We start from the raw sequence: 51,895 nt of genomic DNA, 5'->3' as shown, positions 1-51,895 counted from the left end.
AGTGGGCCTTCTCTCTCTAAGCCCAACTCTCCAAATAAATTATCCTCCCCTCCCTACGTGGGACAAGAATCCCAGGGGAGTGAGTCTTCCTAGCGATGTGGAACACAATTCCCAGGAATGAGCCTGGCCCTGGCATCATGGGATTGAGAAGGCCTTCTTGACCAAAAGGGGGAAAAGAAAGGTAACAAAATAAGGTTTCAGTGGCTGAGAATAGAGTCGAGATGCTGTCCTGGAGGTTACTGTTATGTAAGCTTCATCTAGATATTCCAAATGGCCACAGTATGCCAAGCCCAAATCAACAGTAGGCCCGAAAATCCTAAAGAATATCCAGATCTGTATCGGAGATGTAAAGGTTTCACTCACCAAGTTTATTTTAGAGAAACTTAAATCCTCCAGAGTGTGCCTATGCCAGATAAGTCCTCAAACCCAGAGGTAACAGCCTCTCCAAGAACATCAACCAGATGTGTCTCCTTTCCCATAATGCTGACACCCGTTTTCAATATAAACAAGTTAGGGTGGTCACTGCCCAGATATCCCTGAATAATTGAGACAGTGATCAAACAAGAGGGAGGAGTAGCAACAGATGAGAGAGGATTTAACAAAGGATTATGAATACTGAATCTATCTATCTATAATCTCTAAGGTATTAGAACTAGAAGGAAATAACTGAAATGGTGGAACTGTAACCCATAACATTCTTTGAAATTTGCTCTATAACTACTTGTTAAATAGTACTTTGAAAGTTATCATTTTTATGTATATATGGTATATTTCACAACAAAAAATGTTTTTAAAACAATTGTTATACAGCAATAGAAAACTAATAAACCCAGAATTCCTGAAAAACTTGGGGAGATGGGGAGGCTCTCAGGCATGAACCCTACATTAGATGATGAGACCTAGGGAATCAAGTTCATCAGCTTGAGAATTATGTTCGAGAAAGAACTTGAGTGTGGTTACTGTCATGGGATAAAACTAAAAGCAATAAGAACAGACACCTATAAAGGTTTTGGGGTAAATGTATTGCAAAGAAATCATGAGCCTAAACTAAAAAAGACTTTGACCCCTTGAGACTTAAATAACTTGTAGGCCCCCATGCTAGCAGGAAGTGGGCTGTGAAAGCTGAGCATTCTCCAAGGAGGTCATATCCACAAAGCCCATCTTAGCTGTGGACATAGAGGATAATCAACAAGGAAGAACTTCCCAGGGGACACAGCCAGGTAGCCATAGAGAACAATGGACAAAGGAGTCCCCCCTAGAACAAAATCAGGGTCTAATCAAGGAAATTCCCCCATCCCCAGGGAAGAGGGCTTTTGTTTTTTTAACTTAATGATGAAGTGTTTATTATTTCATCTTGCAATTTACTTTTTTAAATACAGTTTTATTGAAATATATTCACATACTGTATAATCCAGTGTACAATTACTTATTCACAGTACCATCATACAGTTGTGCATTCATCACCAGAATCAATTTTTGAACATTTTCCTTACTCCAAAAAAAAACGAAGAGTAAAAAAGAACACCTAAAACATTCCATACCCTACATTAGATGATGATACCTAGGGAACTCTGGGTCTCAGTCAAGTTCCTGAACAGCGTCCAGTACACAGAGCTTCAAGACAGTAGTCAGGAGGCCCTGGCTTTCAACGCAGACTGTGCCCCCACCTGCCCGCCAGCACACCTGTCCAGCCCGCGCTCAGAGCTGGGCCAAGCCTGGCCCTGGAATCACGGAGCGCCAGCAGCAGAACCAGCGCCTGGCACGGCGCCTGCACGCGGTGGACGCCCAACCAATGGGTGGATTGAAGAAGAGCCTAAAGGGCCCTCGGGTGCGCCTCTGCTGCCCCCTCCCCGCGCAGAACGGAAAAGGGCGGCTGGGGCAGCGGCAGAGACTGCCCAGGTTCCTGCCGCGAGGGCGGGGCGTCCCGGGCCCCCGCCGGGCCTCGGGGAGCCCTGGGGGCCCCGCCGGGGAGCGGGCGGGAGCCGGCGGCGGGGGCGGCGGGCCGGGCGCCATCCCGGGCCCCAGCGGAGGGGGCGCTGCGGCGGGAGGCCGGCTGGGCGGCGGGCGGGGCGGGGCGGAGCGGCGGCGGGGCGGCTGCCAGCGAGCGAGCGCCGCGCGCGCCGCTGCAGCCACCGCCTCCTCCGCTGCTCGGCCCGGTCCCGGTGCGGCCCGGCCGGCCCGCGGGGCGCGGAGCCGAGGCCCGCGGCCGGCCGCATGAAGGACTGCGAGTACCAGCAGATCAGCCCCGGGGCCGCCCCGCCGCCCGCCTCCCCCGGGGCGCCCCGCCCCGGCCCCGCCGCGCCCCCCGGCCAGGGCCCCGGGCCCGCGCCGCCCGCCGCCCCCGCCCCGCCGCGCTGGAGCAGCAGCGGCAGCGGCAGCGGGAGCCTCGGCCGCCGCCCCCGGCGCAAGTGGGAGGTGTTCCCGGGCCGCAACCGCTTCTACTGCGGCGGCCGCCTCATGCTGGCCGGCCACGGCGGCGTCTTCGCGCTCACGCTGCTGCTCATCCTCACCACCACCGTCCTCTTCTTCGTCTTCGAGTGAGTTCGCCCGCTGCCCGGGCAGCGCCCCCCGGCCCCCGCCGCCCTCCCTTCCCCGGTCCCCGCCGGGCGCTCCGCTACCCGCTGGTCCCCTGCCGGGCATCCCCAGGCTCCCGCCCCTGCCAGGTGCGCCACCCTCCCCTCCCCTGCTCCTCTCCGCCCCCACAGCCTCCCCTCTCAGAACCTGCCCCTGTCTCTCTTGCCATAGCTCTCTGGCCTCCCAGGCTCCCCGACCTTCCCACCGCCCCTTACCCATGTGCATGCTCCTTCTCCGCGGGTCTGCTCCACCCTCCCGGCCCCATCCTCCTGCCCTTCTGGGCCCTGCTTCTGCCTGCCCCTGCCAGGACCACCCCCTCCCGTGTCCCTCCACAAGCCGCCGTCCTCTCTGTCGGCTCAGCACCCGCCTCCCAGCCCTCCCTGGCTCCTTGGATAGTTCCTGTCTTCCTTACCTGTCCCCTGCACCGTCTCTAGCCTGCTCCTGAAGTTCTTTCTGACTCCTCAAGGCACCTTGCCTTTATAGCTCTTCCAGGCAACTTCCAAATTTCTTCCTGTCTTTTGACTACATACACCACCACCATAAATTTTCTAGTCATCTTCCCTGTTCCCTTCAGGGTCCCCGCTGTCATTTCCCTACTCTCAGACCCCACCTTCTTGCTAATTGCTTCCCCACCAATCCCACCCTAGGTCTGCAGACATCTCTGGGCCTCATGCTCCCCTGCCTTCTCCAAACCTTTCCTTCGTGTCTCCAGGTCCTGCCTCTCCTGGTCCCCCCCACCTCCTGCCCTGCTAATTTTCTTTCTCTTTACCCTCTCAACATCCAGGAGCACCCCTCTGGCCTGGTCCACATCAGGAACAGCTGTAGTGCCTTGTTATTTTTCCAAAAAGATTCCAGAGTACTTTCATTTGACAGGTGTCTGACCTCTTCATATGACCCAGGATTGGTCCCTGCAGGGGAAAGTTCCTTCTTTTTATGGATGGAGGAGTGGCTGCTTATCACTTGACCAGTCCCTAGTTGAGCCACCTGATCACACACTCACACACACACATACACACGTGCATGTGCTCACCTCCTGCTGTGTGGGCCCATCTTCCCTTCCTAGTTCTCCCCACCCTTTGTGCTTGTCTTCCTTAATTATACAATGTGGTTAAGAGCGCAGTGTCGGGAGCCAACAGACCCGGTTTACATCCCAGCTCTACCACACGCTGTGTGACTGCAGAGCAGTCTCTTCTCATCACCTCTCAGTGCCCCCAGTTTCCTCATCTGTAAAATGGGGTTTATACAAGTACCCACTTCCCAAGGTTGCCGTGAGGGTGGCATGAGAGAATTCATATAAAGCTTTTAGCCCAGTAACAAGCACTTACTGCAGGCTGCTGTCATGACTGTTGTCTTCACCAAAATACACTTCCCAAGGGCACATGGCCCCTAGGAGGCTGCCACAAATACACCAAGCCCCAGGTACCTTCTGCAGCTGCCAGATCATGTAACCACAACTTCAGATGTCCCCTTGAAGCAAGGGGAGGACTTCCTACAAATTAGCTTCTCCCTTTTGCCCTTTCACCAAACACTGTGCCCTTCCTTTCTGAGTCAGGGTAAAGGGTTCAGGGATGACTTAAGCAGAAGCTCCAGGAGCCCCCACCCCCCAGCATGGTCCCTGGGCTGAGTTTCAGATTCACCTCACCTGGCTGGCCCCTGTGGGTGCTCAGAATTCCCCAGTTCTGAGCCAGGAGGTGCAGGGGCAGCTCTCTCAGTGCCTCCCAGCCAGGCATGGGCCGGGGCGGGAGGCCGTGGTGCTTGCTGCAGTCACGCCCCTCTGACCCTGCAGTGTGCAGTTCGGTCAGTTCAGGAGCAGGTCCTGGGCTGAGCAAGTATCTTCACTGGTGACTGATTTGTCACCGAAGCGGGAGGAAGTACGGACTTCTGGGTTCTGGGAGAGCTTGTGAGGCATCTTACCTTCTGTCTCTGCTTGTCCTCCTTTGGGGTGGTGAATTTGGTAAGAGAGTTCGGGTTTGGGCCAACGGCCCACCTGGGTCTGGACTGGGGTGAATCCTCTGTCGGGACCTGGTGTGATGGGAACGGCGTTGGTGGGGGCAGGGAGGGTGGGAGACACTCACACTTCCCACTGCTCTGGGAAAAGGTAGAAGTGGTTTTCTAGGGCCTTTCTTGCTGTGAATGGTTTTATTTCATGGTTTGGTTTAGTGGCTTATTGCACAAGCCTCCCAGTGGGGTTCCCAGCTTCACCCTACTTGTCACCCCCACACAGCAGTTGGAGTACCTCTTTAACTCTAAGTTAGATACAAATCCTCCAAAACTCCCCAGCTCTCTCTGGATAAGAGCCAACGCCCTGATAATGGGCTTCCTCTGACCCCTGTTCCCTCTCTGTCCCCATCTCCTGCCATTCTCTCCCTGCCCATTCCCCTCCAAGCAGCAGCCTCCTTTGCGCTGCTTGGAATACTCTTCCCTGCAGGTGTCCTCACGCTCACTCCCTCACATCCCTTTGGCCACCCCTGACCATTCTTATAAAAGAGCAGATCACGCCCCCATCTCCTCTACCCTGATGTGTGGTTCTCGAGAGCACTTGCCACCATCTGACATAACTATATGTACCCTTGGTGGTTTGTTTCTGGCCTGTCGTTCTCCCTCGTCTTTGCTTTGTTCCCTGCTGTATCCTCAGTGCCTGGCATGTAGTAAGTGCTCAATACAGTAAGTATTTGCTGAATGAATGAATGGACAGAGCATTTGCTGGGAGTCCGGACACCTCTAATCTTACTGACTGGATGACCTTAGATCTGGCTTTGGGCCCCAGAGTCCCCTCTAAAATCAGGGCAGAGGACTTGGTGAATCCCGAGGTCTCTACAAGTCTCAGGTTTCAAGTGTCCTCTATCCCCCAAGAAGTCTGGTTGGTTGTAAGTGACATGAACGGGTCGAGCTGCCCTGTGGATGGCACCGAGAGCCTGGCCAGTTCTGTGTTCTGTTTGAGGGTCAGGCCCAAGGAGCACTGAGATGTGTGGATCAGAACCTGGCCTGCTTGGAGGCCTTGGCCTTGGCAGTCTTAGCTCCTCAGGGGAGTTGTGTCCAGGGACCAGAACCTCGGGCAGTGGAGGCACCAGAAATAGCACTTGGATGCCCACAGGGCCCTTCACAGGCCATGGCTGGTTTGCTTCCTGCTACCGAGCTGGCTCCTGTTGCTGTGGCCAACTCAGGCCTCCCAGCGGTTGCTCATTTCCCAAACAGCAGCCCCTCACCCCATCAGGTGCCACTCTGGCTCTGGGAAGGGACGGTGGTTAACAATATGGAAGTCAGACCTGGCTTGAATCCCTCCTTCACCACTCATGAGCTGCAAGACCTCAGGCAAGTTACTTAAGCTCTCTGAGCCTCAGTTTCCTCATCTGTAAAGTGGGGCGCATACTTCAGAGGGCTGTGGTGAGGATTTGATGTGAAATGCTTAGTATAGTACCTAACACATAGTAACAATTCAGTGCTGCAGATATTATTAATAATAATTCTTTCATTAGGGCAATGTCTGGCACATAGGAAGCTCTCAAAAGATGGTAGCTATTCTTTTTCTGTCCCTTGGCCTTAGGGAAGACAGTGTTCATTCACCCGTTGTTTGTTAGGCACCTTCTTGGTGCTGGGTGCCGTGCAGTGTCCTGGGAGTACAGTGGTGAACCAGAGAGCACAGTGTCTACCCTCAGAGGATCCTACAGTCTGGGAGGGGAGACGGAGCCAGCACATAAATGGGCAAGCAATTAAACGTTATGATCAGTGCTATGCAGGAAATAAAAAGAACTACAGCCGAGTTGCAGTGGTGGGCAGGGCTGCTTTGTACAGGTCCTTCTGAGGACAGAAGCGCATCCCAAGGAGAAGGAGCAGCAAGTGCTTGTTCCCAGAACTGTCATGAGGCTGGTGTGACGGGTGCAAGAGGAGCATGGGGACCGTTGCCGGAACGAGGCCGGGGAGGCCTTCAGTAGGTCGTGCGTGGCCTGGAAGGACGTGGTAGGGAGTTTAGGTTTTATTCAAAATATAATGGGAAGCCATCAGAAGTTATTAAGCAGGGATATGACGTGATCAGATTGATATTTCCAGAAGATGACTGTGGCTTCTGAGTGGACAGTGGTGTGGCAACAGAGAAGAGTGGCTGGAGAGAGTCCCAGTGGGTTCTCTCCAAACTGAAGCCATGCCCTCGTCAGTGTTCGGGACTTCTAGAATGTTTCAGCCCTCAGATGGAGGAGGAGGCTTGTGGGGGCCCCTGTAGTAGGCAGCCGACCTGGTGGAAGAGGAGCACGGCCACCCAGCAGGCACAGGCTCTTTGAGCCACCCAGGGCCAGAGGGCCTGACAGAACAGCCTCGCCTCGGGGACACCAGCCCTTGGGTGCAAATGGCAGTGGCTGGACCCTGCTGCTCCCCCCTCCTCTCTTCATGTGGCTGACCCCTACTCATTCTTCAGGTTTCAGCTCGGGCTTCATCTACCTCAGCGAGCCTTTTCTGGCTGTTCCACTGCCCCCCATTATAACATAAGTGGTGGGTCCACGATATGCTTCCCTCTCCCAATTCTAGCCCACATCACCCTGTGTGGCAACTCCCTGTTCTGTCTGTATTCCGTGCTAGACCATAAGCCGCTCTGGGGAGAGCTCATCTTACTCACTGTCCTTGTTCCCCTTGCTTATTGAAGGTGTTGACTACCATTTAGACGTCCTCAGTAATATTTGTGGCGTGAATGAATGAATGAGTGAGTGGACATTGTGAGGGAAGGTTCATCTCAGGTGCCAGTCCGATTAGTTGGTGGTGGCTGCCTGAGACTGTGGTTAGGATTCTGAGGAGGGCAGGGGGCAGCCAAATGCAAGGGTTAAGAGTTCCGGGATCTGTTGGTCACATTTGCTGTGGGCTCAGGGGGAAAGTGCAAGGATTGGTTAGTGATGTCTGCTCGAGGCACATGTAGGGCAAGTGGCTGCACTCGCCAAGGGGCTGTAGCTCTGCTTAGGGAAAGGCTCCTGTTAAGAAGGTAGTGTGTTTGCTGGGATGAAGACACCATCTAGTGCTGTAGCCTTTCACCCAGTGAGCCCTTGGGGTATCTGCTGATCTCTCTCTCCCTTGCATTCTTGGGGTATCTGCTGATATCTCTGTCCCTCTCTTGTTCTAGCTGTCCCTTCCTGGCCCGCCAGCTGACCCTCGCCATCCCCATCATCGCCGCCATCCTCTTCTTCTTCGTCATGAGCTGCTTGCTGCAGACAAGTTTCACCGACCCCGGGATCCTGCCCCGGGCCACTGTTTGTGAGGCAGCTGCCTTGGAGAAACAGATCGGTGAGGCTCCCTACGCCCAGCCAGAGCTGCACATCCCCAGCTCCACATTTTCTGACTCAGGAAGAGGCCTGATTTTTCTCTTCCCACACTGTACTAAGAACTGGAGATACTGCAGTGAGCAAGGCAGGCTGGAGCTGACACTGGAGTGAAGGGACATAGATGATAAACAAGTGAGCAGACAGTAAGGAAGAAATGTCAGCAGGTGAAGGCCATGCTGGCAGCAGACATGTACTAAGTGGCCCCTAAGGCCATGCACTGTGTCAGTCTCTTTATATGCACGCTCTCACTTAATCCCCTGCAATCCTGGGAGGTATGTACTATTGTTATTCTCATTTTATAGATTAATTAGATTGAAGCAGAGAGAGCTTGAGTAAATGGTCCAAGATCACACAGTAAGTGGAAGAGCTTGGATGAGACCCCAGGCAGACTGACCAGAGCCCCTGCTCTTAAATACTCAACCATACATTTATTCATTCACTCATCAAACATTTATTGAGCCCCTACTATGTGCCAGGTACTTTTCTTGATGCTGGTGATACAGCAGTGAACAAAACAGACAATAATCCCTGCCCTTGTAGAGCTGACATTCCAGCAAGAGGAGAGAAACAATAAACCACAGACAGATATTAGATATCTAGAATGTCAGATAGAGAAGGACAAGGACTACTGGGGGCAGGTGACTCAAGACAGGATGGCCAGGGAAGGCCTCTTGAAGGAAGCAAGAAGCAGAGACCTGAAGAGATGAGGGACTGAGCCGTGTGGGTGTTGGGGAAGAGCACGGTAGGTGTGGGGGAGGGGCAGGCTTAGATTAGGTGGTCAGGGGAGGCTTCTAGGAGGAGGTGGCCCTTGAGAGGAGCCAATGATGTGAGGATCTGGGAAGAGAGAAGAGGCACAAGCCCTGAGTGGGGAAGAAACCGGTATGTTTGAGGAATGGCAGGAAGGCTGGTGCAGCCAGAGAGAACCTGCACTCCCAGGCAGCCCAGGTGGTGCTTGACTCCTCCTACACACCGCTGGGTGGCTGGGCACTGGAGCCAGGGCCTTGATCTCTGCTTGCTCCACCTAGCTACTTCCTGCTGAGAAGTGAGGCAGGTATTTGCAACACCCAGGGGCTTTCCGCCCGCGGTTGGCTCCTTCCCCTAACGGGTTGACTTTCAGACAGGCTTTTTTTTTTTTCTTTAAAAAGTATTTATTAAGGATGAGGGACCTAAAATATGATGATCATAAGTGGTAGTCATTCTAGGAACAACTTTTGTGTAATTTTTCTTTTTAAATAAGTCAATGCAATTAATTTTTTGATTTCCAATAGGGAGCATTGTCCCCATTTGGTTACACAAAGTCTATTATTTTAAAATAAAATCAGTGGGTATGTGCTGGAATAAGTAGTCAACGTTCCTATTAAACTGAGAGCTGTGACTGAGTAGACATGTTTATTCTCTGAGAAGCAACAACCATTTACCAGGTTTGTGATGAACCCAAGGGTCAAATGTGTCTGCCATAAAAGATTCCTGAATCACGGCAGCATGTCTGTTTTGGATGGAATAATATGTGGAGTGGATGGCTTAAAATTTTGCAGTGTTTTCCATATGATTCCAGAGTAAATAGCAAGAATAACAATAATAACTCAGAGGACACTGTTCGCTAGGACTTTGTCACAAGGGGATTAAAAACTAGAGATATAAAGCAAAATAAGAGCAACCTAATTTATGCATTTACTAGAAAGGGTCCATACTTTTGTGATGACTATAAAAAATCAGAAGCAAACAATTGATAACATCTGGCTCTAATTCCCTACCGAGGTGCTTACATACACATATGATGTAATCCAATATGTTGCAGGTAAAGCAGAGGAAAATCATTTGTGATAGCTGGTCACCACAGCATCACAGCTGAAAGATACAGATATTGAATAGGTCTAAGACTACACACATGGAACAATATTATCTTTTTTAATTCAGTGGAAAAGAAAGCCAACAATCCCAATATGAAACTACTTTCCATTATTAATGCTTCTCTCCAGTTGTGTTATGTTGTTATACAACAGGTGGCATATACTTTGTTCCTTCAACTACTGAGTGTCAGGGGGGATCCCTAACAGAACTGGCATTGATTGAAATCTCTTTGAAAACTGGCAAATAATAGGTTCTCTTTGCCCCTTTCTTTCCTTTTCCAATTTACAGGACACCAAATGAAATATTATGTGAACACAAACTAGTTACTAGATAAGCCATTAAAAGTTGACTATATGCAAAGGAAGAGAATGTTGGAGGCCATATGTATGTTTATCAGCTTTTCTCAAGAAAAAATATCCACATTCTGAGGGCTCTTAAAAACGTAGAAAACTTGCCCTGTTATTACGGATTTTTAGAACACCTTAACCATACACAAAATAAGACAAATATTACCTACAAATTTCAACCATTGTGTAAGCTCTAAAAGCAGTTTTTGCATTATTTTGTTGTGATACATAAGGGGGAAATTCAGCTATAAAGAAATACTAAAAAGTATTTTTGTGGCGAACAGTCTCAAGAATTTTTTGTTGCTTGCCTCCCCCAACTTGTGCTGAAAATTTTAAGGATGTGCTCAAGAGTATGAAGCAGGGTGCTTTTATCCCTCTCCCCCCTCCCTAACCCACAGCCAAATCGCCACCCCTCAGATGAGCCATTCCTTTTTGCTTTCTTCAATGGTCTCTGTGAAATTGGGGTCGTTGTTCATAATGGCAGCGTCTGCGCTTTCTGCTGACTCCGCTCTCTTTGCTTCATTGGTGTGGTAGGTGCCCTTGTGATGAAACATGTACCGAATGAGGAATACCAAGGTGCAGAGAATGGTGAAAATCACCACAGCAATGACCCCTCCAATGAAAGCAGAGTTTCTGTTGACTCCATTTCTTATAGCTTGGCCTTGTCCTGGATTGTATGGGAAATCAGCACTGGCTGAGTCCAGGTGGTCCAGGTGCCAGGGGTCTGTGGCAGCCGACATGGGTGGGATGGTCAGCGGGGAGGCCCCACGGCTGGACTCCACCAGCTCGCCCTGGATGTGGACGTGAGTGGAGGCGTTCGTTTGCCTCAAGGCAGCCTTCAGAGGGGCGATCTGGTTGAACTGTACCCTGGAGAGGCACCCAGTGAATCCCGGAGTGTTGTATTTGTGAATCTCCTGGTCAATCTTCCCTGTTTTTACACATTCTTCCTTACTCTCCCCTCTGGAGCAGCACACACTTCCACAGATACAGCATCTCAAAGTAGTAACCCTCCAACTTGAATACTTGCCTCTTCCAGTCAGCCCTGGCTCAGGTATCCAGACAGGCTTTTAAACACCCAGCTGGCCAGCCCCGAGGAGACCCAGTGACCTGTAAATGTCAGAGCCCTGCTGCATCCAGCCCAGGAAATCATTTTGCTAATTCTCTTGAGCTCGGGAGGATGTGCTGGGGAGAGGATGTTCTCTTGTACACCCGTCTGTTCTTTGTCTCGCTCCTCTGTCCTCGCCTGGCCTCAGCCACGCCCTTGATTACTTTTATCATCTTGCCTGCCTCCAGCTTCCTTCCCCTCGCACTCCTGGGCCGCTCGACTGCCTGGATTCTGCCCCTTCAGAATCCCACGGTCTGACCTGGTGGCAGCCCCGTTCTTCTTCCTGCCGGATCAGGGCTAATCGTGAGGCAGGATTATTGTCCTGGCTGAAGCCTGGATGCCTAAAATCCTGTGCTCCTGTGAGCTTTTGGGTAATGACAGTAGTAGTGCCCCAGGTTTGGGGAGAGCTTCATCGTACGCTGAGTGCATCCCACCCGTTATCCTCACAAATCCTCACAACCACCCAATCAGGACAGTCCTGCTAACTAGTGAGGCCAACAAAGAAACAGAGGCAGAGAATCACATGGCCTGGGACTGACGGTGCAGAGACAAGAGTGTGTGTCTTTAGACGCCCAAGCCCCTTGCTTTCTCATCTGAGATGGCAGCGGGGACACAGACCTGATGATACACAGCCCCTCCCCCTCAACTACCGTGTCCCTTTCTGTAAGAAGCCAGGCCCTCCTTCACATATCCCAGAGCACCGTCTCCTTCCTTCTCCGGCCCTGAGCCGCCTGGCGGTTGTTACGGAGCTGTTGGGGCAGGTATCTACAGCATCTGCCTTTCCGTCAGACTGTGAGGGCAGGGGCTGCATGTGTCTCGGCCACCTTGTCTGCCATGTGGGAGGCTCGGTAACTGTTGGCTGAATGGATGAGTGAAGGGACTGAGGAATGGCTGAGCCTCTTTGAAGGTCCTCCTTGCTGTCCTGAGGTGACTTGTTGAGAGGCCATTGGAACTTCTCCCAGTTAGGCATTATGGGTTTGTTCACTTGATCAGGAAGTGTATGTTAATTCCATATGCTGACTTCTGCTCCAGGGGAAGGGCCAAAAGTGAATGTGACATGAACCCTGCCCTCCGGGGGTTTCCAGTCTAGTAAAGTCCAATGTGAGTGAGACTGGGCTTTGGAAGCGGGTCAGAGGATTATCTTCTATTCGGAGGACCTGGAGAGGCTCAAGGAGAGATGGCACTTGAGCCTTAAAATTTGGGTGGAATTCAGGCACAGGGAGATGTGTGAAGGGAGCCCTCCAGGCAGATGGAACCGAAGGAAGAGAGGCCAGAAGTGGGAAGGAGGAGGGTCAGCCACGGGAACCCCATGCAGGTGTTTTGACTTGAACACAGGGTGCATGTCAGAGAATTAGGGTAATTACTAGGGTAATTACGGTTGGAAGGATGGGGTGGAATTGGTCTTGCAGGGCCCCGAAGGCCAGGGCCTAAGACTTTCCTTGTAAAATAGTTGCTGAGCCTGAAAAAGGTTATCTTGGGGGCCTTCAAGTTCTCAAACTTCAGCTTGATCCAAATTCTGGGGTGTTGCTAGGAGGCTTCTAACCAGGGTGAGACATAGTTTTTTGAAAGGACTAAGGTCATTGAGCCTTTGTGAGAGATGAAGTGATCTGTTCATATAAATGTGAGGCCAGATGAGTGTGAAAACCTGATAGCCTGGGCCTGGCCTGTGTAGACGGCGTAGGTGTCTCACTGCCACCCCACTTGCCAGCAGTACCGGCCCAGCAGGGTTCTGGCTTACCTTGCAAGTACTGTCTGAGGAAGGGTGACCAGCTTGTTCCAGTGTGCCCAGGACTGTCCAAGATTTAACACCAGAAATCCTACATCCTGGGAAACCCCTCAGTCCCAGGCAAATTGGGATGGTTGGTCACCCTAGTCTGATCCCAACCTGTCAGCTGCCGGGCCGTGCAGCTGGAGCACCCTGCAGGGCCACACAGCCCAGGTGCTCTGGGCAGTTGGAAAAGAGGTAGGACACAAGAACATTGCCCCAAGAAGCTTCCGGTCTGATGGGAGATGATAGAGACAAGCGTCTGAATCCAAGTGACAGATGCCACCTGGACACGGGTGGTTAAAACAGCTTACAGGACAGACAACAAAGGTATGGCCTCTCCCCTCTCCAAACCCCTGTGCTGTCTGCCTCCAGGATGTCTCCCCCAGGTGCTTGACCTTCTGAAGCCCCTGCCCTGGGGCAGACCTGCCTCCTTTTCCACCTGGATTCACTCAGGGCTCTGCTGAGTGGTCCCTCAGTGCCTGGTCTCCCTATTCAGAGTTGTGTTTTCAAGACCCCAATTTGACCCTGGCCCTCCCTGGCTCTGAATTTGGGCATCTCGCTAGTGCCCTCAGCATCGTCCCCTAAATATCAGTCATTTGAGTACAGCTGTCATGATTTCTGCCGTCCCTGCGTCTCACCTTGTACCTTTATTTCTTTAGTATTTTCCTTTTGGTGGCTCGCTTTTTAAATGTATTCTAAAAGGAAATTTTATATCACTCCTGTAAATGAAAAGTCAAGGTTCCCTTGCTCGGAATAGAAGGTAGTCATTTACCAACATAACAGTGTTACTGAGTTCTTGGTGTTTACAGTGGCCTACAGAAAGCAGTAACTTTGTGAGGCCTTTGAGGTTTGCAAGTGTTAGGTATTAAAAGGTGATACTTTCTCCTTGATGGAGTCAGAAGTTTGAAAGAGAATTGAAAAGGGAATGACTTTCTCACCATGTGATTCAGTGTTGCTTCATGTCCTGCGCAGGAAACATCATCTCCCACAACTTCCTGAAAACCCTGTGCCGGCCCCTGGGGGTGGAGCCCTGAGCCCACTTGCCCGCTGCACACAGGGCAAGCTCCTCATCGGGCAGGACAGACCCCGGGCAGTTGGCCCCCAGCCCACCCTTCTCACCTGATCTCCCACCACTTCCCAGCACCCCCGGGCAGGCTGTACACCCAAATGCCTCCAGCCTTTGCCTTGCTCCCGCTGCTCCCCCACCTGATGAGCCGAAGGTCCCGTTCTTTCTGATCCAGCTTAATCTTTCTTCTTTTGCACCTTTCTTCAGCTCTGCCTCCCTGCCCCCCACCCCGCTTTTCCCCCTCTGTATTCTCAAGGTATTGAGCTTATATACCAATTGTTCCATTAATTGGCCTACTGTGGGTTAGACTTTCACATTATGTCAGCAGTAGTTTGCATCTCACAAGGGTCATGATATTCTTACCCATTGTAGGGATGAGGAAACTGAGGCTCGGAGTGGTTGAAAGGTTCCTCACAGTATAACCAGTGGTCAGGCCAGGTTTCAGCATGAGATCATGCTGGCCCCAGAGCCGCCTCCCCGCGTGGACTCTCAGAGCCTCTTAAACTGACTAGGTACCCTCTTCTTCATCTTACTCTGCCCCCAGGCTGAGCACTTCCCATACCCCCAGGCCTGGCACCAAGTCCGGTATGTGGTAGGGACCCAAAAACCTCTGGAATGACCAAGAATTGGTGGTCAGGTGGGGATCACAGTGACCCAGCACGGGCAGCCTGGGCACTGGGCTGACCTTGGGCTGGCCCTGGGGACTGAGGAGACCGCAGCCCTGCAGCTGTTTCCTCTACTGGTGGCGGCAACGGAAGGACAGAGGGTGGTCAGCGCCCAGCGGGTGGGACAGAGATCAAGGGTCTTCTCTCATAACTAATGGCCAGCCCCAGGGGGCTTCCGTGCCAACCACTGGGCTTCAGTCCCAGCCCCAGCTGTTCAGTTCTGACTGTAAAATGTCTGCCCTGATCCCCTCCGAGGGCTGTCCTCTGGGGCGAAAGACCCCACTGCGTGCCCCTGGCATCAGCAGGAAGGCATGGGAAAATTCCTTCACTTCTCGTAGCCACTTGGTCAGGATGAGCCTTTCTTCTCCCTCCATCAGGTCTCCAGGGGCTTTAGTTTCCCATCCGGGAGGCTGCAGGAGGGCCTCGGTACCTGCAAGGGTGCTGGTCACTTTTTTTTTTTAATAATTCAATTTTATTGAGATATTCACATACCATGCAGTCATACAAAGCGTACAATCAATTGTTCACAGTACCACCATATAGTTGTGCGTCCATCACCAAAGTTAATTGTTGAACATTTTCATTACCACACACATAAAAGTAATAAGAATAAAAATTTAAGTGCAAAAGAACAATTAAAGTAAAAAGAACACTGGGGTGCTTTTTGTGTGTGTGTGTGTGTGTCCCCGTTTTTCTACTCATCCATCCATATACTGGACAAAGAAGGAGAGTGTGGTCCGTATGACTTTCCCAATCACATTGTCACCCCTCATAAGCATTGTTATACAATCATCTTCAAGAGTCAGGAGTTCTGGGTTGTAGTCTGATAGTTTCAGGTATTTACTGCTAGCTATTCCAAGTCATTAGAACCTAAAAAGGGTTGTCTATATTGTGTGTAAGAGTGCCCACCAGAGTGACCTCTCGGCTCCTTTTGGAATCTCAGCCACTGAGATGCCGGCTGCTTCTTGGGGATGAGTTTGATATAGCAGAAAGAGCCCTGAAGTAGAACTTAGCTTTAAGGGAGGGATGCATCACTTACTATCACTCCCCTCCTTTCCTCCATTTCTTCAACAGATATTTTCTGAGCATCTCCAGTGTAACAGGCAGGCAGAGGGTGAACAAAACAGAAGCTTTGACTCACCTATGTGTGCCTGCTGCTTATTTTCTGCCTCACTTGCCACCCAGGCCTTGTATAATTCCTTGCACATAGATGTTCATGTTTGAAAGAATGAACAAATGAATGCCAGGGAAGAGATGGGTTGTAATGTCCTCTTTGCCTTATACGGCTGGAGTAAACTCAGTTTCCCCATCTGTAAAGCATGGGCACTGATCCCTTTGCTGAGCCCAGAGGATTCTTTAGTGAATCAAGTGAGACAAGAAATGTCAATACACTTTGAAAATCGCTTTGCTCAATGGAAACGTAAAAGGCTTGAGCCTTTTGGTCAGGAATGGTGAATGGACTTGTCTGGGTGCCAAGAAACTGCCTGTGGTAGAGGCTGCCCAGAGGAGTGGGTTGGGTTGGATTCTGGGAACAAGTCAGGGGCCGTGATGGGTCAGCCCTGTGTGTTCTGAGAGTCAGCGACGGAATGTGGCAGCTGCCTGTCTTCCCCACTTGGCAGCTCCCCTTGCAACGCCTCCTTTCCCCCGGCTCCTTTGGGGCAGGGTGACTTTCCCTTAGCACCTGGGAGTCATCCTCGCTTCAGCATAACACCTCCCTCTCGGCCTCCCCTGCTCTGGCAGCCTGAGGAAGTTGGGTGTGCAGAGCTTGGCTTCCTCTTTTGCAGAGTTCTAGAGAGGAGGAGGCCCGGCTGCCGGAGGTCAGAGCAGGCTGATGGGGTTCCCTCCCTGCCTTGGGGAAGACGTTTGGGCCTGCCCCTCACCTAGGGAGGGCCTGAGGGAATCCAGTGAGGACTTCCAGTAACTTCTTTCTCAGTGCCAAGGAGGGCCCATGGTGCTGGCTGTCCTTCACTTACAGATGGGTTGTGTTCCAAAGATTTCTTTGTAAATCAGTTGTTTGGAATCTAGTGTTTCACAGAAACAACAACAATAGTAATGGCTAATGTTTATTAAGCTCTTGCCAGGTGCTGAACACTTTGTTAAGCCCACTGGGGAATTACCTCACTTGGTCCTCCCACCAACCCTGTGAGGAGGTTCAATTATGTCCCATTCTATTTTTTGGCAGTTGAAGGCACACAGAAGTTAAGAGGCCTCACCCACACCACACAGCTAGTAAGTGGTTGAGCCAACTTTCATACCCACAACTCTATCTGACTCCAAAGACTGTGTCCAGGCCAGGAGAGAGCAGTGGGCAGGGTGCTAGGAGCTAGGACCCTGGGGGCTATGGGGCAGAATTAGGGGTTTGGTTGGGAGTAGCATCAACAGCTCTGGAAAGAGCTGGGGAGTGTCTGTATGCTGGGGTATCACGGCATGAACAGCTTATCAGGACTGTTATCAGTGGCTCTGGTGAACTTGGCGCTGTGCTCAGGGCTGTCATCACAGTATCTCATTCAGCCCTGAAAACAACCCTATGAGGTTGAGACTATCTTATCCCCATTTTACAGGTGAGGAGCCTGAGGCTCAGAGAGTGGAAGAACTTTGTTAAGCAGTAAGTAGGCAGTGGAAGCAGGATTTGAACTCAGAGTTCTCAGACTCCAGAGCCTGTGTCTTGCTGCCCCCTGTGGAAACAGCTACTGGTCAGCACTTACCGAGTTCCACTTCCTTTAAGTGTACTATTTCTCATTCTTACAACCTTTCAGGGTTGTTGTTTTGATTCATCTGTTTTTGCAAGTGAGACAACAGGCTCAGAGAGGTTGAGTATCTTCTCCAAGGGCACCACCTCATAAATGGAAGAGCTGGGACCCAAATCTCAGGCCTGCCTGAGTCTGAAACATGTGTTCTCTCCTCCTTGCCAGGCTGCCTCTTGGTTCACAGGTTCTGGACTGTCTGTTTATTACACTGTCCCTGGTCACAAGGGCTGGACAGCCTAGTTGAAGAAACAAGGTACACACAAACCAGAGTCCTGTCACAACACAACACTGAGCAGTGAGGGTGTGCGAGGCAGCGGGGCCCACCAAGGCTGGGGTGGTCAGGGAAGCCGAGGGCAGTCAGGCTGGACTTGGATGCGTCCTGGTGCGCTGAGGAGAGGGCAGGGCATGCTGGAAGTGAGGCAGGAAGGCCGAGCCTCCAGAGACCCATGGGGAAAGAGTGGAGGGAGAAAAACCAGTGAAGGTTGCTTGGACCCAACTGTGGAGGGCCCTCAATACCAGGACAAGACGTTTGTTCTTTATCTTATTTTTTAGGGGAGGCCAGTAAAGGGTGTTGAGCTGGAAAGTGACTTAAAAGGAATATTGATATTTAGAGGGATGCAGCAGTGAGTGCAAGGTGAGTTGAAAGGCAGAGGGCTGGGAGCAGGGAGTCTTTGGGGCGGTTGTTTGGTGGTATGGGCCAGGCCTGGGTCTGGGCATTGGGAGTGGGGAGTGAAGGATTGTGAAGCGGGGTGAAGGATTAAGAACCTGACAGACCTGCTGACTGTCCAGGCAGGGAAGAGGGAGGGAGGGGTCTGCAAAGAGACTCCAGACTGGGCTCTCCTGACTCTGCCACTCACTGGCTGTGTGACCTTGGGCAAATCACCTAACCTCTCTGGGCCCCTGTTTTCTCAATTGTAAACTGAAGGGTTAGAGTAGAGGCAGTCAGCAAATGGACATTTACTGACTACCTGTGGATGCCAGAGCCAGTGTTATATGCTCTCTGAGGCACCTTCCAGCTCTTGGATTGTGCCATCAGCAGAAATAAGGAACTAGGCAGGAATAAATAACACCCATTATGACACTTTAAAATTTACAAGCCTCAAGCACAGGCTTTGGAAACCTGGGTTCATATCCTGGTTCTAGTGCTTATTAGCTGTATTTTCTTGGAGAAGTCACTTAACCTCTCTGAGAAAGTTTCCTTAACTGTAACATGGAGCTGATGATGATCATACCCTGTGAGCCCGTTACCAGGATTAAATGAGAGAAATGTGCCCAGTGCTCAGCACATAGTAGGCCATCAGTGAAGTGTTCCCTTTCTCATGCCTCTTATTTCTCTCAGTAATTCTATAAGCTAGTAAAAACAGTGCACACTTATTAAGCATTTACTTTGTGCCACTTTCATTTAATCCTCACCCCAACCCTATGAGGTGGGCACTATTAGAATCCCCATTTTAGTAATTGGGGAAACAGAGGCACAGATAAGATAAATGATTTGCCCTGTCACATATCAGGATAAACGCAGCTCCTAAGAAAACTCATGTTCCATTCTACCTGGTATTCACATTTTACAGATGAGAAAATGGGCTCAGAGAAGTTCATTTGACTTCAGCCTCACACACACCCCGTCAGTGACCAAACCCGGTTTCAGAGTGTGTTGATTTGCCTCTAAACCCCCTGCTCTTTGCCATGCTGCCAGTTTTCATGGTTGTGGTGACAGTGAAACAGCCTAGTAAAAGGTCCATTTGGGAGCTGGAAATGTGACCTGCAGTCTGTTTGCTTCCCTGATGGGTGCCAAGCACCTAGAATAGTGCCTGGCACATGAGAGATGCTCAGGAAATAATCATTGGAGGTGAGTAGCCAAATGAGATATTACCTGGGGTAGTGATTCCATGGAAACAATGGCCGGGAACATGGCTGAGGGTTGGGGACCTGACAGGCTGCCCTGTGTGACTCTGTCCAGAGAGGACTGCTGCTCTGGGGGCTTTGGTCCTCTGGGTACTGGGGTACAGAGGGGCTCCGAGGCTGGAAGCAAGGGCTTTGGCGCATGACTGATCTGGGTTCAGATTCCTGCTTTACAAAAATACCAGCTGCCTGATCTCAGACAAGTGACTTAAAACTTTCCTTTTTTCTTTTTCTCATTTTGGTTACTGAAGTATAATGTTTCCAGAAGTGTACAAATCGTAAGTGTTCTATTTGATCAATGTTTACAAACTAAACATACATAGGTAATTAGCACCCAAATCAATACACAATACACAGCTGGCATCCCCACATTCCCCATTATGCCCCTTTCTGGTCACTATTATCCCTCCAACGGTAACCAGAATCCTAACTTTTAACACCATAGATGAGTTTGCCTGTTTTTGAGGATTTTGTGCTCTTTCGTGTCTGGTTTCTAACTTTACACAATGTTTATGAGATTCATTCATACTGTGCTGTGTGTGGTTGAGGATCGTTCATTCTCACTGCTGTATAGAATTCCACCGTGTAAATATACTACATTTTAATGATTCAGTCTACTATTGATGGGCCTTTTGGTAGTTCTAGATTTGGGGTAGTATGAGAATCGCTGCCATGAACACTCTTGTATGTGTCTTTTTTTTTAATATGCATATTTTTTATTAGAGAAGATATGTTTTTCAGAAACCTCATGCATACCATACAGAGTCCCCCATCATACACATCTTTTAGTCCACATGGAATCATGCACATTTCCATTGGGTGGGTACGTAGGAGTCGATTGCTGAGTAGACATCTGTTCCGTTCGGGTAGTTATTACCTAGCAGCTTTCCACAGTGGTCATGGGAGAGTTCTAGTTGCCTCCCATCTTTGTCAACACTTAGTATTTTTTATTTCCTCAGTTTGGCCATTCTGGTGGTTGTGAAGAGGTGTCTCATTGTGGTTTTACTTTGCACTTCCCTGATGACTAATGAAGTCAAGCATCTTTTCACGTGTTTACTGGGCATTTGGATAGCTGCTTCTATGAAATGCCTGCTCAAGTCTTTTATCCATTTTTCTTTTTGGTTGTCTGACTTTTTCTTAACTGAATTATAGGAATTATTTATATATATATATATATATGTTCTGAATACATGTCCTTTGTCAGATAAATGTATTGTAAATATATTCTCTTGGAGTCACTTTTTCATTCTTTTAATGGTGTCTTTCAAGGACACCATTTATCAAATTGTTCTTTAATGGTTAGCTCATTTGTGTCTTGCTTAAGAAATCTTTGTCCACCCCAAAGTTTTAAAGGCATTCTTCTGTTGTTGTTGTTGTTTTTTATCTAAAACTTCACTATGATACCTTTTGCATTCAGAGCTGCAATCCACCTGGAATTGAACTTTGTGTTTGGTGTGAGGCAGGGGTACAGCTGCATTTTCTCCATTGGATACGTATATTTCTCCAGTCGACCCAGTGCCGTTTTTGTGTGTGAAAAGAGCATCCATCGTCTTCACTGCACTGCAGTATGTCTTGGACATAAACCACATGATCGTATACGTGTGAGTCTGTTTCTGGACTCTCTTTTCTGTGTCACTGGTCAGTGTTTCTCCCCCTGCACCAAAACCATGCTGTCTTCAGTACTGTAGCTTTACCACAGGTCTTGATATCTGGCAGTATAACTCCTCCCGCTTTGTTGAAGAGAGCCTTGGCTCTTCTGCCCTTTGTGTTTCCATATACACTTTAGAATTTACACACACACACACACACACACACACACAGACACACACAAAACCTATTGGGATTTTTTACTTGGATTGTCTTGAATCTATTGATTAATTTAGGGAGAATAAATCCCTTTACATTATTGAGTCTTCCAATCCAAGAACATGATATATCTCTGTATTTAAAAAAAAAAAAAACTTTTTATTATGAAAAATTTCAAACATACAGTAAAGTAGGAAGAATTAGTACAATTAAGTCCTATACATTCCGTCTCCCAGATTTAACAGTTAATAGTATGTCTCTCTCTATGTATGTTTTTTTTTTTAGTTTTTATTAAACCATTACATAGTAAATTACAGACATCATAATACTTCAAAATGTCTCTTCAAAATCTAAGGACAGTCTGCTGCATAACCGCAGTTCCATTCCACCACCTAGGAAAATTAATAATTCCCTAATGTCTAGTCTATAGTTAAATTTCCCTAATTGCTCCCCAGATGTCTTTTGTTGCTTTGTGTGTTTGTGCGTGTGTGTGTGTTTTCCAAAATAAGATCCAGTCAAGGACCATGCATTGCATTTGTTATGTGTCCTAAACTTCTTTTAATTTAGAATCATCTCCCCTCTCTTTTTATAAGTAATATTGACTTTCTTTGGAGCTCAGGCCAGTGACTTGTACATGTCCCACCTTCTAGATCTCTCTGATTGTTTCCTTGAGGTATTGTTTATTTTGTTCCTCCAACCCCTGAAGCTCCTGTGAACTGTAACTTAGATCCAGCCTTGGAGATTCAGGTAACACTCACTAAACCTTCCTGGGGTTTCCTTCTCTGGGATGTGTGAGGACAGCAGGTACGAGAGCAGGGATGGCAGGCTTTGGCCCAGAGCAAGTGCTCAGTATGTGGCAACTCCCTTACTAGCTGCCCTGACTTGGGTCAGGCATTTGACCCTAATGTTTGCTGTCAGGAAAGAAGCGCCCCCCAGGCTTCTCCCTGTCCCAGCCACTCCACAGCGGCTCCCCGCAGCCAGGGCTCCTGCCTCTGGACTGCCTTGGGCGTCCTCCATCTTTCCCTCCTCTCACTTGCAGACAACACCGGCAGTTCCACGTATCGGCCGCCCCCTCGGACCCAGGAGGTGATGGTCAACGGGCAGATGGTGAAGCTGAAGTACTGCTTCACCTGCAAGATGTTTCGGCCACCCCGGACCTCACACTGCAGTGTCTGCGATAACTGCGTGGGTGAGTGGGAGGCAGCAGGGAGGGATGAAGAGACCCCTGAGAGAGTCTGAGCCCCGGGGCAGGGGTGGGCAGCGGGAGAGGATGGTGTCTGAACTCTCCAGGGCTGAGGAGAAAGCTGGTTACCTCCAGATTCTCTGTGCCTGAGGAGGGGGCAGAGCCTGCTCCACGTATGTCCTGGCTTCCGCTCAGGTACATTCTTGAGTGTGGGGCGGACACAGAGAGGCCCTGAACCCCTCCCCTCCAGCTTTGCCCTGGTCTCCACTAGGTCCAGATTTCTAAGAACCAGAGGCTGGAACAATAGCATTCCAGATGTGTTTGGGCTGGAAAGAGAATTATTTGCCATCCAGTGGCCCAGGGCCAGCTACATTAAAGGACTTTGGTCTGATTTGAGCATTTGGGAGGAACGAGAATCTGGGTATGGAGGGGTCTAAGCTGATATGGTATGGAGTGTGTAACCAAAATTGGGATTTAGGTTCCTGACTGACAACTGCAGGGGTTGCCGGGAAATCGGAGGCTATTTCCTCCCCTCTCTCTGCTCTCCAGGGCCCACCTGGCTCTGATGGGGAACGAAGGTGGGCCCCTGGGAGGGCATTGTAAGGGAAGCACTGTGCGGGAGGACCCAGGCGAGATGAGCCGTGGTGACTGCACAGTTCTCAGGGCGCTGAGCTCATCACGCTAGCTCAGCACTCCCTGAGCAAGAGAACTGCGGGGAACACCCCATGACGACAGGCAGTGGAGTGAGTGACTCAGGAGGAGTCATTCATCCCCGAGAACCCGCCCCACCCACCCTCTGCGAAAGGCGCTGGCCCTGGAATGAGGCCTTCAGTGGCTGGTGACCCACATTCCCACAGGGGACTTTCCCCACCCCTGGGGACAGTGCCAGCATGAGCTCAGCCCTCTGACCTAGCCCAGGGGTGCCGCTTCTCCGTGGGTTGCGTAGCGGTCCAGCCCTTCCCCGGGCCTCAGTTACGGGGCAACGGACAGGAGCCATTGTCAGCATGTGGCCTGGGTAGCAGGACAGGCAGCATGTACTTTTTGAGGGCCTTCTCTTACTGGGCACTTCACTGGGCCCTGGGGGTTCAGCACAGGGGGAGGCCAACACAGGTCCCCCCTCATGGAGCTTATAATCAAGCAGGGGTAACTAACTGGTCTATCTGGTAGTTAAAAATAAGTCTAAGGACACATGGGCCAAGTGCCACAGAAGAGACTGGCCAGGGGCTACAGGAGGGGATAACAGGGGACCCCCCACACACACCTAAATTGGGGTTCAGAGAAGACTTTCTTAAGGGATTGAGAGAGGTGGGAGGAAATATTGTTAACCAGGTAACAATGCAAGTGGAGAGTGCCTGGGCTGGTGGCCGCTGTGCACGTGACCAGAAGCAGGGCATGTCCAAGAGACTGAGAGCCAGCCGGTAGGAGAGAGCCAATGGGGTGGGAAGGCCCTGGCCGCAGGGTGAGGCCTCTTAGCACCCATGCTGGATGTGGGCCAGGCAGGCACTAACCCTCTTCCCTTGCTCTTTTTCAGAACGGTTTGACCATCATTGCCCCTGGGTGGGCAACTGTGTGGGGAGACGAAACTACCGCTTCTTCTATGCTTTTATTCTCTCCCTCTCATTCCTCACGGCCTTCATCTTCGCCTGCGTGGTCACCCACCTGACGCTGCGTGAGTTGGGGGGAAGGTGCAGGGGAGGGGCCAGCTGGCAAGCTCAGCCAGGCAGGGGGCTGTGGCCACTGCCCTCTGAGCTGTGCCCTCCCCTGCTTCTTCCCCCACAGGCTCTCAGGGAAGCACCTTCCTCTCCACTCTGAAGGAGACACCAGCGAGATATCCTTTATTGGCTAGTGGACACCTGGAGGGTCATGCAGCCCCTCCACTGGAGCAGGACCCCACACCTCATCCCATAAACAGAGGGGGAGGGTGTAGAGCACATGTTCATCCTCTAGAACCCAATATGCCAGCTGCTTCTGTTCACACCCAGGCTGGAGCTGGCCCTAAATGAGGAATTGTGGAACTGTAAAGAACTCTCAGGAGGCACAATCCCTATCTTCAGGGGTCTGAAAGAGCTTGTCCCTTAAGGCACCGAGCCCCCAGACCACGTCATGCCCACGACTCTGTGCATTTGGAATCCTCACTTCTCTAGGCCACCTATCACCCTGGTCTCATTGTGTTCTTAGAGTGGCTCCTACTCCCTCCTGAGGCCCAGAGGCTGCTCCTGCTGAGAAGTGATGACTGGGTGACAGGAACGGCTTGGCTACAAAACTGATTTCCTTTCTGGGGAAATAGCTCCACAGAAGGAGGGGTGAGAAAGGCTGAGTGTGGCGTACTCCCAGGCCCAGGGGAGGCTCCCTGCCCTACACCCCCAGCTCTGTTCCCCTTGTGGGTCCTTGACTGCCCCCCCTCACCGTGCTGGAGTTGGTGATCTGCTTCTTCTCCATCTGGTCCATCCTGGGCCTCTCAGGGTTTCACACTTACCTCGTCGCCTCCAACCTGACAACTAACGAAGACGTGAGTAAGGCTGGAACAGGGCTGAGGGAGCCTGCAGCCTCGGTGCAGCCCTGCCTCGGGCACCGCTGGGGAAATGTGGACAGAGGCATAAGGCAGCCAGTGCTCACAGCTTGGCCCTGGAGACTTAATGTGGGTTTCTGAGGCCCCCTGAGAGCCTGGGCCCCTCAACAGCAGACTCGCAAGGCCCCCAAATTGCTTTTCTCCACAACCCCATAAGAAATCGGACTCACACAGTCATTGTGATTGACCAGCACCTTACTGTCTACAGAGTTCCTTCAGTTCCCATCACCTCTTTGGATGTTTTTGCCAACCCTGAGGTTTTTCTCCATTTGATGGCTGAGTGACTTGCCCAACATTATGCAGCTGGGAAGGAGCTGAGCCAGGGTTGGTGCCCAGAAGTCATGACAGAGAAGTCTGTGTTTCACCACGTTGCACTTGTAGCCAGCAGAAACGTGACTGTTCTCGGAGTGTTCCTGGGGCCCCCTGAGGCATCTATATTGAGAGGGCACCAGCCAGGATGGAACACTGGGGCTCCCTTGACCCTCCCTAACTGCTGCCATGCAGAAGTCCAACAAGTATTGTTTGAACACTCACTGCCAGACCTGAGCTCCCCTTCCCAACCTCCCAAACCACAAAAGAGCAAATGAGAGCATCTATTTCAGGGGCTGCCATCTGATCAGAGACTCAGCCTTCAGTGGAAAATCCATTCCTTGACCTCAGCCTCTCCTTCTGGGAAACAAAACTGAACACACATGACCATGTGTCATGTGCCAAATGACTGGTACAGATCAGAAATGACATCAGCCAGAGTGGTTTCCTGGGTGCTGGTTCTGCAGAATGTTATTAGGGGTTAAGCAAAAAGGGGTGTTGTGGCCAAATAAGTTTGGAAAGCTCCGGGTTCAAGTCAAGCAGGTATTCTGCATTGCAGAGCTTCTCAGTGCCTTCCCAGGGCTAGGGATGGGCAAGATCTGATTTACCTCCTCAATAGTTCCATCAGAGAGTTGGTATTTTCCCAGTTTTTCAAATGAGACTTTAGCCTCAGAATCAGTGCTCCCTCCAGGATCAGACAGCTAGCCAGTGGCAGGACCAGGGTTCCCAGCCAGGTCAGCCTGAGCCCTGTGCCCTTGTCCTACCCTCCCTCTTACGTGGCTGGCTGGAGGAAGGGAGAATTCACCCAAAAGTGTTCTCTGGAGGCTTCTCTTTGGCTCTGCTCTCTCTTCTGTCCTGGTTGGGGGCCTCCTAGTCTGCTGGGTGACCTTCTGCATCCTGCAGCCCCCCACATCCTCAGCTGGGTTAAAAGCAGGTCCCCTCTAATAGCCAAACCAGAATTGGCTTCAGAACTCACCAGTTTTTCCCAGCCTCTAGACCTCCCTCTTAGAAAAGCGAAAAGAAGGTAGGTGCCTGACTAAGCCTCCTCCTTCTTGCAGATCAAAGGCTCGTGGTCCGGCAAGAGGGGCGGCGAGGCCTCCGTCAACCCCTACAGCCATAAAAGTGTTATCGCCAATTGCTGTGCCGTGCTCTGTGGCCCCCTACCTCCCAGGTAAGCGAGGAGGTGTGGGAGAGAGGCCCCAGAGCCTGGCCTGGCTGGGGGGCCTGGTGCTGGGAGTCCACACCTCAGAGAGGTTCTGGGAATCAGCAGACCTCTCCCTGCACCGCAGACACCCTCTGTTGATGATCCCCTGCTGAATGCACTCAGGACATCTGTCACGTAACGGAATTCCGTGGCAAGTTGTAATTTTTAGTCATGTGTTCCTTGTAGAAAAAAAGTAAATACAAAATATGCAAAAGAGGAGTACTAGAGATTACACATAATCCTACCTCCAGGGATAACCACAATTAACGTTCCGGCCTGGCTAGAGCCACTCTGCCCTGCTGGAGCTGATGGCCGGGACTGGGTAGGGGTCTCCGCCTTTCTGACCGCGGAGAAGCCCGGTGGCTCAGGCCTGCCGGGACGCAGCCTCACCTCCCCAACACCAGGGGGCGCAGGAGAGCCAGAACGGGAGCCGCTGGGGACTGCTCGGCAGGGCCCCCACCTACTACCCTCCTGCCACCCACTCCCGGGGCAGGGACACAGTGGAAATCTCACCGTCCCCAAATGTCCTTTCATCCTTGCTTCCCCCTCACCTGCAGTCCTGTTTGCAGTCTGGTTTCTTAGCAGCCAGCCAGATAGGTGGGCCAAGATAAATTAACAGGAAATAAATTCTGTGGCCAAAAGCCAGGTGACCAGAGATCAGAGAGGGAAGGGGCTTCCCAAAGGGAAGGGACTTGAGCCCCCAAATTGAAAGCAGTTCTCCTTTCACTCAGCCTCTCTGGAGCCGGGGCTTTCCTTGGGTGGGAGGTGGACTCTGCCTTCCACCTTACGGCTGCTCCCGTAGCTGCTCTGGTGTTGGGCAGAGCCCTCACGTGTCCCCTCGTTGTGTTTTGGAAGCCTGATTGACCGGAGGGGATTCGTGCAGCCCGACACCGTGTTGCCCTCGCCGGTCAGAAGCGACGAGCCAGCCTGCGGAGCCAAGCCCGACGCCAGCATGGTAGGAGGCCACCCCTGATCCGGGCTCGGTACTTGCCGCCTGTTGGCCTGTCTGCCCCTCCACACTCACCTGCTGCCCTCCACACCTGCCAGGACCCTCCCCGTTCCATCCGAGGGAAGCAGAGCCGCCAAAGAGTCAAGTCATTTCATATTTATTTCCCACCCCTGCGTGGCTTTCCCCAAACTGTTCCATGGCTGTACCCTCTGCTCCCCAAACCCGGGTCCCCACAGCCCTGGGGTGACAGGAGAGGCCAGAGCCTCTGGAGACCAACACAGGGCCATGCCGAATCTCCGCCTGTGCCAGGGTGAGCCCTGTGCGAGTGAGGGTGTGAACTGAGCGTGAGCCCTTCCAGGTGGGGAAGCTGCTGGGGACTTGCTGAGCCAGGGGGTTTGGGGTGAAGTGCAGGACTGATCAGTCAGCTCTGGACAACAGGTTGTGGGGGAATAAGCCTCTGTGGGCTGCTTTGGTTTGTGGGCTCTGTCATTCTTTTGGTGAAGATAATTGTTCTTTTTGTGTGTGTGTGTGTGTGTGTGTGTGTGTGTTTGTATTGAGATAGCCAGTAGGATAGAGCTGGGGTTTCAGGTAGAGAGGGCTGAGTTGGTGGGGGCAGCCTGTGTCAGAGGAAGCCAAACCAGTCAGCAAGGCCCCCAAACCCTCAGCTCCTTCCAGATTCCTGACCGCACTCTAGGAAGTGGGTGTGCTTCCTTGCCTTCTCCCTGCCCGTGGGGGGCTCTCTGAGGTATCCCAGCTTGGCTCCCCACCTCTCTCCAGTCAGGTCTGGGGACAGGTGGGTTATACTCAGACTGGCCATACTTGAAACGGGTTTATTAATGCTAGGTATTTTGCACAATTTTATAGGCCTCTTTTCTACATAGCATTTTTTTTAGATAGAAGGAAGAAGACGAAGAAAAAACCAAAGTCAGCCACATTGCTATCTGTATAGTGCCAGGTAGTGGGTAGCAGAATTCACGTTGGTTTTAATAAGTTTATTACAAGATACCTTCTGATTGTGAGTGAACAAGTGTGTGTGTGTCTGTGCCGTGCACAGATGTGGCTGGCTCCCACTTCCCCACATCCCCTGGGTTGCCCCCTGCTCCACCAGGCCCCTTGGGTATCAGCCGGCAACAGGCACAGTTTGAGCCACAGGGACTGGAAAAAGATGGACGTTGGTCACAAAGGACCCCTGGGCTCAGCCCCCATCCTCCTATCTCTCCTTTCTCCATGGACTTCAGACAACCAGGGGCGGGGGGACTCTGCCACCCCCCCACCTCCCCACCGCCACCACCCACCCCCCAGGTTAGGCTTCCAGCTGGAACCTGCCCAGACAGGCCGAGGCAGGGCGTGGAGGGTGGGGCAGTGGCTGCTTGGGGAGCGGCTGCCATCCCACAAACCACAACCCCTCCTCCCAGCTCTGAGGATGGGACCCAGTGCCAGGGGCTAGAGGACGGGGTGTCTCTGCTGACTGGGGGCCTCCATCCAGAGAAAAGGAAGAAAGGAGTGAGGTGGGCCAAGAGGAGAGTGAAAGTTGGCCTAAACCTGGGCCAGAATCTCAGAAGGGCTGGATGTCCCTTCTCTGCAGTTGTTTATCAAAACAGATAGAAATCATTCCTGTGTCCCCCTCCTTGGCCCTTCAAGTGGGTAAAGCCCTTGGAAAATGACATAGGAGGCCCCTGGATCTTGCCCTTCCTTGGTCCGGAGGCTTGTGGATCAGACAGAGCTGGGACATGGCAGCCACAGAGGGATCCCTCTGGGAGAAACAGCTTTGCCCCAGCCTCAGGGCCTGGGCCTTCTACAGTGGCCCCGGAAGTGGGGAGGAAGTTGGCCAGAGGAGAGGGCCCCCACTTGCCTTTTATTTAAGCCAGTATTCTTTGTTCCTGCCTGTAATAAAACTTTTGTTTTTTAAGAGTTGATTTGCTTTGGTTTGGTTTTTGTTTGCTTTTCCTCTACTGAGGCCCCAGCTGGCAGCCCTCTTTGCTTCCAGTCAAACTTGGGTCTTTCCTGGCCACAGTTCTCCTCGCCCAGAGAGGGCTGCAGCTGTGCCCCCATGGGCATGTGAGAAGAGGCCATCCCGTCCCCTCTTCGTCCCCTCCACTTTCCCCTGCCTTGGGGGCTTGGAGACCCCCAGGTACTTTTTCCCCACTGCTTTCCACCCTGATCCCCAGTGACTGTCCAGCTAAGAAACTTTGTATAAGATGGTAGATTCTGGTTTGAGAGTCTGCGCATCCCTGGCCACCCCCCCACCCCACCTGGGCAGCAGGGCCCAGGCAGACAATTCATAACACTGGCCACCTCTCTGGTATCTCCCCCAGGAGGACACCTGTCAGGATTTTGCCATCTCCTGCACAGCCTGAGGGGATCTAACAGGCCTCTTTGCAGAGGGTTAGTTGGTAAGACCATATCTCCCCTGTTGGCCAGCACTGCCCGTGCCCCTCACACACCATCTCATCCCCATCGCATGCCTCACCAGCCCCATGGAGCTCATTCATCTGTCTGGTGTGTGGTGTGGTGTGTATGCTGGCCTCTCCCCCCTAAGCAGAAGGATCCAGGGTACCGGGTCAGGCTAAGAGCCCAGCCCTGTTCTGAACTGAGGAAGTAGCTTCACGCAGAGCAGCTCTCCAACTGGAGCAGGAGGTGAAGGGTGAGGTTGGGGAGAGGGTGGCGAACCTGCTCGGAGGTGCTTAGGACTGCTCCGGTGGCATCCTGGTGTGCAGGGGCCATTGGTCACTAACACTCTTGTGTCCCCGCTGTGCTTTCTCTCACCTGCCCGTTTTCTCTGCTGCTTTGTTGTCTGCTGCCCCGGCCCTGGCCTTTCTCTGGGGGAGAGGGGGATGCTGTGGCAGCACCTGCTCCCACCACCAGGGCCCCTGCAGGCTTCCTCGCTCCTCCCATCCCTTCTAACGCTCTCTCTTCTCCTTCTTTGCTGTCCTGCCGGGGATCTCCAGTGTGTGCGGGGGCTTAAGGACCTCCTGAGGACTGCTACTCTCTGCCTCTCCAGGGGTGGCCTGGGGAGAGCCAGGCACCCGGCACCTCCACCTGCCTAACCTGTGGCCTGTCTGCCACCATCTGTGCCTACAGTGTCTGCCCCCCAGCCTGCCCCACATGTGTGTTCTCCTCTCCCACCCCCCTTTAGGGGGCAGGGGCTGACCTCTTTGCCCCCAGCCCACACTCCGTGCTGGCCAGAGTTTAGAAAGCCATAATGCAGCATTCAGCACAATAATATAATACTAAGCTGAAACTCTCCCTCCCCACTTCCCCTCACTTCCCCTTCCCCAGATTTGTAAGGTGTCAAGACTAGGAATCTTGCCTAATGCCCCCCTCCAAAAAGAAAAAAAAAAAAAGAAGCCATTGCCATAGTCAAGCTGAGCAGGTTTCTTCAGAGCCTCTGGAGTGTTGATGGTTGATGACGCTGCTAAACAAGTTTGGTGACTGTTCTAAGCACAACTGGCTTGACAGTGTTCCCACAGCCCCCTCCATCCCCACCACCTGGAGTAGGTAAGGATGCAGGGAGGGTGTGTGTACCCTTCTCTCCAGGTACTGAAGGACTGAACTAGCTCTGGACTGCCCCGTGTTTTCAGAGGAATTAGAGGAAACTGGGCCAGGCCTAGGACATCAGTTGAGCCCAGGACTGGGGGCTGCTTGTCTGCTGTCCTGTACCTTTTTTAACCAAAATAAAGATTCCCCTCTTCTTGCCATACTCTCGACTGTCTGCTGCCACCTTTACTTTGGGGTCTGGGGATGGGGCCTGTGGTGGGTGTGCAAGAAAACATCTGGCTGACCCTCACTTCCAGCTTTGTTCTAGCTGCTCTGGAGATTTAAAAAAAGAGAGACACACGATGAAGCCAAAAGAGACAAGGGGAGAGTGGCCAGCTTCCTCATCACCCTACCCCTCCAGAACTCCTGGTCTCAGGTCCAAAGATCCCCGAGCCCAGGCTGAGACAGAGGGTTTAACCCCAGTTTGTGACTGTCACACTTTTGAACTGAGCTCCGCCCAGGGTAACAATCTCATGGAACCTACCCTCTCCCCGGCTGCTGCCCCATATCGAGACACACACACAGTGTGCAAGAGCTAGAAAATAATCACAGCTACCATTTACCAAGGGTTTGCCAAGTGTCGGGCCCGTTTTCTCACCTTAACCTATGACAAAGGTGACACCAGCCCTGTTTTACTGAGGCTCAGGGAAGTCACAGGACCTGCTCACGGTCACCTTGCTGGTAAAGCAAGGTCCAGGGTTTGCACTGTTCTCTGCCCTGATCTCTGCCCTGTCTGTCTACCTAAGGAATGGTGAGGGCTGCTCCAGGAGGGTGGGCATCTCAGAGGGAGAAACAAACTTAGGAGAATGGCAGAGTCAGCAGGAAGGAAGCTCAGAAAAGATCTGGGCCAGCCTCTTCAACTCTAATGATGGGGACACTGAGGCCCAGTGGCAGGAAGGGATTTGCCCAAGGCTTTATAAACAGAGCTGGGATGCAGTCCCACACCCTGACTCCATACCATTTTCTTTCTACAAATTCCACATTGTCTCCTAGACTAGATTGGTTTAGGAGATGAGGGCTACTCTGAACAGCAGTGCCTTGAGGAGAAAAAGACAAAACAGCTGAGTCTCTTAAAATGTATCCCCTCCCAAAGGCAGCTATTGTAGTGAGCTCTTGAAGAGCTGGAGAACTAGACTCGTGTTCACAACTCATCAGGGGAAGAAGGTGCCACAGCCGCCTCTTGTCACCTTTTAGTTTGATCATTCCAAGACTGAAAAATGTCCTAGGGAGTTCTTTCTGAATCTAACCAGAGTCTTCCCTGCTGTAGTCAGAGCCCTGTTCTCGGTTCTTGGTGGAAGCAGATAGCAAGTGGTTGCTGTGTCACAACCCTTCAGCTCAGAATTGGTTGTCTATGGGACCGGAGGCCTTGAAGCTGCTAGCAGGATAGAGTGTGTGGAGGGGTGGGGAGGTTAGCAGATGGGATGGGGAAAGCACCATTGAGCTGCAGCCCCAACTTCTGTCCTGCTGACTCAGGTGACTGACTGGAGCTCTGTGCCCTGCCAGGGCCTGCTGCCTCCTGCCCGCCTGGGCTCTGGACTTGGGAAACAGAGGCCTGGAGGCAAAGGGAGGTGCCTGAGACAGGAACTGAGTCAGGATCAACAGGCCAGAGCGGGCAAGAGGTTTCTAGCAACCCATCTCCTAGATTCACCCCTGAGCTCCAGCAGGAGAGGGGCAGGTGTGAAGTGGGCTCCTTTCCCTTGCTCTGAGGCTGTGCTGAGGGCATAGAGCTTTGGCATGAAGCACCACTAGGCCCCCTGGCTTACGTGGTGGCAAAGGAATCTGAAGAAGCTCCCTGGTGCCCTGCCATCTCCAGCTTTCCCCCCAGGACTTGGGAAAGCCCAACTGAATGACTAGTGCAAAGTCCTTTAGGGCCCACGGCCTGCCTAGACCAGAGGAATGTCCTGGAAGGAGAGGGAGGAGGCAGGGCTGAGCACATCTGACCGTTCATTCATCTGGAGAGGGGAGACTGTGGGCAGACCCAGCCTCATTCTCTTCCCTGTGGATGCCAGCTCAGCAACATTTGGTCTTTGACCAAGGCCTGCTTTGCAGCCCTTCCTCATTTCACAGAACCCCGGTCCATGTCAGTGCTTTGTGTGAATAAGTTTATAATAAAGTTGGTTAGTTTGTTCACCTAATAATAGTTACCATAGTTACCATCTACTCTCAAGTGCTTTCCATTAACTCATTTAATCCTCACAAGTCCCATTTTACATTTAGGGAAACTGAGACTCACAGAGATTAAGTAACTTGATCAAGGCTGCAACAGCAAGTAAGAAGTGAACCCAGTCAGTCCAATTCCAAAGATACTAGGCTGTTCTGTCTCTCATACAAAATGATACATATTCACCACTGAAAATTTGGAAAGAATAGGAAAATCAAAAGGAAATAAGTCACTCAGAGTCTCACTAGCTAAAAGTAGCCCCCTCTTTAAGTTGATACTTTAGTGTATTTCTGTCATTTTCCGTGTCAGTGCTCCAATTTGAGCAAAGCCTGTGGGATGTCAAGCCTAAATCCCTTCTACTTCCTTGGAAAACCTAGGCCTGGACATGAGCCTAGACATGTTCCTACTCTTCCGTGTAGCAAAAAGGCAGATCTCATCTTTGGGCTCCCTCCAGGAGGGCAGTGTAGGGGTTCAGACACCAAGAGGCACCAGGGGAGGCCCAGCCCTGCAAAGCAGTCCTAGCTCAAGGATTAGGCTGGCTGAATCCCAGCAAGGGCAGTCCCTCCCAATTCCCACTTGAGCTTTGGCTAGGGGTGGGGCAGATAAGCAGGAACCCACCCTCACAGGCTCAGTGCCAACACCCTTAGGTGAAACGCAGAACTGACTGGAGGGCAGGATCCAGTGAGCAGGGACAGAAGGTTGGCCAGGGAGAAGTTTCCATCTCTGGGGCCTCTGCCAGGGGTCAGAGGTGGGGCAATGGTCAAAGGGAAGGGACAGGGAAACTTCTGAGAGGCAGGCTGGGAAGGAGCACTTGGCTGGCATTGCTGCCCCATAAAACAAAATGGTATGTATCACCAACCACCTCCATTTCCTCAGTCCTGTCTCTCTCCCCACATTGTTGGCGTCCCCCCCTGGGGGACCAACCTGGGCCATGTACCCACATAGCCTGCTTCCCAGCCTCTGACAGAAGAGCGGGCTGAGTCAGGCAGGAAAATGGGACAGCCAAGGAGCTGGGCCCCCACCCCGTGAGCCCTGCTGATACATGACGGCAGGTGGCTTGGAGCGGGCAGGTGGCCTGGCGTGCAGAGGCGGAGAGTAAGTCCTCAAACAAGTGGCAACAGGCCACTGACTTGAAAGGGAAAATTGTGCTGTGATGGGGAAGGTGTCTGACAAACCTACTGGGTGACTAATTACAAAGACTGGACTGGAGCGTCAGTGGCCGCTTGTTAAACACCTCATTAAGTGGCACCTTGAAAGCTGCCACCTCTGCAGTCTGGGAGCTCAAAGGGACTAGGACCCTGAGGGGAGTGAGGGACCGGGGCTTGGGACCCCCTTCAAGGTCTAAAGACAGCCTGGAGCTCACAGATCAGAAGAGTCCTTGATGGGAGAGAACCAAAGAAAGTAGGGTACAGAAGGAAGAGTCATAGAGATGTACTAGCTGTGTGAACTGAAGCAGATGTCACCCCTCTCTGAGTCTCAGTGTTCCCATCCCTACAGTGGGAACAGTACTGCCCACCCTACAGAGGTTTGGTAGGAATTAAATTAGGTCATGGATATGAAATCCTTGGGCAATGGTATAGTCCTGCCTAGACATGAGTTATCTCACCTGAGCCAAGAGGGGAAATGTAGCTGGCAGGATTAGGAACCCCATCCTCCTGCACTGGGCTAAATGGGCACCGCCTGGGTGGAAGTAGCCAGGTGTCTGATGCCATCCTTACCCCCTGGAAGGATCTGATATGAGAAGCCCAGGAGGCTAACAGGAGCACCCGTGCACTGGCAGTCCTGATCAAGAGGGGGCAGCCAGGAGCCCCAAAAGTGCCCATGCAGGTGGGGCCCTCGCCCACATTTCTCCTGCTGACTCTCCTGATGACTCACCCCCAAGTCCCAGCCCTTTTACCTTTAAGGAAGAGCCGGAAAGGGTGTGGGGAGAAGAGCGGGAGGCAGGTCCCAGGCCCTAGGCCCTCCCCCTACCACTCCCCACCCTCCTCTGGGCCAGGCCACCCGGCCAAAAGGCAGGCAGAGAGCAGGAGAGGCGCAGAGCCGAGCCCAGCATTGGTCCCGAGGCAGCTAGTCAGCCCGCCGCCCGTCTGTCTGTCCCCAGAGCCATGGAAAGAGCCAGTCTGATCCAGAAGGCCAAGTTGGCAGAGCAGTCCGAGCGCTATGAGGACATGGCAGCCTTCATGAAGGGTGCCGTGGAAAAGGGCGAGGAGCTGTCCTGTGAAGAGCGCAACCTGCTTTCTGTAGCCTACAAGAACGTGGTGGGGGGCCAGAGGGCCGCCTGGAGGGTTCTGTCCAGTATTGAGCAGAAAAGCAACGAGGAGGGCTCGGAAGAGAAAGGGCCCGAGGTGCGAGAGTACCGGGAGAAGGTGGAGACCGAGCTCCAGGGCGTCTGCAACACCGTGCTGGGCCTGCTGGACACCCACCTCATCAAGGAGGCCGGTGACGCCGAGAGCCGGGTCTTCTACCTGAAGATGAAGGGCGACTACTACCGCTATCTGGCTGAGGTGGCCACGGGGGACGACAAGAAGCGCATCATCGACTCGGCCCGGTCGGCCTACCAGGAGGCCATGGACATCAGCAAGAAGGAGATGCCGCCCACCCACCCCATCCGCCTGGGCCTGGCCCTGAACTTTTCCGTCTTCCACTACGAGATTGCCAACAGCCCCGAGGAGGCCATCTCGCTGGCCAAGACCACCTTCGACGAGGCCATGGCTGACCTGCACACCCTCAGCGAGGACTCCTACAAAGACAGCACCCTCATCATGCAGCTGCTGCGAGACAACCTGACGCTGTGGACGGCCGACAACACTGGGGAAGAGGGTGTCGAGGCTCCACAGGAACCCCAGAGCTGAGCCGCGCCTGCTGCCCACCCTGCCCTGCCCTGCCCTCTCCAGTCCCCCACCCCCGGCAGAGAGGACTCGTGTGGGGTGGGAGGCCCGACCCTTCTCCCTGAATGCCCTGCCCTCAGCTCAGGAAGGCTCCATGGAGAGGGACCAGCAGAGCCGAGGCCACCTGGAGCCACAGCATCCCAGCTGTCGGGTGCTCGTGACCACTGACCACCCCACCTGCCCTGGCCCTCTGCACCTCCTTCCTCTCTGCTCTGCCCATGATCCGGGCCTCTTCCTCCCCCCTCCTGCCTCCCCCTGCCCCTGCTGCCTCTGGATCTTAGGAACTGAGGAGTGGCTGAGAGGGGACTGTGGGGGGAGGCTGGGAATGAGTGTGTGTGTGTGTGACTGTGTGTGTGAGAGCAAGAGCAAGATGGAGAATGCGAGGGAAAGCATGTCTGCTGGGTGTGACCGTTTCCTCTCAATAAAGTTCCCCTGTGACACTCCTCTTGTCTTTTCCACTTATTGGCGGTGGGCTGGGCCTGGGAGTGGTGTATAATCGGCAGAGACCCTGACTTTGGAGTTCTGGTTTAGGGTCCTGACTTCCAAAGGCGCCGGGCTGCTCAGGGACCCACGGGCGGGACTTTGGTGTGTGGGGGCGGAGGCTCGAGATGAGAGGCAGGTGTCCAGCTCTCCGTCAGGGGGGCCCCCAACAAACTCGGCAACGGCGAAGGCGAGGCTCCTCCGCCGGCTGAGGGGAGGTGAGGGATGCCTCAGTGCAGGACGCCAGAGTGCTCCGATCTGAGGGAGCAGGAAGCCAGTGAGGTCTCAGCCTGAGGTCTAAGGACCAGGCCCTTGGGATACGCCGGACGGAGCTGCACCAGCACCTCAGATTTGAAAGCGGGGAATAGTCCCATCAAGTGTACAAATCTGGGCGGGGAAAGGGAGAACGATTTGAAGCAGGGATATGAGGCCGCCATTAAAAGTTCAGTTCTGAGGAGAAGGGGTACAAAATGAAACGAACTGGGGAAAAGGAGGCGTAAAGTTGGTGCGAAGGGCCAAGGAGAGCCGGGACCGGCCCAGGCGGTCACTGCCCGCTGCCTCCCCTCCGCGTGCAACAGGCTGCGGTCCGCGGCCACCTCGCTCCTTCCAACCGTTCACAGCTGGGGGTTGGAGGCGGGGCGGGGCTGGAGGCCGAGGCTGCCCAATCACAGGAGGGAAGTGCTCAGGGGTCCGCCCCCGGGGCTCTACGGGCCAATGGGGAGTGAGCCGCGAAGGCGCACGGCGTGACTTCCTGCCGCCCGCGGGGCACAGCTGCGGCCTGTCTCACAAAGTGACTGAGAAGCCGCGTCGCCTCCCACCCGGCGCTGAGGGGCGGCTCTTTCCCAGTTTCACTCGGACAAGTTGCCACCCGCCCATCCCGAGAGCTTGGCTCCCTCGGAGCAGCGGGATGGGGCAGGGCCGGGCGGAAAGTTCAGTCCCCGCCCTTTGAGTCATCTGCTCAGCCTGCGATGCCTGAGCCCGGCCTGGCAGGCAGAGTCGGCTGAGAAAAGGCCACCAAGACGCCCCCACCACACCCCAGACTCCAGGTAGCCCTGCCCTGGTCGCCAGGTGGCTTGGATTGTGCCCTTGATGGGCTGTGAGACCTTGGATAAGCCATCGTAGTTCCCTCGCCTCAGTTTCCCTTTCTGCATCGTAAGGGCTTGGGATGACAAAGGCGAACACAATAAAAGTGGACAATCTGGGCTCTGGAGTCAGACTTCTTGGGTTTGGATCCCAGCTTGGCTCTTACCCTTACCTTTGAGTTCTCATCTGTAAGGCGGGTATTAAATGACTACTGATGGGGGTGGGGGGAGTTGTTGCTTGGTGGGTATGGTGTGTAAATTTTGGAAAAATTTTTTCAAATTAATAATAATATCATTTAGGTGATGATCATTGCTACAAAATGCACAGATACATCCAATGCAAAAACAGCAACAACAAACTCGAAGTGCCTTCTTCTTAGAGTTGCTGTGAAGTTTAATTAGATAAAGCACAGTAAAATAGCTTAGAGCACATGCTCAACAAATGTTAGTTCTTATTAACCCTTCTAACAGTCTAGGACTCAGCCAGCATTTCTGTGCCAAAAGCAGAATAATCAGTCAGGCCCAGCCCCGAGAAGCAGCTTTACCGCTAAATCTGACTTGTTTTCTCCCTGAGCCATCTGATAATGCTGCCCTGACATCAAGTATTCTTGCCCTCCTCCAGCTGGCAAGATTGGGGGAACTGAGTCAAACTTCATCAGGTTCCCCAGAATCCAAGTCTGGCCACACCCATGGGACTCAAAACTGAAGGGACTACTAATTCTATAGGGGAAGCTGGCAGGACCCCTGTGATGCTTTCTGGGTCCCTCGTTTTCTCCCCTTCTTTCCTGGAGGTTCAAGGTTCCAAGCCAAGCAGAGACTCCGGGCTAGGCTTAGGGCAAGTGACTCCCCCTTAGCTCTGGAGATGACCCGGTTTATCTCACCAGACAGGTCTAGTAACTTTCTCTTAATGGGGTGGGTCCTGGGAAAGGAACTTCTTTCTTCCTCTCCCTCGGCATCTGACTTGTGCCTACTGGCTCCAGACCACTCAGCTGTGGTTACCCTACAGGGAAAGAAATGGGCTCCCCTAAAGTGGTATGTTGGCATGAAGGTAAATTTTAAAGGCAAGTGCTGTGGATTGAAGGGTCATTGAATCAGAGGGTTGTTGGGCTAGATGTGAGTGAGCTTAGGCACCAGCTTCTGACCCTGAGAGTCCCAGATCTTTTGTCTATGACATTAGAAACAACCTTTCTAATGTTTAGATGACAACCTTTCTTACTGTTACCTAGGGTGGGGTCTCAGTGAACATTTCTTTTCATCTTTTCCTGACCTAGATTTGACATTTAAAAATTATCATTCTCATTGCTAATGAGTACAGGGTTTCTTTGAGAAGTGATAAACTGTTCTGGATTTAAAGAGTGGTGATAGTTGTACAGTATGAATATACTAAAAACCACTAAGTTGTACACTATAAAAGGGTGAATTTTATGGTATATGAATTGCATCTCAATTTTTGAAAGTCTCAGATAAGATTTAAAAATTTTGATAAAAAGATCAAAAGCAGATAAGAATGCCCAGTTCCACTGGAAATTTCATGGTGGCCATTCTCTCTTCCCCACTGTCCTCTGCACTTGAGCATGTTCTTTTTTTTTTTTTTTTTTTTTTTTTTTTTTTTTACCATTTACTGAGTTACTTTAATGCTAACAGCCATTTAATTACCACACAGGACAAGAAATAGAACATAGCTAGCCACCCCCCCACGAAGTAACCACCCTCCTGACTTTTATGGTAATGACTTTCTTGCTTTTCTTTGTAATTTTATATCATCTAAATACACACCTGAAAATTATAGTTTGCATTTGCCTGTTTTTGAACTTCATATAAATGTGTATATATTTTGTGTCTGGCCCTTTTCACTTGTTATTATGAAATTTATCTGTATTGTTGAATGTGGCTTTGGTTCATTTACTTTTCATTTCTTACTGTATTCTATGGTCTACAAACCACAACTTGTACATTGTAAGTGGATGGACACAGATTTCTAGTGTTTGCCTATTAAGACTACTGCTGTCGTGAACATCCTAGTGCACTTCACGTGTGGTGCGTGTGCATGCGTTTCAGATTTAGCAGATGATGCTGAGATGCTTTCTAAAGTGTTGGTTGTACCATTTTTCGTTCTTACAACACGTATGAGAATTCCTGTGGTACCAAGTTCTTGCTGACCCTTGGTATTGTCAGTCTTTTAAATTGTAGCCATCCTGTGGATATGTTGTAGGGTGTCCTTATATATAATTTTAATTGCATTTCTTGATGACTAATGGAAGTTGAACAGCTTTTCATGTATTTACGATCATTGGGATCTTCTTTTGTGAAGTGCCTATTCAAATGTTTTGTCCACTTTTCTACTGGATCCCAAGTAGAAAAGATCTTCATATCTCGTAGAATCAAGCTTGATGTTGCTTATTTGTTTTAGAAATATCTTCTTCCAATGTGATTTTACGGTTTTTTTAAAAAATGCAATTTTATTGAGATATATTCACACACCATATAATCCATCCTAAGAATACAATCATTGGCTCACAGTATATCATATAGTTGTACATTCATCACCACTATCAATTTTAAACATTTTCATTACTTAAAAAAAAAATAAAAAGAATACCCAAAACACCCCATACCCCTTATCCTCCCCCTATTATATATATATATATATATTTTTTTTTTTTTTGGTCTTTATTTTATTACTCATCTGCCCATACACAAGATAAAGGGAATGTCAGTCACAAGGTTTTCACAATCAAACGGTCACCCCATAAAAGCTGTATGGTTATACTATCATCATCAAGAATCAAGTCTACTGGATTACAGTTCAACAGTTTCAGATATTTCCTTCTATCCTAATACATTTTTTTTTTTTAATCATCATTTTATTGAGATATATTCACATACCACGCAGTCATACAAAACAAATTGTACTTTCGATTGTTTACAGTACCATTACATAGTTGTACATTCATCACCTAAATCAATCCCTGACACCTTCATTAGCACACACACAAAAATAACAAGAATAATAATTAGAGTGAAAAAGAGCAATTGAAGTAAAAAAAGAGCATGTTCTTTTAATCTTTTTCAAATTTCAAAGCCCACTTTGAGGTCAAAAACTCAAGTAGTCACTTTTTCTCTCCCTTTAACACATACACGGAACTTTGGATATGCTGTTCCAGCAACCCCTCACATTTATTCCTATACGTTTATTCAGTTATGCCTTCATATCTACTTGGTTCTGTCTCTGGGTTTGCCACTATTTCCTGGGTTTCTTATCTCAATTAGGGAGCTCCTTGCGAATGGTGACTTTGTCCCATTCTTCCTCCTTCCTGCAGTGACTGCAGCAAGATTTTGTGTACAGGAGGGTGCTCAGAACTTAAGCTTCACCAGCCTTCCAACACCTGGAAAACAGGTTTGGTGCCGGATCTTCTGTTGTGGAAATGAAGATGCAGCTGGCCCTGGGCTAAAGCAGATTCAAGGAATTCCCTGCCCTTCAGAACTGCCAGATTATCCCCCAGGAAATGGAGGCCAGGGCTTGCAAAGATCTTCTCTTCCCAAGATTTGTTGAGTGGTATGGTGAAATTCTGCAACCTAAAATTCTCCAGAAAATGTATCTACTCTTTTCTCTCTCATATGTAGTTACTTCAGAGAGAAAACTCCAAATTGGCTCTGAAGATCTACAGGAGGAGGTGGCAGATGCCAAGATTGCCTTCTCAGAACTAGCCAGGCATCCTCAGAAGGCCAAGGCATTGAAGTCAGACAGGCCACCACTGTAAACTCCTTCCAGGAAAGTAAGATATCCCCCCCAGCCCCACTACTACCACCATCACACACACACATACACACGCACGTGTTCCATGTCTCCTGCCATCTCCAAAACCCTCCTGATTTTAGATGTTTGCACAAGATGGCTCTTCTGACTAACAGTGCCCGACTCCTGCTGCTTCTTAGAGAACAGAGTGCAGTAATTATATGTAAGAAAGGAATAAGTTTCATTTTCACATAGAGACAGCATGGAATAAGGGAAATGGAGGCAAAACCAGTTTAAACAAGCCCCAGACAAAGAGAAGAGAGAATCTGCCTGATGTAAAAAGACATGAGGTAGTATCAGAGGCGGGAACTCACAACAAAAAAATAAAAATTTGGGGGGGCATTGGCTAATCAGTTCAAAATCTCAATAATGAGCTAGTTGGCTCTCTGGGATTGGCTGTACAAATTAAAATCTCAAAAGATGAATTAGTTAGTGTTCTCGGATAGGCTGTAACCTCTGTAGTACCCAGTCAATGGGGAAACAGGGGAGGGACTTGCGAATTAGGAGTAGGAGATTTAAACATCGCCATTCTCTTCCTCTGGCGCGCCAGCCTTCCGCGTGTTTGGCTGGACGCCCCATCTTGCAAGATCGTAAATAAATTCTTTTCTCCTCCAGAACCGAGAGAGCGTTTATTCCCTTACAGGTACCACTTTATTTCCGACATTATAGCAGCTGGCATGACTACTATATCTCAGACAGTTTCTTACCTTAATCCTTGGAGCCAACAGGTTTTATCTTTGTTTTGCATACGAAGAGACTGAGGCTTAGAGTGGCTAAATAATCTAGTAACCTTGGTTATACAACTACTTACGTGCCCTCGGAGTGGAACAGGGTCTAACTTCAAGGACCGTGATTTTTAAACTACAGCAGTTGTTTTCAAAGTGTATTGAGAGGGTTCCCCAGAATCTGCAATGGGGCGGGGGTGCAGTGCTCAGGTTTCCCCCATTTAACTTTGGCTAAAATAGCCACACACGTCTGTTTTGTATATTGGAATTTCATGAACTAAAAATAAGTTTGAAAAGAACCACATTCTGTTATGCTGCCCTGCTCCTCTCTTTGCTAAGAATCAAGAAAGCCTAGTTCTTACTCCACTCTCAATCTAACTCCACCCCAGGGCCCAGCAGAAAGGAATTGCCTTAAATGAGAAAAGATTGGGTAGTGGACCAATTTATTGGCTCACTCACCAAATATAGGTTTCTTTAACCTGGATCCATCCTTTGTCCCTTTAGATTTTCCACCCTGTTCATAGCGACCCCCTAACCCCCATCCCAATGATAGGGACTCCCACCCCCATCCTTCCTCTGTGTGTGTGTGTGTGTGTGTGTGAGAGAGAGAGAGAGAGAGAGAGAGAGAGAGAGAGAGAGAGGGAGAGAGAGGGAGAGAGAGGGAGATGGGGGGCAGGTTTCTGCAGGGCAGGTCTCCCTCCACTCAGAACTCCCCTAAGCCCCACCTTCCCACTGAGTCAGGAGCCTGGAATGTCTGTGGGGGCAGCAGACAGGTATGTCACCCTGGGGGTGTCAGAGGTTGATTCATCTCTCACCTCCACCCAATCTTCTTACTGCTGTCTGGGAAATTTAACACTTTACTTGTCTCGAGATAATAGAGAACAATCCCACACAAGTATGGGGTCTTCAATCTGTGGCTAGGTACAGCATTTAATGGATCAGATTAAGGTATTTAATTAATTTTTTTTTTTCCAAAGGGAAGGAAGGGAGGGAGGGAGGGAAGGAGGAGGAACACATTTCTTCCTTTGTTCCTCTAGAATGAAACGAACCTGAAATTTCCTTCTCCGATTGTAGAGGGAACTGACTTTTAACTCCAATGTCCCCAATCTCCTTTCTTTGCTGATTCTATGTTCTTCAATGCAATGTGGAGGCTACAGAATTAATATAAAGGAAGAGCTTAGAGGCGACAGTCAGTGTGAAGGAGGGCATGAGGGGATATTTCTTGAAACTCTATTTGCACAGCAAGCACGCTGTTGCAGATTGTATGCTTATTTGGGGTGACTTTGAAGGGGTCTCTCATCTCCCTCCTCTGCCCAGTGTTTTGGAATGGGGGGAGAAAATAAAACCTTGCTATGTATTCTAGTCCAGAGTATTTTACCAATAGTCAAGTCTTTTTTCACCTCAGTTGGGTCCCAGATCCCCAGCCCAAGCCCTCCCTGCCCCTCAATCTTAGTCTTCCTGAATACCTGGGCTCCTGGGGCCATCTGATGTTTCCTCCCTGGCTAGAAGAGCACGAATTTGAGGCATCACCCCTTTCTAAAGGGGAGAGGAAGAGGAGGTGGGCAGACCAGACCAGGCTGAGTGAAGGCTCAACAGCCAGGGGCAAGAGAAGAGACGGGGGAAAGAGGGAGCTGCTCAGCTTGCTAGAGAATTTCCTCCAGGACTATGGAGTAGCTGGGCCTCCCTCCTGCTTTCAAATCAGGGTGGGCCTTGGTATTGCTGGGATGGACCTAAAGCCACTTCCTTTCCCAGGAGCATTAAGAAGGGCATTGCTAACATCTACCTTCCTTTTCTCCTCCCCAGAGACCCTATTGAGATCAGGCTTCCTGTTCTCAGCCAACTGTGGTTGAGCATGTTGCTAATTCAGAAACAGCTGGGAGCAGAATGAGTGCATTACCCTCACACCTGAGCCTCTGTCTGGGTTGGAAGCCTTTCCAATTACCCATGGCCTCTTATAAGGTAGGGATGCTGTGCCAGTTTGGATGTATTATGTCCCCCAAAATGCCATGTTCTTTGATGCAATCTTGTGGGGTAGATGTATTAGTGTTGATTAGATTGGAATTCTTTGATTGTTTCTATGGAGATGTGACTCAATCAACTGTGAGTGAAATGTTTGATTGGATGGTTTCCATGGAGGTGTTGCCCCGCCCATTCAGGGTGTGTTGGTTGGATCACTGGAGTCGTATAGAGGATTTCACGGAAGGAGGGAACTTGGAGCAGCTGTGAGTGACATTTTGGAGAGCAACTGAGAGTGAGGAAGAGGAGCTGCAGCTAAGACAGGACAAAAAGCCCCAAGAGCAACATTTTGGAGAACATCATTTTGAAATGCAACCTGGGAGTAAGCGGATGCCAGCCACGTGCCTTCCCAGCTAACAGAGGTTTTCTGGACGCCAATGGCCATCATTCAGTGAAGGTACCTGATTGCTGATGCCTTACCTTGGAAACTTTACGGCCTTAAGACTGTAACTTTGTAACCAAATAAATCTCCTTTATAAAAGCCAATCCATTTCGTGGTATTTTGCAAATGGCAGCATTAGCAAACTGGAACAGATGCTGTCTCCCAACTAACTGTTCAGAGTCTCCAAATCAGAGCCATGAAATGCCTATATCCTAATGCAGAGGTTAGCAGAGATAACCAATAAGGTCCACTCTAAGGCACTCAGAGCCATTTCGGTTTCCTCTCTCCAGAAGTTGTTTAAAACTGCCAAGTAAGTCTGGGGGAGAGTAAGCACCTTCATACACTGTTGGGGACAATATAAAGTAGCACTTTTCTGGAAAGCTCTTTCACAACATGAATCTATAACCTGGAAAATGTCAGTTATTTCAGTCCTAGGACTTTATCATAAAGAAAAAATCAGAGACTCACACAAAGATTGGGTACAAAGATGGTAATCACAGAGGGAAACAATGTCTTGGCCATGCCGCAGAATATACCACAGAATAAACTTGAGAAGGTCTTTGTATTTTTAATTACTTGGAATAATGTTAACTGAAAAAAGCAAGTCACAATTATGAAATATACCACTTATATATCTCTCCCTTTGTATGTACTGAAAAATAAGACTGAAAGAAAATACACAAAATATACTGATACATTTAAATAAAAAGTTTATTATAAAAATCTAATGATTATTTCTGTGTTACAGAGTTATGGGTGACATTTTTTTCCTTTTCATTTAATAAGTTTTATTTTTCTATTTTTATCAGGCAAGGAAAAAAAAACCTCAAGAATGGCTATCATGTGCCAACCATATTGGAAGAGGGTTTCTCTCAGCCTACATGTTTCAACCTGAGCAGGCCTCACCTGGAACCCAGACGTCTCGTCTCTCCCTTTCTGCATTGTGCTGTCCGCTCCCCATTTTGTTGTTGGTGTGTGCACAGAATAGAAATTCACTTTGGTATCAGTGGGGAGGTGGATGAAAGCTACATTTACTAGGGAATAAAACACACTTGCTGTCATGACAAGGCCTGGAAATAAAGGTTTGGATTATTTCCATCCTTCTCCATTCCATGACTGTGGAGATAAATGCTGAGGGCGCTTGGATATGAGGCCATAAAGCTCTAAGTGACGCTTTTCAGCCCCCACGCCTCAACTGCTTTGGTGAGACCTGGGGCCTCCGCGATGGGGTCATCATCAAAACCCATGACCACAGCTATTGGTCCTGTTTTAAAAATACAGAACCCACCCTCACACCCTAGCTGATGAAGGATTTGTCCAGTAGCCTGGGCGTCAGGATTCTTCAGCTCTAGGCCCCATAGGTGACTCACAGCCCCAGGCTGTGCCTCCTGGCCTCAGTTTCCTGGTCTTCTCTGTTGATTGATACTCCCCACCTACTGTGTAGGGTGTTAAAATGGGTGAGGTGCTTTGAACTCCTCAGATGAAAGAGACTGGGGAGGCAGCACCCACTTATTATCCCTCATACAACCAGGCGTGGAAGCTGAGGTCAGCTGCTTTCATACTATTCCAGCTATAGAAGCCTCCTCAGAGCCCGTCGCTCTTCTGTCTTCTGCTCTGGCTGCCAAAGATGGAAATACGAAGTTCAGAGTCACCCCCATCTCAATATTACTTCAGAAGCGATGTTGCTAAACTGAATTCTCCAACTGCCCAAACCACCAGTGACCTACCTTCTTCGATTTATGATTCATTAATGCTTTACAAGTACCTAGATTCTTTCACCTGGTTGGCTAAAAATCCTGTGGGATATCAAATTAGGGACTAGCAATTAAGAAGTCAGCAAAGTGGGCTAGAATAAAGCCAGGCTGACAGAAGTTCAAACTCATTTTTCTGTTTCCTGACCATAAAATGAGGCTTAGTAATATTCCCCATTTTGTCTATCTCTAGGGGTTGCAGTAAGAATCACATGAGGGCCATGTGTGTGGAAGCACTTTGTAAACTGCCAAGCCCTTCACATGCGTTAACAGGCCTGAATATCTGCAAAGAAAACTGGCACAAGAGCCTTCCCTGGGCCATCTGTCACCTTCTGCCGCCAGGCTACACTGCAAACATGAGCCTGGGCTGCCACCTATTGGTTGAAAGTATGAACTGCACTTAACCCAGTGCAAGAAGTGCAAAGGAAACACCAGTTATCTCCCAACTTTGAGCCATCTAACAATTTTTGCTACACCCTCAAAACTGTCATATTATATACTTACTATTTTATTTCAAATGACTCACTTTATATTACTCCTTTCAGTTTTTTAAATTATGAAATTTTTATTGTGGTAAAATATATGTAACAAAATGTTGCTTTAACTTTTTTTGCTTTAACTATTCTTAAGTGTACAATTTAGTAGCATTAATCACATTCACAATGTACAATAATTTCATTTTTAACGTAAACTTTTAATCACTAAAATGGAAAAATCGTAAAAATTGCCAAAAATAGAATAAAACTGTAAAATAAATACAATGAAAATAAAATGTTACTAAGGTCTGGCGAGAAAGTGTTGCCCTGAAGGCTCAAGCCTGGCTCTTTGTTAAAACTGGAGATTTAACAAAAGCACTTGATTGAAAACCGACTGTCCATCTTCTAGTATGATCCTGTACTTCAGGGGAAACAGTGCCCTATATGAAGAACTAGGACTCTTCCAAGGGAAGGTGACATTCCCTTGTTCTGCCCCAACTCCCTGGGCCTGGATGATTGAAGAGTTTGGAAGCCACAAAAAGTAGAAAATGAGCTATTGTACGGTGGGAGCACATTCCATCAGCGCCTGAGTGGGGCCAGTGCTTGATGTGCCTGTGGGCAGGGCTCACAGCTCATGAGCAGTGGTGCTCTGCTTGGGGCCATTGGCTGGCTTTTTTGGTCAGCAGTCCTTTGCAGAGCTGAGTGTTCCCTTGACAGCCTCCCAATACTGGCTGGGAGGATTTGCTCCTGGCTGGTCTGTCTGCTGCCCCCTAAGAGTCGCCACTCTCCCTAGGGCTGTGGTCCTGCCCTCCAGGGCCCAGCTTTTTGCTATAGCTGCATGGTTTCCTGCTCCACTGACTGGTCCGAGGGTTCCAGATACTTCTCCTGGATGCCCAGCGTGCTGAGGGAGGGTGTGTCAAGGCAGATAGCAAAGGCAGAGGATGGGGAACTGCTCTGGGCAGGATGTGACCTCCATGGATGCCCACCCCTCATCCATGTCTGGCAGATTCCTCCCATATCCCTCCCTTCCTGATAATTACATCTTCAGGCCACAGCTGAAGGTGCCAACTAGGCCGAAGAAGCCCCCCAAAGCAGCCAGATCTAGATGCTTCTATATTTGCCTCCTGCCTACATTGCTGAGGATCAAAGGACCAGAAAGTGCCAACCCTATAGCTTTGTGTCATGGAACATGTCCTGGAACCAGACTGCAGGGGCTCAAAACATGATTTTGTCACTTCCTTTTTTCTCATCTGTAAAATATCTCTTAAAAGAGTTTTTGTGAGGATTACATGACACAATGAATATGAAGTGCCTAGCATGACATCTGATACTCAATAAAGTTTGTGACTTCACTTTTTCTGCCCAGGGAGAGAACTTACAGGAGCTCCAAAAAAGTAACAAATTTCTGCCTGGGCTGTTGGGTGCCTTCTATCTATCTCTGGGACAGCAGGAAAATGGGGCAGGAAGGACAAAAACCAGACTCATAAAGGAAAAGCTCGTGATCTTGCTGATGGCGCTGATGAGCCTGGCTGGCTTGAGATCTAGTTTGGGGTCTGACTAGGAGACAGGGGTTGGTCAAGTAATGCAATTTAGGACACCATGGCTATTCTACCAGATGACCCCAGTGTCAAAAATTGGGATTCTACAACCAGGGAGATCCAGCCTTCAATGGCTCCTCCAACATATCCTGTGAGAGGGATGTCAGGCCTGCCCCCTGGCCTCCTCTCAGAGCCCAAATTCCCTCATCTATAAAAGAGACTGGATGAGGATTAAATGAGACCCTATAGGTGAAGGACTTAGCCCACCAAATGATGTTCTGGTTCCCTAGACCTTTCTTTACCATCCCTTATGAACCCATCAATCAAAATCCATCTCACTCCTCTGCAAACTGACTCTCTCTGGAACTTGTGCCACCTCCTTCACTTCTCTGGAGCTACTGCCTTGTTCCTATGCAAGTCAGTCCTAAGGATCACTCAGGATCAGTGGAATCCATCTTGGTTGACTTGGGAGTCCCTTCACTTCTAATAACCTGAAAACTGTCCTTGTTTCTGACCTGAAGCCCACATTCCTGAGCAGGGCACATGAAGCCCAGCATTCTACCTGACCACCTGTCTGACCCTATCACTGCTCCCCAGCCAGAAACCCTGCCCTGTCAAGCCATGCTATTCCATGTGAAACCCCCAAACACATCTCATTCTTGAACTCCCACACCTTTGCATAAACTGTTCCCTCCTTCTTGAATTCCCTTTCCCTGGCTAATCCTCACTTTGAGATGATGCAACTCAAATGGTACCATCTCCATGAAGATTTCCTTACCCCGCACCCTCATCCCCAGCAGAGCTGACCATTCCCTTCTTTGTACCAATGCCTATCTTAAATACAGAATGAAGTTGAACCTTAAAGGGGTAAGGTGGGAGGTAGGGTCTAAAATCACAAATGTTTGTGGTTAAAATTATCCTTGAAAATTCCTTAAATCACACATTAACTATAGTATATATGGTTTTGTGAACAGAATTCTGTATAATATTATGAATACACAAAGTAATGTACAGTATGCAAAATATAATCACAGCATTATTTAAATTGCTGACCCCCACTTTTTTGCTGCGCATATGCTGTTGAATTTGCCAATATTAACTGCATCTGTGAGACAGCTCCTTGGCACCTTCATCAGGCACTGCACACTCTAATGCTATCATTTGTAACTTGTCTATCCTCTGATGATTGGTTGGAATTTTCTTCCCTCCGTGCTCATAGACTCGGGAGCTTCCCTGTCTCCAGCATTTGGTGTTCAGATGCCAAATTGCTTTGAGACCATCAGCCTAGAAGACCTAGACTTCCTGTCCTGCCTCACACATGGCCTCGGTGGCCTGAGATACCCACCCATGCCCTTGGCTCCAACCCGACTGGTCACTAACCCAGCTCCAGTTCTGAACATCTAACTGCTCTGGATATCTCTGGATGTCCCACAGCCTGCTCAAACACAGCACCCCGTGCTACCTACTCCACTCCTTTCCACCCCCATGATAAACATGCCCCTCCTCTTCCTTTTCTTGCCTCAGTGACTAGCACAACCACCCATCCCACTGTCTAAGCCAGAAACCTAGTAGTCTAAATTCTGCTCCTCCTCTGTCTATCCCACAATCATCCAGTCACTAACTCATATAGTTTATCCCCTTCATAGTTTTCTAGTCCACACACTTTTTTTCTATTCTCACTGCAAGTGTTTCGACCCCTCTATCTAAAAAAAAATGCAAAAATCCTGGTGCTCACAATCACAGCCTTTAAATGCATTTTCCATACTCAGAGAGGTTGTTCCTAAAATTTACAACTGATCGTATCATGCCCTGTTCAAAAACACTATGGTGCCCACCCACAAGCTAAAGTCCACCAACTCCTTAGAGGGGCACTCAAGCTCTACATAGCCAGCCCTGACTCCCTCCCCTGCACACCCGCATATCCCTGTCCCCTTTACATGCAATACACCAGGCCAAGTGAACCCTCTACATTCCACCCAAATGCCCAATGGCCTCTCATTTCTGGCTCTGTATTTGTTGTTCCTTCTGATCAATTTCCAACATCACACTCAGATTTAATGAACAATGAAGCCTTCTGAAGGCCAAGCCTTTAAACAATGAATGTCACTGAATGACTGGGGTCACCTCTGAGCCCCAGGCCTCATCCTCTTGGCCGTAACCAGGAAAAGGGTGATACTATACAGCAAGGATACGAAGAGAAATGGAAGTCAGCTCCCATTGCGGCAGACATCATAGCCTCCAGGCTTCGCTGCTCTTGGACCCCGAAGCAGTAGCCATTAGCTTTATCCACAGCCTTCAAGACTCGCTGGATGCTCTCCTTATCCTGGGCAGGGAGGACAGAAACAGCTCCGTGAGTTTTAATAGAGGTGTGAGGAACTTAGCTTATACCAAACTGCTTACAGTCTCCAAAAAAACTCTTCCATATTGCCTCATGAGGCATTTGTACACACAGCTTCCCTAGCCTGGAGTACCCGTACACCCTCCCATCTTCCCTGATGACCAACCCAACTGATCAAAACAGATAAGCTCCTCTTAGGCATGCCCACAGTCCCCAGGGTCTTATAAGTGCCTGTTAAGTGCCTGTTAACTCATCTGCCTCTCTACTCGACTGTGTACCTTGAGGTTAGGGACCCATTTATTGAGGCATCTTCAGTGCCTGGCATAGTACTTAGCTAATGGTAGATACTCAATAAATATGAGTGTAATTAACTTGGCTATCAGTGTTTCATCACTTATCTAACAGTGACAAGAACAGTCCATTTCTTGGACTGGTGGCATAGGTCCTGTGGTCCTGGACTGGGGATGAGGAACCCAGGGATAGGAGCTGAGCCCTGGTCATGGCCCCAGAGTCTGTCAGTTTGTTAAAAGATCATTTGTGACCAAGATGGCAGAATGAGATGCTCCAGAGTTCTGTCCCCAGACAAAATCTCCAAATCACTAGCAAAAACTGGCAGAACCATCTTTCTCAGAGTTCCAAAAAAAACAGTTAAAGGGTTATAGTCACTGGGCAAGCATCAAATCAAGAAAAGGACAACTTAAAAACAGTAGCAAACCTTTCCTTTTGGTGCTTCCTAGCTGTTATGTTTTTTTTTTTCCTCTCTCTCTTTCCTTTTCTTTCTCTTTTGTCTCTCTGCCTTCTGTGACTCTTCCTCCTTAACTGTGGAAGAAATGGAGATGTCCTTATATAGATAGTGGTGATGGTGGTGAATACGTAAATACGTGACTATACAGGGAACCATCGATTGTTTACTTAGGACGGAATGTATGGTGTGTGAACAAAACCGTCTTAACAAAAATGGGTTGATGAAGAAACCTTGAGGACACTATATTGAGTGAAATAAGACAGACACATAAGGACAAATATTGCAGGGTCTCACTGATATGAACTAATTATTATATGTAAACTCATAGACATGAAATATAAGTTATCAGGATATAGAATGAGACTAAAGAATGGGGAGCAGTTGCTTATTATGAGCAGAATGTTCAACTATGGTGAACTTAAGTGTTTGGAAATGGACAGAGGTGATGGTAGCACATTGTGAGAATAACTAACAGTACTGAATGGTGTGTGAATGTGGTGGAAAGGGGAAGCTCAGAGTCATGTATGTCACCAGAAGGAAAGTTGCAGGTTAAAAGATGGGAATGTATAAAACAGTGAATCTTGTGGTGGACAATGTCTGTGATTAACTGTACAAATATTAGAAATCTTTCTCAT

At 50.0% G+C, this 51,895-nt stretch overlaps 3 protein-coding genes and 1 long non-coding RNA gene across 6 annotated transcripts in view; 3 read left to right on the top strand and 1 right to left on the bottom strand.

Moving 5' to 3' along the window:
* Positions 1–1,968: 1,968 nt before the first annotated feature.
* ZDHHC18 (zinc finger DHHC-type palmitoyltransferase 18) lies at positions 1,969–29,259 on the top strand. Its single transcript, XM_037828049.1, has 8 exons — positions 1,969–2,537; positions 7,676–7,836; positions 22,171–22,320; positions 23,846–23,983; positions 24,094–24,142; positions 24,721–24,823; positions 26,251–26,363; positions 27,252–29,259. The coding sequence occupies exons 1-8, from the start codon at positions 2,215–2,217 to the stop codon at positions 27,367–27,369; spliced, it is 1,155 nt and encodes a 384-aa protein (XP_037683977.1). The 5' UTR covers positions 1,969–2,214; the 3' UTR covers positions 27,370–29,259.
* On the top strand, positions 27,310–35,895 carry SFN (stratifin). The gene is made up of 2 exons (XM_037828052.1): positions 27,310–27,351; positions 35,145–35,895. The coding sequence occupies exon 2, from the start codon at positions 35,149–35,151 to the stop codon at positions 35,893–35,895; it is 747 nt and encodes a 248-aa protein (XP_037683980.1). The 5' UTR covers positions 27,310–27,351; positions 35,145–35,148.
* Positions 35,896–40,823: 4,928 nt separating this feature from the next.
* LOC119527721 lies at positions 40,824–44,340 on the top strand. 2 transcript variants are annotated; one of them, XR_005215456.1, is made up of 3 exons: positions 40,824–41,269; positions 43,818–43,973; positions 44,171–44,340. It is a non-coding gene; the product is annotated as an uncharacterized LOC119527721 (long non-coding RNA). The 2 variants fall into 2 exon arrangements; XR_005215455.1 differs by having other exon boundaries at positions 44,098–44,340.
* Positions 44,341–46,739: 2,399 nt separating this feature from the next.
* Positions 46,740–51,895, bottom strand: part of GPN2 (GPN-loop GTPase 2) — a 13,000-nt gene continuing 7,844 nt past the window's right edge. For both annotated transcript variants that reach the window (XM_037828050.1, XM_037828051.1), the window contains exons 4-5: positions 50,370–50,500; positions 46,740–47,540 (exon numbers count right to left, since the gene is read on the bottom strand). In XM_037828050.1, coding sequence (XP_037683978.1) covers positions 47,468–47,540; positions 50,370–50,500 — 204 coding nt within the window. In that variant the 3' untranslated portion in view covers positions 46,740–47,467. The remainder of the gene's footprint in view (positions 47,541–50,369; positions 50,501–51,895) is intronic.

Source organism: Choloepus didactylus, chromosome 2 (genome assembly GCF_015220235.1).
Source record: "Choloepus didactylus isolate mChoDid1 chromosome 2, mChoDid1.pri, whole genome shotgun sequence".
Taxonomy (NCBI): Eukaryota; Metazoa; Chordata; class Mammalia; order Pilosa; family Megalonychidae; genus Choloepus; species Choloepus didactylus.
This window is presented reverse-complemented; position numbering and strand designations above follow the sequence as displayed.

Excerpts from the sequence above, each read along its gene's own strand:
- ZDHHC18 (XM_037828049.1), top strand. The coding sequence starts at position 2,215 with ATGAAGGACTGCGAGTACCAGCAGATCAGCCCCGGGGCCGCCCCGCCG. Across the intron at positions 2,538-7,675 it reads GTCCTCTTCTTCGTCTTCGA|CTGTCCCTTCCTGGCCCGCC; the intron begins GTGAGTTCGCCC and ends CTCTTGTTCTAG. Across the intron at positions 23,984-24,093 it reads GGTCACCCACCTGACGCTGC|GCTCTCAGGGAAGCACCTTC; the intron begins GTGAGTTGGGGG and ends CTTCCCCCACAG.
- SFN (XM_037828052.1), top strand. The coding sequence starts at position 35,149 with ATGGAAAGAGCCAGTCTGATCCAGAAGGCCAAGTTGGCAGAGCAGTCC.